General features: G+C 43.3%; 1 protein-coding gene across 1 annotated transcript; it reads left to right on the top strand.

Annotated features, from left to right (window-relative positions):
* Nucleotides 1-44153: 44153 nt before the first annotated feature.
* On the top strand, nt 44154-65599 carry IYD (iodotyrosine deiodinase). Its single transcript, XM_004263715.3, has 5 exons — nt 44154-44336; nt 55622-55813; nt 58440-58599; nt 63063-63219; nt 65021-65599. Exons 1-5 carry the CDS (start codon nt 44159-44161, stop codon nt 65201-65203), a joined length of 870 nt encoding a protein of 289 aa, XP_004263763.1. The 5' UTR covers nt 44154-44158; the 3' UTR covers nt 65204-65599.
* The last annotated feature ends 6490 nt before the right edge of the window (nt 65600-72089 follow it).

The following is a 72089-nucleotide window of genomic DNA, read 5'->3' as shown; positions in this document are numbered from 1 at the left end:
AGAAGATTTTTAGTTTGATGTAGTTGTTTTGCTTTTGTTGCCTTTGGTTTTTGTGTCAAATCCAAAAAATCATTTCCAAGACCAATGTCAGGGACCTTACCTCTTATGTTTTACTCTAGGATATTTATGGTTTCAGGCCCTAAATTCAAGTCTTTAATCCATTTTGAGTTGCTTTTTGTATATGGTATAAGATAAGGGTCCAGTTTCATTCTTTTGCATGTGGATATCTAGTTTTACCAACACCATTTATGTCTTCCTCATTGTTTATTCTTGGCTCCTTTGTTGAAAATTAATTAGCCATATGTGCATGGGTTTATTTCTGGACTCTCTACTCTGTTCCATTGATTTTTATGTCTGTTTCTATGTCAATATCATACTGTTTTGATTCCTATAGCTTTGTAATATAGTTTGAAATCAGAAAGTGTGATGCCTTCAGCTTTGTTTTCTTTCTCAATATTGCTTTGGCTATTTGCAATCTTTTGAGGTTCTATATGAATTTTAGGAGTTTTTTCTATTTCTATAAAAAAATACCACTGGAATTTTGATAAAAACAGCACTGAATCTGTAGATCTAGGTAGTATGGACATTTTAACAACATTAAATCTTCCAATCCATGACCGTGGAATATCTTTCCATTTATTTGTGTCTTCAATTTTTTTCATCAATGTCTTATAGTTTTCAGTGTACAGATTTTTCATCTTCTTGATTAAATTTATTCCAAAGTATTTTATTCTTTTTGATGCTATTGTGAATGGGATTGTTTTCTCAATTTCTCTTTCCAATACTTTGTAGTTAGTGTATAGAAATGCTACTGATTTTTGTATATTGATTTTTGTATCCTACAACTTAGTGAAGTCATTTATTAGTTCTAACAGTTTTTTTTATGGAGTCTTCAGAGTTTTCTATATAATATCATGTCACCTGCAAACAGAGACAATTTTCCTTCTTCCTTTCTGATTTGGATGGCTTTTGTTTCTCTTTCTTGCCTGATTGCTCTAGCTAGGACTTCCAGTGCTCTGGTGAGAGTGGGCAAATTTGTCTTATTCCTAATCTTGCAGGAAAAGATTTCAGCTTTTCACCACTGAGTATGATGTTAGCTGTAGGCTTGTCATATATGACCTTCTTATGTTGAGCTATGTTCCCACTATACTCAATTTTTTGAGAGTCTTTAATCATGAAAAGATGTTGAATTTTGTCAAATGCTTTTTCTGTATCTATTGAAATAATATGATTTTTATTGTTTGTTTTGTTAATGTGGTATGTCACACTTATTGATTTGTGGTTGTTGAACTATTCTTTCATCCCAAAAGGATGTATGTAGCCTTTTAATATACTGTTGAATTCTGTTTGCTAATATGTTGTTCATGATTTTTGCATTTATGTTCATCAGTGTCCTGATGGACACTGTAGTGTCCCTGTCTGGTTTTGGTATCAGGGTAATGTTGGCCTCATACATATTTGATTTCTAACTTCATACCATTGTGATTGGAAAATATTCTTGACATGATTTCAATCTTCTTAAATGTATTAAGATTTGCTTTGTGGCCTAACATATGATCTATCCTGGAGAATGTTCCATATGCTCTTGAGAAGAATGTGTATTATACTCCTGTTGGATGGTATATTCTGCCTATGCTTGTTAGGTTCATCTGTTCAAATATGTAGTTTAAATTCAGTGTTTCCATATTGATTTTCTGTCTGGATGATCTATCCATTGTTGCAAATACGGTATCAAAGTCTCCTACTGTTGTTGTATTGCTGTTTATTGCCCCCTCAGATCTGTTAATATTTGCTTTATATGTTTATGTGCTCCAATATTGGTGCATAAATATTTACAATGGTTACATCCTCTTGGGGAATTGACCCCTTTATCATTATATGTTGATCTTTTTGTCTCTGATTACAGTTTTTGTCTTAAAGTCTATTTTTTAAAAAATGTAAGTATAGCTACCACTACATTTTTTTAGTTTCCACTTGCATGGAGTATCTTTTCCATCCTTCACTTTGAGCCTATATGTGTCCTTAAAGCTAAAATGGGTCTCTTTTAGGCAGCATACAGTTGGGTCTTTTTTTAAATCCATTCAGCTACTCTATGTCTTTTAATTGATGAATTTAGTCCATTTACATTTAAACAAATTATTGATAGGTGTGGAAATACTATTGTTATCTTGTTAATTGCTTTCTGGCTCTTTTGTAGTTCCTTTCCTCCTCTCTTGCTCTCTTCCTTTGTGCTTTGATGATATTCTGCAGTGGTATGCTTTGATTCCTTTCTCTGTGCAGATATCCTCTGTGTACCTGCTGTAGGTTCTTGCTTTGTGGTTACCATGAGGCTTACATAAAACATCTTATGGTTATAACAGTCAGTATGCTCAAAAGCATATAAAAGCTCTACATTTTTACACTCCTCTCCCACATTTTATGATTTGATGTCACAATTTACATCTTTTTTTTATTGTGTGTCTATTAAAGCATTATTGTAGTTATAGTTATTTTTAATACTTTGTCTTTCAATCTTTATATTAGAGTATAAGTGACTTACCCACCACCATTAAATATTATTCTGAATTTAAATATATATTCACCTTTACAAGAGAGTTTTATTTACTAAATTTGAAAATACACACTCCTAGGTATATACCCTACAGAAATGGTGCCCATGAACACAAAGAGATATGTAAAGAGTGATTATAGCATCATTATCTAGAAATTACCAACCATCATCAGTAGAATGAATAAATGATGACACGTTCATATAGTGGAATCCTGAATGGCAGTTAAAATAAATCAATTACTGCTTTACCCCAAAAGGTAAATAAATCTCACAAACATAATATGAAAAAGAAGTCAGAATCAAAGGAAATATGTCCAATTATCGTATGTTGTATCCAGTTTGAAGACAGGTAAAACTAAACATTACTGTTAGAAGTCAAGATGGTGGTTGCCTCAAGGAGTGGGGTGTAACAGGGTGATGGCTGGGAGGTAGGGAGCTCGAGGGGATCTTCGGGACCACGGACAATTTTTTATGTACTCACCTGTGTGATGTTTCATGGGTGTTCACTTGGTACATATAGGAAATTCCAGGGGAAGATCTACCAGCTGGCTGCTTTCTGAAATGATTGCTTTTACTTTTCAGGTTTTTATGACTTCACTGTTTCTCACCTTTTTCTTGGGCTCGCACCTTGGTGTGAGGGCTGATCTGTTTATAGCTGTCACCTTTGGGATCAAGTCTGGGGCTCAATGAAAAAATTTCTTGGGGTCCACAAGGACATGTGTGAATGATATAGACCATCCCAGGTCCCTCCAGACCCCCCAGTTAGGTCATTTGTACTGGCAGCCCTCCACCCTCCTTGGGCCTGCAGGAGATCTAAAGTGGTTTGGAATGAGAGCTAACTTGCTGTTGCCAGTTATTAAGCTGTTCTCTTACTCTCCCTCCCCTGCCCCTTTCTCTCTTTGGGTTTTTGCAGTCCCCCAGAAGCACTGGGAGACACATTTTGCAGGAGAATGTCTTTCTACTCTCTCTTGATGCCAGTGACACCAAAGAGGCCACACAACCTGCTCTGTGTTGTCTTGGAACAGAGCCCTGGGCCCTGTGGCCGACGGGGACAGGATAGCAGTGCTAGCACGGGACCTTCAGCTGTCACATCCAGAATGTCACCCACCACGCTGGGAAGAGTCTTCCCTCACGCTCAATGTTGCTTTTGCTGTCGTCTTTCTTGAATCCTTCTGTCACAATTCAACACAATTCACACTTTATGGTTGTGTGAGAGAAAAAGAAATTATTTTCTTTTTCTCGTGGAGATCCTGAAGAGAGGAATTTCTGAGCATCTGCCCACTGACATGTTGAGAGAAGGCCGGCTTTGATGTGTCTGTGCTTTTCTTCTCTCTGCTGAATGCACATTTTGATCTGCTTACTGGGCAGCAGACAGGGAGGCCAGGAAGGAATCGCTGTGATCCTTGGAGGGAAGGAGGATCGGGACTGCTATCTTAGATCAAGTTTTCATATCAGTTGCTAATGCCAGAAATTTTCAAATAGATGCTAGAAATCCAACACCTCAAGAACAAGAATATATTTGTCAGGGGACTCTGTGAGGTTCCCTGACAACTGCTATGGAATTTAACCTTTTTAAAAAGAAAGTGAAAACTGGTGGAGAGCACCAACTATGCTATTCCATCCCGTACCCACATCTCCCCCATGGCTGTCACTCTGAATATCTGCTCTTCTCCATAATAGAAGTATTTCATACCCTGCTGCGGGGGTGGATATTATCATTAATATCCCTAGGCAACAGGCAAGAGCCAAGATCTAGGATTTGGACTCTAAGTCTCTTAAAAGTTTAACTAGTGTATCTGTTATCTATGGCTACGTAACAAATGATCCCCAAACTAAGTGGTTTAGAGTGACAAATGTTTCTTATCTCACAGTCTCTGTGGGTCAGGGATCCAAAGGTGCTTTCTATGGGCGCTTCTGTCTCAGGGTCTGTTGGGAGGTTGCAGTCCAGATGTTGGCCTGGGCTTCCTTGGGGCTGAGGATCTGATTGTGAGATGGCTCCCTGCAATGACTGTTGGCGAGAGGGGACAGCAATGGGGCTTTGATACTGAAAGAAGGCCTTCTAAGCCAAGGTGACTCTCTGCAGATCTTTCAAGGGCCAGTGCAGGGCTCAGCATGGTGAATCTAAACAAAGAAGGAAGTAGGCTGGTGAATTGGTCCACTGGGTGAGCAGGGGAAATGCAGGCAGCTGTGAGAGGGAAGATGAGGTGAATTTAGATTAGACGATCCCGAAGAGCATTGTTACCGAGTTGCTGTCTTCTTGAGCCCAAAGAGGTCTCATTTAGAAGACTGAGCACACACCTGGGCAAGAGGCTTGTCAGTCTGATGGAGAGGATGTCGAGTGTGATGAAAGGGCCTCAGCACCAGCGATCAGAACTTGAGACTGACCTGCTTCTCTACCATTCCCAGCTAATTACGGGACGAGTGAGGCTGAACCAGGTGTAAGTCACTGTCAGAAAGAGAGTTGAGTGAAAACTACTCATGAGAAAAGAGCTGGATTAAACAGTTCCTTTTTCTTTTCTACAAACTCCAGCACATTCCAGCTTTTATGCAGCAGACACATACCTGTGTGTTCCAGAGTAAAAATACCATGGACGCACCGGTCATAAAATGTTAGCAGAGTCTTCCCTAGTATAGAATTTAGGATGACTCTCCTCCAACAATGCCATCTTAACAGAAACCAGGATTCTAGGAGGTTAAATGATGTCCTCAAGGCCACTGAGTTATGAGTGGCAAATCTGCTCCTGGACCCCTTTTTCTGACCCGCAGGCCAGTGCTCTATTGCTTTACTGGGGAGATTCAATGTTTTACAAGACAATGAGCTGCCTCATCCCAATAGACCCAGTGGAAGTGCAGCACTCACCCACTCCCAGCTGCTACCCAGCTAGAAGCATCCTTTTATCAGCAGGCCCGAGGGCAAGGAGACGGAGAGGGATTGTTTCGGCGGTGGCTAATGGGTTTCCCTACACGTGCCCGGTGACATCCCCAGCCTTAGCCCGCGTTGGGCCACGGGACACAGTGGAAGCCTGCTAATACTGACAAACCCTTATGAAGGAGAAAATGATTTGTGCCCAAAGCCTCTGCCTCAGGGCCTCTAGCAGCTTTGTGCAGCTGTCCTGGACTCCCAGAAACTAGCCTGTCTGTGACCTCCGGGGGGCAGACAGTCCATGTGTATGTTCTTCCGTTCCCTGCGGGCACCCTCAGAGCACCCTGATGGACTCTGTCGTTCCTAGAATAATCCATATTTTTACCTCCCCAGGTCTTTTAAGCCTTCACATGGGTGAAGCAGAGACTCCGGGCTCTTCTCTGATGAGGCTGAGTTGATGGACATCACCAACATATTAGTGTCGCCTTTTCAGAATCACATTAAGACGTGTTCATGTCCAATCAGTCTGGACGGTGAAGCATATGAATTAGCGACTTGCTTCTTGAGGGCTGAACCGGGACAATAGAGGCTGTACAGAGCCAAGCACTCACAATGGAGAGCTGCTCACAAGCAGCGCTTGCTTTTCTGTGCTGTTCACCTGTCAGGGCTCCGGGTAGCTGGACAGGGAAGGAAAGAAGTCAGTATATGCGGCTCCAGCTGGCGGGCCCCGCAGTTGTACCTGCAGGGTGGTGATGGCTTTATTTTATTATTATTATATTTTTTTAACTTCTGGCCACATTGTGCAGCATGTGGGATCTTAGTTCCCCAACCAGGGATGAAACCCACGCCCCTGCAGTGGAAGCGTGGCGTCTTAACCACTGGACTGTCAGGGAAGTCCCAGGGTGGTGACGGCTTTAGATGTTGGCATTTGTCCCTAGATCTTGGCCATGACTCACTTCTCACCCTCAAGCTGACATGCCTTAAAAAATGCTTATTGAGATAATGTGTGGTCCTGATTTAGTCTTCCACTCTGCTCTCTACAGGAGGATGGCTATGATCATTTATTGCCCCTTCGGCCCATCAGTTCATCACACTCTTCCCTGGTGCAGCTGTGTCGGTCAGAGCATTGGGGTCTGCTCCTGGGCGGCGGGGGATCAGCAGAGCATAAACCAGTGGCTTCAGCCCCTCCAGGGACAAAGATCAAAGCCAGCCACACAGACTTACTGCGAGTGAGAGGCTGAGTTTCACTCTGACACAGGGAAAACCAGCAGGAATCAAGCAGTTAGGAAGTGATGCCAACTGCAATTACAGGGTGACAGTTCTGACTGATTCGACAGGCAGGGCTGTGCTAAATTTAGCCTGTGGCTTTACTGGTGTTGACTGGTAATATCCCAAGGATGCGAGGTGCTAAGCACAGTTTCCAGCAGCAGGGCCTTGTGTCGAGGGTGGAAAACAACAGGAAATGGGAAGCACGTTGGGCCCAGCGAACAAGCAGAGCTGGGGGCGGATCACGAGCAGGTCTCTGAGCTGGGATTGCCTGTGGCAGGCCAGCTGGAGCCTGTGGGGACCCACTTTCCCCTTCGCTGTGCCACCTGTGTGGTGTATGCTTACAACATGGCACGTAGGGAGCCAGGCTATTTCTGGAACATTCCTATCATAATACATTTCAGTTGAAACAGTTAAAAATAGATTTCTCTTTTTAAAATTAGACAAACCAGACTGATAGAAAAAATGTCAAAGGTTTCTAGAATAAGACACTCTGCAGAAAGGGTCAGCAAACTGTGGTCCACAGGAGAGCAGCCCATTTTTGTAAATAGTTTTATTGAGACACGGCAGCAGCCACTAGTTTATGAATGGTCCACGGCTGCTTTCAGGCCACCACAGAAGAGCTGGGCAGGTGCAACAGGAGACCCAGTGGCCCGCAAAGCCTGAAGCATTTGCTGTCTGGACTTACAGGGAAGTTTTCTGACCCCTGATCTGGAGCAATGGTCCCCGGGGACCGCTCTTTTCAATACGGTTGACCCTTGAAAAACATGACTTTGAACTATGTGAGTCCACTTATACACAGATATTTTTCAATAAATACATTGGAAAATTTTGCAGAGACTTGCCACAATTTGAAAAAACTCGCAGACTAACTGTGTAGCCTAGAAGTATCAAAAAAATTAAGAAAAAGTTAGGTATGTCATGAATGGATAAAATATATGTAGATAATAGTCTATCCTTACATAGGCATAAGGTGAGTGATACTTAATAAATTAATAATGTGTCAGTTTTTGTACGGTTTTATTACTTTGCTTTCAAAGAATTATACTGCCGTACAGTATGCCTCTCTCTCTGTCATAATTGGAGAAACTGCAAATCAACCCATCATCACAGGTAAGTGGTTTTCAAAAAAATGTAACAATGTTTCTAATACTATATTATAAATATGACTGTAATACTGTATGGCATGAAAATTTTATGACAATTCATTCATTCTAGTATAGGCCAGTCTACTGTGAAGCAGCTGTATGGATTTCGCTAGGCCACCGTAAAACAATCATAGTGCTGCTTCTTCATTGTCAATGCATGAATGGTCATAACTGTAAATAAATACGAATTTCTTTTTCACATTATCTTTTCATTTTTGACGTCTAGTGTTAGTAACACTTATAACATCTACAGTGTTTTGTATCATAAGACAATATAGATGTAGGTACTGATGGATAACTCATAAACAGATGATATAAATTTATAGTACGGATAAATACAGTACAGTACTGTAAATGTATTTTTCTCTTCCTTATGATTTCCTTAATAACATTTTCTTTTCTCTAGCTTATTTTATTGTAAGAATACATTATATAATACACGTACAAAATATGTGTTAATTGGTAAGGTTTCCGGTCAATGGCAGTCAATGTTTACGTGTAGGTTAAGCAGACCATTAGCGTCTTCTTTAAATGCAAAGTAACACGGAACACTGGAAGATATAACTCCTTCCAAGACTTGACTACTCCTGCACAGAATTTATGAGTAAAGCTATAGATTTATTTCCTTCTAGGAAACTATAGATTGCTGGGGACTTGCTTCGAAGATAGCATCCAAGGTATCCAGTTCAGAATCTACCACCAGCTCAGAGACTAGCCTCTGAGTGGATCTCAGATTCTCTGTGGCATGCACTGCCCCCCCCCCACCCCCGGTACGCGGGCCTCTCACTATTGTGGCCTCTCCCGTTGCGGAGCACAGGCTCCGGACGCGCAGGCTCAGCGGCCATGGCTCACGGGCCCAGCCGCTCCGCGGCATGTGGGATCTTCCCGGACCGGAGCACGAACCCGTGTCCCTTGCATCGGCAGGCGGACTCTCAACCACTGCGCCACCAGGGAAGCCCAGGCATGCACTTTTAATTCCAAACTCCCGGGGGGTTTGGACACCCCCCACCTCCAGAAATTCACTCAGGGGAGTTACAGGCAGGGTTGGGCCACTGGGCCTTTGTGAACACTCTGATTTTATTACCCACATTGATGCCAAAATCTTGGCTCTGTGAACACCGATGCCGAACAGAAATACGGAAACAGAGTTACGGAGGAGAAAGAAAGAGTGGCTTTATTTCTTTGCAAGGCAAAGAGGGAACACAGCAGGCTAGCGCCTCAAGAACTGTGCCCCCCTCCGTGGGGAATAGGGAGCGGTCTTATAGTTGGGGCTTGTGGTCAGGGCTATGCGATAAGGATCAAGGCAGTAACAGTCTTGGATTCTTCTGATGGGTTGGTGGTGAGGTAAGTAGGCAGTGAGTCAGCATCGTCAAGCTTCAGGTCCAGCTGGTCTGGGGTCTACATGCCTGTGGGCAGCGTACCTTCATTAATGGTTAACTTCTCCCACCTGGACAGGGTTTCAGCATCTGCAAAATAGCTCAGATATATTGTTGTGTGCATCCGTTGATGGGGAAACAGGACTTTACCCCAAGGCTACTCTTGACTGTTTGTGTCTCCCTGGTCTCACATCCTCTCCCTTCCCTAAGTAACAACTGCTTGAATCTGCCCATTGGAACTCAGGGAAGGTCATGGAGGCTGAATGAAGGCTGTAATCGAAGAAAGAAGGGACACAGAAAGATTTTGTGCCCAGGAGCCCCACAGGGCTCTGCTCGGTATCAACATGAGTCCCTTAGACCATCAATTTCCTTTAAAATCTCTACTCTTCATTTGTTGAGTAAAGAGCTTTCTTGGTTAAAGAAAACATTGAAGCCAGCAAGTGTGAAGTGTTTATTAGGGAAAGAGATGTATGAGTTTCTCTCAGCCTAGATCTACTTCCTCAAGGCTGTCTGTGATGGTTAATCTTATGTGTCAACTTGACTAGGCTAGATGCTCAGAGAGCTGGTAAAACGTTATTTCTGGATGTGTCTGTGAGGGTGTTTCTAGAAGAAATGAGTGTTTGATTCAGTAGATAAAGTAAAGAGCTCCACCCTCACCAGTGTGGGTGGGCATCTCGCAATACGTCAGGCCTGAATGGAACAAAAAAGTGGAGGAAGGGCAGATGCTCTCTTTCTTCCTGGGCTGGGATGACCACCGTCTGCCCTTGGACATCAGAGCTCCCAGTTCTTGGGCCTTCAGACTCAGACTGAATGACACACCAGCTTTCCCGGGTCTCCAGCCTGCAGACAACAGATCTTGGGACTTGTGGGCCTCCATATCTGTGTGAGCCGACGTCCACACTGAATACACACACACACACACCCTGTAGGTTCTGTTTCTCTGGAGAACTCTGACTAATACACTGTCCACACTCATTCTTATATAAGGGAGGAAAAGGAATTTTCCCTCAACCCTTCTGAGTTCTTGGTTGAAACTCCTGTGATAAAAGACAGAATAACAAGAGAAAAACAAATAGAAGTTTATTAACGTAACCGCCTGTACATGGGAAGCCCAGGGAGTAACTCCCCACGGTGGCTTAGCATTTAGACTTAAATATGATCTTAATAGGGAAGGGCACAGGGGATATAGGTTTCTTAGTGGGGAGTGATTTTTAGGAAGGATGAATGGGCCCTTAGAAGACTTGATGGGAGGTGTGGTAGTTTGGGACAAAGGCCGGCGGTGGTGCTGACTTCTAGCCTCGTCTCCTGTGATGTGTCAGTCTTCGTGGCTGATGAAACTCCCTGAGAGGAGAGTGTTTTCAACTGAGCGTCTTTGGGTGGAGAAGGGGATTTCAGAGAAAGCCTGTCCCTGCATTTGCTGTTGTTCAACACCCACAGCTCCAAATCATCAACATGCCAAATTGGTGTGTTTGGGAGGGTCATGTCCTGAACCCCTACAGTCATATTTTGGGGTGGCATATTCTACTAGCCTGAACTTATTTCCCTTAATCCCAATTTGGCCTCTTCTTTCGGCCTTTTTGAAAACTTGGGTCCCTCCATTGTTCCTTCTCACCATCTGCATCTGGCCCCCGTGATGTGGGAAATGCTATTCCTAGGATTTGTTTTCTCCTCTTTCTCCTCTTCCTCCTTCTCTTTGTAAAATTATATTCAAAGAGAACATAATGAATGCTACTGATTATTTCTTCTGGTAACCCTACTCTCCTCTGCCTCTCCCCCTAAAAGAATATGGGAGAATGTTCCACTGCCTCAGGTTCACTCCTCTCTGCTCTATGTGCTGCCTCTTCCACACTGAATTCCAGAACGAGACCATTTTTTCTGTTATGGCCTCGTGACTCTGCAGAGGCTCCATCCTCATCAGACTCCTAGGATATGGAGCCTTGAAATCCCCAGAGACTCCCTGCCCTGCTTTGTCGAATGCGAAGGAGTCTAATAGCAGCACAGCCTGCCTTGTGATGGGATCCTGTGAAGCTCAGAGCTTTGCTTCCAAGACCACACTTTTACACTCTGCGAAATGTCTCCAGCCCCCAAGCCCTCCATCTGTGGATTAACAAAAAGGGCAATTAGAACGTTGGCCTTAGCTGCCATTTCACACTCAGATAAAAAAGCTCCAAGTCAGAGAGGGAGCACCTTGCCTGAGGTCTCAGAGTTACATGTCACAGTTGGAACCAATTTGCGGTACGTGGGCCTCTCACTGCTGTGGCCTCTCCCCTTGCAGAGCACAGGCTCCAGATGCACAGGCTCAGCGGCCATGGCTCACGAGCCTAGCTGCTCCGCAGCAAGTGGGATCTTCCCGGACCGGGACACAAACCCGTGTCCCCTGCATTGGCAGGCGGACTCTCAACCACTGCCCCACCAGGGAAGCCCGACCTATATACTTTTACTGATTAATTTAAATCATTAAATTTAAATTTTTTGTTTGTAAATTCAAAAAGTGCAAGATTGGAAAGTAGCGAGGGAAGAAAAATACTATAAATGAAAAGAGAGAGAAATTAATGCAATCAAGGAAGACTTCTGGGAAGAGGTGGCAATTACATGGGGTCTTAAAATGTGGCTACGATCCTGGAGCAGTGAGTTCCTCCCACCTGGGGTGGGGTGTGGGTAGAACAGAGGGGACATAAAGGTGGCCCAGTGGAGGGGAGGTAGATCCCAGAGGGCCACGGGAGCCAGGGGTTCAGGAACTCAGGTGTGATTCAGTAGAAGAGGGGCAGCCAGCTTTTGAGGAGTTGATAGGTAGAGAAAAGGTGTTTTTGGTAGATTGATTTGGTGGTCGTGAGTTTGGGGAATAGGGGTACTGACTGGTACAGGAAGCAGCCAGGAGAAATTCCCATAACTTTAGGTATGCGGGGTAGTCAGATGGGGAAAGCAAGGCCCCCAGAGCTGTCGTGAGAAAGGAGAAGACAGAGGCGGGAAAACTGGGAAGAAAAATTTAACCAACCTCTTCCCACTGTACTTGACCCCAAGAAGATGCTGAGAGTGTAAGATGGCACAAGTGAGTCTCCTGGCTCTGCCGTTTCCTCCCTCTGTGGTCTTGGATAAGCCACGCCATCTCTCTGTCTCTGTCTCCTTAAATACAAAAGCAGAAAAATACTTGACTTGTTTCCTTCAAAAGATGGCTGAGGAAGCAGACGAAATTTGCAAAATGTAAAATGTTAGACAAATGTTTGCTGTCATTCCATATAATAACTTGCTCTCTTCTATAAAGTAGAGTTGCTCTCAGAATGCGGCAAAGTTTTCTGCCTTTTTCTAAAATTGTTTAGACTGCCATCCTTTGGAGCCTCTCTCACGGCTTTAAAATCATCTCGTCACATGGAGAGCCTGCCTTCTGCTCCTCAACTTGGCGGGGACACTTCTCCCTTGTATTTTTATCCCTCTACCACGGAGCTATAAACCAGATAATCATGTTTGCTACGACTGAATGTAAAGTAAGAATAAGCTCTGAGTGAAACTTTGAGAAGGCTCTCCTGAGGGCAAAGTCATAAATTTTGGATCTTAATTCTTTTTGTGGCATCACTTAGGCTGCTAATGTTACTTAATAATGGTAAAAATGTATTGAACATTTGGGCTCACTTCTAGCCTCTCAGATCTGTGGGCAGGAGTGGAGGCTGTTGGATATGACAGCTACACAAGAGAGATGCTCTAGGCATTTGTGCTGTTGCAACTGCTGTCACAAGTGGATTGAGACTGACCACATAGACCTGGACTCAGAGTCCTGGAATTCAATTAAAGGAACATTACATTTATCATTTGAATTTTTGTAGAAGGATTGTATGTTTCAGTGAATTGTGATATATTTGAGAAAGGTGAGGAAGTTGTAAAATTTGGTCTGCAATGAATATAGATTATTCTATTTTTGATATATCCTATTTGAAATGATGACAAGACACAGCCATGGAAGTATCCTGTGGACAATTGGAGGTTCAGGAGTAGAACTTGGGTGAGAGGGAAGGAATGGAGATAAAAGTTTATGAGTCATCTGCAAATAAACGGTAGATTAAAATGAGATTGGAAGACATGTTGAAGGGATACTATAGATGGAGAAGATCAGAAGACCAAGGGTTGAATCCTGGGCAAATGCAGAGTCAGGGAGCAGAGGTGGCAAGTGTAAAATGTGGCTCTGACCTCTAAGAGTTTGTCATCTTGTCAGAGCCACTAAAAATGTACGTGATGAAGAATTGGAGAGTGACACATGAGTGTAAAAACCACCACATGATAATTTGGGCTCTACCACCGTAAATGCTGTAGGCGGTAAGAAAGGGAGTGATGTCATGACCCAAGGCTGCTGCAGAAGGCTTCCTGGGAAGGAAGGCAAGCTCTGCCTGGGAAAGGGGGCTCTGCAGGCTCGGAGCCAACTGCAGTGTATTTGGGAAGTCCCTTTAGCCCAGAGCTATGCACAAAGAAATGCGGGAGGTCTAGTAAACCCAGTGGAAAAATTCCCTCCCCGCCCGCTGCCCCCAAGCTAGCCTGTGCCCTCTCAACATTGCCTCCCTCTCTCCCTCTCACAGATCCATCATCCTCTCTTTCTCCTGCTATTGTACTTTCTGGAAGCCTCACAAGACAGCCCTAGTTGACTTCCTTTCTCAAAACTTTAATAACCTGGCTTTCTTTACCATGTATTTGAAACTTTTCTTTATATTTTTAGTCATCATTTATATGATTGGTCTGTTCCCCAAGTCTGTCACCTGCCTTAGAAGATGGTTATAAGATCAGGGGCAATGTATGTAAAGCACTAGCACAGAGTAGGTGCCTCGTAAGAGCTGGCTGTCATCAGCAGTGGCATTACGAGGCCCCTTGAGATCAGTGGCCGTGTCTGATGCCCTCTCCACCCTAGCTAAAGGCAGGCCCACGGTGAACGAATGCGTGTGGATATGACAGTAGATTCTTCCCACATTCCATAGGCTTCTTCTGCATCTTTAGCACTTGTGTTTAACAGTATGGACTGTAAAGGTTCATTTCTGGGAGGTCTTAATAGATATTTGCCTGGTGATGATCATTTTATAGTGTATAAAAATAGTGAATCACTATGCTGTATACCTGAGACTAATATAATATTGTAAGTCAATTATACTTTAATTAAAAAAGTTTTTACAGAAATTTGCCTGATTCATTTTTTTTTTTTTTTTTGCCTGATTCATTTTTTTAAGAGATGGAGAAAAGCCAACTCTCTTTTCCTTTACTGGTGAAGGATTAGTTGCTTTTGTTAAATATAACATCTCAAAATCTTTCAAATGGACATTAATGCTGACGACAGACTTGACCTCAGCAAACTGCAGATAAATGGGAAATTACTAGCTCAGGAAGAAAACACTCATGGGAGTTTTAAATCCCTGGCTGTCCCTGGCTTGATCCATTAATGTAGTGAGTAATTCTGTTAGTTCCCTCTGTTCTCATCAGGGACTTTGCTTCACATTTAAGAGCACCTGCAGAAGGAGGGTGACGAGGAAAGGAAGAGAGTGACGTGGTTTTCTTTTTCTTTTTTTTGGAGTGACATGTATGAGGCCCAGCCTAGATGATTTCCATGATATATTGTTTAAAATTTATTTTTATTTTTGGCCGCGTTGGGTTTTGTTGCTGCGCGCGGGCTTTCTCTAGTTGCGGCGAGCGGGGCTACTGTTCATTGCGGCGCGTTGGCTTCCCGTTGCAGTGGTTTCTCCTGTTGTGGAGCACGGGGTCTAGATGTGCGGGGTTCATTAGTTGTGGCACGCGGGCTCAGTAGCTGTGGCTTGTGGGCTTTAGAGTGCAGGCTCAATAGTTGTGGTGCACGGGCTTAGTTGCTCCGCGGCATGTGGGATCTTCCTGGCCCAAAGCTCGAACCTGTGTCGCCTGCATTGGCAGGCAGATTCTTAACCACTGCGCCACCAGGGAAGCCCCATGATACTATTTTTTGAAACAGCCTTTAAAAAAAACCTTTTTATTTTATATTGGAGTATGGCTGCTTAACAATATTGTGATAGTTTCATGTGCACAGCAAAGCAACTCAGCCATACATACTCAGCCAAGAAACAGCCGTTTTTAGAGCTTGAAGTAGTTGCAACTCAGATTAGCCCCATTGTCTCTGATGTTGGCAGAGTGATAGGACCTGGAAAGTGTTTGTGTCCCCGGAGAGAGCTTAGGTATCCCCTTAATGGCACTTGTGGTTTGGCCTGTTGTCACGTTTGCTGGGAGAGGGATGGAGACGTGGCTGTTGGAATCTCTGGGCCACATCTCTTTCACACACGGATCTTCAAACTTTGGCTTACAGCTCACTCACCACGAGCTCCTTCACTGTGTGCCTGGACACCACAGGAACCCACGCCTCCCCCACTGCCCCCCTGCCCATCCCACCGCTCAGGGACAACCGGATTCGGGGAGGATGCCTGCCTCAAGGGCATACAGTCTGTTTTGTCAACTTGTGAGGGGGCTTGGAATTAAACCATTACCCGAGAGGGACAAAATGATTAATCAGAGCCTCTCTGTCTGGAATTTGCATTGGAATGGTAGAAGTCATATAGTTAGCAGTGGATTTGCCTGAAAAGGCTTGCAGACAAACACCAGGAAGGGCTGTGAGCGAGCTGCAGTGATGAGAGAGCAGAGGGCAGTAAGGCCGGAAAAGACACAGGGCGAGACGTTGGCTGTTTGAACTATGATGATGCTGGGTTAGTTCTTTCAAACTTTGATTTTCTATCCACTAGACGTGAGGGTGATGCCTCTTACATTGTTAATATCGTTCAAAGACTTCCATCTGGAAAATTGAATTTCATGTAATCTGAAAAGTGATGTTGAAGGGGAAGGAGCTGCCGGGCCCGAGTTTTTGAGTGTCTCTCTCTGTCTACGACAAGTGGCTTCCTCAAGACCCCTAAAGCCGGCAGCTGCTCCCTGGTCCCCTCACTCGCAGTGCACGTCACATAGTAGGCCCTCAGTAAGTGTCCATTGAAGGGAGAGATGAAGGGCATCTCTCCTACTTGGGCAGAGTTTTGATTTCTCTAAGGCTTCTGTAGGGACACGGTGCTCATGCTACTGTCCTGGAGGCCACACCTTCGCAAAGATTGCTTTCGCTGTGCTTCCTAAGAGATATTTACGTAGTTAGGGGACGCCTACAGTTTAATAAGTGCAGTGTGTCAGTCAAATCTGACTCAAAATAGAGCCTCCAGGGAAATGACCCTGCTGATAGTTTAGGACAAGAGGGAAGGACATGGTCTAACACAGCAGCCAAGGAGGCCGAATGCAGCGGAGTGTCCGGGCGGTGAGCCAGGCATTCACCTACCACATTCATCAGGCCCAGATACGGTTTCAGCCCAGTCAGCAGTGGCTTCTCTGTGTTTCTCAGCTGATCCTGCTGCAGACCAGGTAGAGCTTGGACGGTTTATGTGAGATAGAGGAGCATTCCCATGTATTTTATTACCACCCATGTGTTGGTTGCAATATCTTGCAAAGATGCTGATTTTCGAGGACTAGGAGCCCTATGGGGGCTCTTCCTGGAATGCAAAGTTGGCACAGGTACAGAATTAACAGCAACTGATGTTCCGAGAATTGGTGTCCAGAGAAAACTCACACTCCTGTGTTACTCACCTGCCTGAGGTCAGTAAAAACAGTCACCTTCAATAAGTCACCTTATTGAAGTCACCTTCAATAGCTTCAATATTAATAGCTCACGTTTTACAGAATTTTAAAGCCAGAATTTCAGAGAGCTTCTGTTTAGTCCTTTTTTGTTGTTGTTGTTTTTTAAACAGATAAGGAAACTGAGACTCTGAGGGAATGAAATGACTTGTCCAGGGTCCCACATTTCATAGCAAAACCTTGATTTAAAGCCAAAAGTTTTGGGCTTCCCTGGTGGCGCGGTGGTTGAGAGTCCGCCTGCCGATGCAGGAGACACGGGTTCGTGCCCCGGTCCAGAAAGATCCCACATGCCGCGGAGTGGCTAGGCCCGTGAGCCATGGCCACTGAGCCTGCACGTCCAGAGCCTGTGCTCCGCGACGGGAGGGGCCACAGCAGTGAGAGAACTGTGTACCGCAAAGCCCAAAGTTTCTAGCTTCAGTTCAAGTCTTGGGACTGTCTAAAATCTACTCCTTTTAAAAAATTTTGTCCCCAGTATTACTAATGACACATTTTTTCCAAGATGTTTATTTACATTTGTTATTTTGAAGTGATAGCTGGTTGGGATTTTTTTTTCCCCCAAAATTAAATATATAGAATATCACCACCATCCACCTAGTTGTTGAAGCCAATAACTGAGTTATTCTCAATCCAAACCCTGGCCGCCATCCCTGGCCTGGGTAACATCTAATCTGTTGAGAGCTACTGTTTTTTCTACTTTTAAAATACATTTCAAATCCTTCTATTTCTTTCTACCTCCATCTCTGTTCCAAGCCCCAACATGTCTTTCTGCATCTGCTGCAAATCCTCCCATCCCTTCTCTATGCTGGAGACAGAATAATCTTTTTAAATTTTTATTTTGAAATAACTATAGATTCACAGGAAATTACAAAAAAAAAAAAAGTACAGGGACAGCCCATGTACCCATCACCCAGTTTCCCCCAATGGTCACATCTTACCATCTTCTACAACTATTGAACACAGTATCAAAATCAGAAAATTGACATCGGTGCAATCCACAGAGTTGATTTCACCAGTTTTACTTGCACGTGTGTGTGTGTGTGTGTGTGTGTAGATTCATGCAACCACCACCACAATCTAGAGAATAATCTTCAAAACTGTAAATCAGTCATGCTATCTCCTTGCGGAAATCTTCCCAGTGGCTTCCCATCCTTCCAGATTGCACTCAAGCTCCCGCCTGAGCAACTTCTCAGCTTCCTCGCAGACACGAGCACTCTCGCCCTGCTGCCTGGCCGGGCCCCGCTGGCCCTGGGAGCTTTGGCACCTGCTGCTGCTTCCATCTGGTTTGCTTGTTCTTGGCTCTTCCTGCCACTGCCTGTTCTCCTCCTTCAGGTCTTGGGTCCCAGGCCATCCTCTCTGACCGTCCTCTCTGTCACAGCCCCCTGCCCTTTGCCTTGCAGCGCCTGTCACCATCGGCACGGCTCCATATGCTGGCTCACTTGTTTCTTTGTTCCTTGGGGACATAAATGCCAGGAAGGCAGATACTTTGTCAACAGTTGTCCCCTTAGAACCGACTGCCGGGCCTGGTGCCCAGTAAACATATCAAAGATGAAGGTCAAGGGCAGGTCTGCGTCCTAATGCCCAGAATGAGCCAGGGCAACCCAGGGGCTGAATTTATTTGACAGGAAAGGAAAGCAGAGTCATATATGTAGGGAAAAAACCTCATATTTTAAAAAGAATAGTTGCTTATACTGAATACAAATAATACTTTAAGAATACAAAGGTATAAACGTCTGTAATTTAAAAAAGAAAGTCTGTATCCAATCCTTTTTGAGGTATAGAAAGTTGTATTTTCTCTTATTTATCAAGTCACTTTTTTGGTAAATGTTTAAGATACTGTTTCTTTTTATGTGTTATATTTTGTATCCTTAAGAGTATCAAGTCCATCTCTCTATATATACTGAGAGTAAATAATTCAAATAGTAAGAGAAGATGTTGCACTGAATACAGAGTGTGCTTGTGTTATAGCTCACGCACCTGGGAGTTTCCGTTTCAGTGTCCTCAGCCACTTGCACACACAGGGCTTCGTGACTGGTGACAATGTTTGGGTTCAGTCCTGAACCTATGGCTGCAGAGGGCTCCTGGGTTAAGCAAACACCCTGAAGACTTCAAGTCCCCTGGGCAGCACCGTGACATTCGGTGCTTCCTGTTTACAGGTCCCTTTCAAACACTCCTTTTCAACACAAGGCCTTGGGGTACATTCATATCATTTAAAATATAAATGTAAATTTTTTAAAAAAAGTAGCCAACACAGAAGGCAATGGAACTTTCATTGCTCTTTTATCACTTTGAACTGAGGGAATCAGCCAAAGTGACACAGGCCATTGACACACAGGCCCTTCTGCCAGGCTTACTGGTCATGTCTGCCATGGGGACACCCTCCTATGTGGGAACCTCTCTGGACAGGACTGAGAAGTGGAAGAAATTTGCCTTTCCATTTCTCCACAAGTTTCCCGCTTTCTGTCTCCTGAGGATGTCCGCTCTGCTTCCTGCAGCCTCAGCTCCATCAGAAGTGGGCGGGCAGGCAGGGACCTGTTAACTTGCTCCTGTTTCTCAGGCAATCTAGACTGTAGCACTAATCCCTTACTTCATTAAACACCCATTAATTGGTACAGCTGTGGGTCAGGCATCATGTCAGAGACACACAGATAAAAGACACACAGTTCTGGCCAGCTGGAAACTTCCAAGACCCCCAGGGAGGGTGGATAAATGGACAGGCAATCTAATCACAGTAAGACATGAAGGCTGGTGCAGGTTATGTGTGTTACAGGACAAGCCTTGTAGATTTCGGTTCCGGTCAAGCCAGCTGAGAAGGAAAAAGGGTAAGAGCTGTGAGCTCTGAGGGAGCAGCGTCCTCCAAGCTGTCCTTTGAACAAGAATCAAAGCTGGCAAATGAGACCTCCTGCTGAGGAGCTCTGGGACAAGTGGCAGCTCCTTAACTTGTCCCCCCTTTCCTGACCCTTCAGCAGCTGGGGCGGGGACCAGAGATGATGGGCGATTCCTCTACCAAACCTCCTGGGCTTCTTCTTAACTTCCTTCCTTCCTTCCTTTTCTTCTTTTTCCTTCTTTCTTTCTTTCTCTTTCTTTCTTTCCTTCTTTCCTTCTTCCTTCCCTCCTTTCTTTCTTTCTTTCCTGTATTTTTATTTACTAAATCTAGCAATACTATTTACAAACTACTATTTTATTTTATTTATTTATTTTTAATGTTTTTATTGAAGTATAATTGGTTTAGAATGCTGTATTAGTTTCTGCTGTACAGAAAAGTGATTCGCTTATACATATACATACATTCTTTTTCATATTCTTTTCCATTATGTTTTATCCCAGGATATTGAATATAGTTCCCTGTGCTATACAGTAGGACTTTGTCTTTTATCCATTCTTTATATAATAGTTCGCATCTGCTAATCCCAAACTCCCAACCCAACCCTCCCCCCTGCCCTTGGCAACTGCAAGTCTGTTCTCTATGTCTGGGAGTCTGTTTCTGTTTCATAGAATAGTTCATTTGTGTCATATTTTAGATTCCACATATAAATGATATCGTGTGCTATTTGCCTTTCTCTTTCTGACTTACTTCGCTTAATATGACCATCTCTAGGTCCATCCATGCTGCTACAAATGGCATTATTTCATTCTCTTTTTATGGCTGAGTAATGTTTTATCCATTCATCTGTCAGTGGGCACTTAGGTTGTTTCCATGTCTTGGTGATTGTAAATAATGCTGCTGTGAACGTAGGGGTGCATGTATCTTTTCAAATTATAGTTTTGTCTGGATATATGCCCAGGAGTGGGATTGCTGGGTCATATGGTAGTTCTATTTTTAGTTTTTTGAGGAACTTCCTTATTGTTCTCCATAGTGACTGCACCAATTTACAGTCCCACCATCAGTGTACCTCCCAGGTTTTTCTATTGCATTTGCCATCTCCTTGATCAAAGACCAGGAGACGTGGCAGCGGAGGCTGAAGCCCAGCACGGCCCCAGCGCTGTCGCTGCGTCGAGGAGGAGGTCTGGCAGAGGTCCCACGCTGAGGCCTCAGAGGTCACCATCCTCTTCGTGTGACTGAATGAGGGGGCTTCTTTCTGTACTGTCTGGGTCATCCCCAGGTTTATCAGGATGCATTTCACACTGCAGATTTGACTCTGTTCTTAAAAATATTTTCTTAATTGCATTTTTAAAATAAATTTATTTTTAAATTTATTTGTTTATTTTTGGCTGCGTTGGGTCTCTGTTGCTGTGTGCAGGCTTTCTCTAGTTGCGGCCAGTGGGGGCTACTCTTTGCTGCAGTGCAAGGGCTTCTCATTGCAGGGGCTTCTCTTGTTGCAGAGCATGGGCTCTAGGAGTGCAGGTTCCAGTAGTTGTGGCTCGCGGGCTCTAGAGCACAGACTCAGCAGTTGTGGTGCATGGGCTTAGTCGCTCCACGGCATGTTCCTGGACCAGGGCTCGAACCCGTGTTCCCTGCATTGGCAGGTGAATTCCTAACCACTGCGCTACCAGGGAAGCCCCCTCTTAATTTCATTTTAAGAATTAGTAAAATAGTACCTATTTGTATTCCTCCATCCCCCTGAGAGGAAACTATTGGTAAAAGAGTGTAAGTTCCTTCCCATCATCACTCCTGCTCTGTCTTCACCCCGTATGTGATTCTGTTGAAGATGAAAATATCATTATTTGAAACAAATCCATTCCGCATCTGGAGCTGCCTCTTCTCCATTTCAGGTCACTGACATTGCGGATCTCCCCAGGAGCTGCTCAGGACCTGCTGTATGTTTATTTTCCTTCAAGCCTTTCAGAAGGACCAGAAGATGCCTGGCTCTGAGGAAGAGCCGAGAATGTGGAGGTGACTGACCCAGGGATCCAGGTGACCCGTGGATCTGCCCCAGGGCCTGGTACTGCTTCTCGACTTCTCTGAGCTTCAGTTTCCTCATCTGTGAAATGGGGGCGATGAAAGTGTCCACCTCACGGGGTTATTGACCTCACACACACAGCACTAAGCCCAGAGTCTGGCATGTGAAATCTCCTTAAATATAATGGTACAAGGATAATGGTTAATCAACTCATTGATCTCAAACACAGACAAAGCGGAAAGCAGAGACTAAGAAACGCTAGTATAGTAGCCGATGTAATGCTTTCTATGACTGCCTCTAAGCCTAAACCCAGCCACCATCACAGAACAACAGAGCAGGTAGCCTCCCCAGGCTGCCGTCAGCCAGCTTCCCTCTCACAGTGAACCTGAGCTTTCGTAGGCTCTAGGGTTCTGCTGATGCTTTGTTATGTGCTGTCCTGAGGTCTTGGGTATAATCGTCCCTTTGCGTCATCTCCAGACCTCGGCTGTCTCTGGCCAGGGCTGCATGGCGGAGAAGCAGGCTGAATACAGTCAGCTCCACAATGAATCTCAAGCCAATGCATGACTAACAGTGAGAGTGGACCAGTCTCGTCCATATCTTGGGTTCCTTCAAACGGATCTCCTTTTACCCAGCCATGGGGACCCTCTGAATGTAAATGGGGAACGAGGCTTCTCGGTGATGCTCCTAGCAGTGTGTAAGTTGTGTTCCCACGGGGAGCCATCTATATGGTACGATCAAGACACTCAAAACAAAAGGATCAGAGACAGACCGGAGGGAAGCATGCTGGCTGGTGAAAGGAGCGGGACAAAATGGGGAAGAGAGGAGCAGACAGGCCGGGAGCCCCTCAGAGCCACACGGAGCCCACCAGTCCGCCTGCTTCAGCTGCGGGCACAGCCTCTGCCCAAGCCCCGTGGCCTCACGATGGCGGATCCGCTGAGAGGACAAGCCAATGACGAGATGAAGGCCACACTCAGACTTTCCCATTAGCACCTGCATGATGCTTTGCTTGTTGGCTTTTCTCTGAGATTGCGGAGACTGGAAACACCCTGCCTTGCCCAGCCTCTGTTTTAAGGACACCCTCACTGCTAGATTATTTCTTTTCACATTTTAAGTGTCCAGAGGGTCAGCGAGCCGCAGCCCCCTTTAACACACCTAACTTACTGCACATCATATGGCTTAGCCGCGCCCACCTTAAATGTGCTCAGAACACTTGCATTAGCCAACAGGCGGGCAGAACTAGCTAACACAAAGCCTACTTCATAGTGAAGTGTTGATTCTCTCATGTAATTTGCTAAATACTCTATCAAAAGTGAAAAACAGGGCTTCCCTGGTGGCAAAGTGGTTGGGAGTCCGCCTGCCGATGCAGGGGACATGGGTCCGTGCCCCGGTCCGGGAAGATCCCACGTGCCGCGGAGCGGCTGGGCCCGTGAGCCATGGCCGCTGAGCCTGCGCGTCCGGAGCCTGTGCTCCGCAACGGGAGAGGCCACAACAGAGAGAGGCCCGCGTACGGCAAAAAAAAAAAAAAAGTGAAAAACAAAATGGTTGTGTGGGTACAGAGTGGATCTAAGCGAATTGGTTGTTGACCCTCGTGACGGCCTGGCTGACAGCTGTGGCTGCCACTGCCCAGCATCACGAGACAATCACTAGCCCGGGAAGAGACCCAAATTCAAAGCTCAAAGGACGGTTTCTACTGAATGCGTATCGCTTTTGCACTGTCATAAATTTGAAAAATCCTAAGTGGAAACATTGCAAGTCAGGGACCGTCTGTATAATAACTTCAGCCTGTATTTTTGTGTGGAGTCCAAGAGGAAAAAAAAAAAAATCTCTGTGGCTTCCTCTGGTTTGTCTCCACCTGCCATATATGGAATTCAGATATTCAGATGACCCTGGAAGTTATTTTCTTGGAAGCTTGGATCAGGAGTTTGAACTTAAGGTAACTCAGGCATCCCGACCTGGTGAGCGGCCACTGGCAGCTGATGGGAAGTAGTTACTAAGTAGTTACTGGAGAAGAGCTGCAGTTGAACCAAAAGTCTTAGTTCAGCCCTGGTCTCGCCACTCATGGATGCCATGACCTCTGACAAGTCACTTCACATTTTGGTTTTTGGAGCTGTGAAATGAGGCTAAGAGTGCAGTCGACCCTCATTACTCACAGACTCCATATTTATGAGTTTGGCTACTTGCTAAAATTTATTTGTATCCCTCAAATCACTACCTGTGGCGCTTCTGCAGTCACATAATGGCAGCGAAAAGTTTGAGCCCCTTGCTGCACACATTGCTGAATGTTGTCAGGCAAGGCTCTCTCTGCCTTCCTGTTCCTTCTCTCATGCTATGAAATATTTTCACAATATCTACTTAGTGCTAAATTTTTTGAATTTGGGGAGTTTTTTGGTGGTTTTGCTGTTTAAGATGGCCCCAAGCCTGGGGCTGAGTGCCGCCTGGTGTTTCTGAGCGCAAGAAGGCTGCAAGGCGTATGATGGTGAAAATACGTATCTTAGATACGCTTCATCTGGGCATAAGTTATGGTGATGATGGACATGAGTTCCATGTTAACAAATCAACAACACACATTAAATAAGATGTCTTTAAGCAAAAGCAAACTTAAAACACGTTTATATAATGATTGGTAGATGAAAATGATGTGACCAGAGGCTCATGGGAATCTGAGCCAGTATTTCCTTTAAGAACAGGGGTTCAGTATCTGCTAATTTGGTGTCTGTGGCGACTTGATAGAACACAGCTCCCACAAATAACAAGAATCGACTATACTTGTTCTGCCCAACTCAGAAGATTGGTGTAAAGATCAAGTGAGAGGTTAAAAGCAAAACTGCTTTCTCAACTACAAGCACTAAATGCTGAGAGGTGGTCACACTTGTTCAGCAGCTGACATTGTACCAAGAACTTGGACGTTCACCATCTCACAACCCTGTGACGCAGGGTGTGCTGTGCTTGTTGCTGTTCGTGCTCCAAATCTAAGGAAACAGAGCCCAGAGAAGTGAGGGTCCTACCAGCAGGGACGCGTGAAGTGCAGTAGTATTCATCTACTATGTGTGAGGCTCTGCGTGAGCCCCAATAAAATGATGAATATGTGTGTCTCCACCTGCACGCCATCTAACGCACTGGGAGGATTAGGCCCGTGAAGCAGGGAGCTTTCCATGTGTGTCTCCTGATTTCCCCTCTCTGAGCTCTGGCCAAGGTGAAAATATTTTGGATGAGTTAAGGAGGCTGGAAAAGTCAGGTGATCTTGCCCTCTGACTCATCTGGGAGCCTGGGAGAGACTGACTTGCAGGTCACCCCTATACCCAGCAGGGGGAAGCCAAAGAGAGTTAGGTGTCGTCAGGGGGATGGGGGCTTCCAGAAATAATTTTACCAAGGTGGCCTGAGGTTCTGGTGGCCTAGGCAAGATCCACAAGTAGCTGAGAGTCACCTGTAGGTCCTGCCAGAGGAGGTTCTGAAGCTGGGGCAAGGGGACCAGTGTCAGGGCTGAGGAGTGGCCGTAAACTGGGCCAGCAGGAGTCTTGCAGGGTCCTGAGCGTCTGTTGTACTGTGATGTGGGATGAGGCCTGGTAGGACAGGGCCCCCTGTGAGAGACCTCATACCTGAAGTTGCCCATGCCTGGATGCCCCCAGGGTAAAGGGAGAGAGGCAGGGGAGGGGACTACCTAAGAGACCAGCATTTTTACCTAGGAGAGGCTGAACACTGTCCCCAGAAGACCTATGTCAGTGTCTCTCAAAAGTGAACATGCTGAGGGTGTCCTGGGGATCTTATGGAATGTGGACTCTGCTTCTTTGGCCCTGGGTGGGACCTGCGACTGAATACGCTCTCAGCTGAGGCCAGTGTCCCTGGGCTCAGACCACACTCAGACCAAACTCTGAGTAGCAAGGCTCTGTGCCAATGCACCAGATTATACTTGGACTGAGCTGGAGTTTCAGTGGTTTCTTCCTCCAAGTAAATAGTTCTGGAGATCTGGAGAGCAATAGTCATGGGCTAAATACAGAAAACAGTAACATTTCCTTCTGTGTGTCTAAGTTGCGGGAGTAGATTTTCAGAATGAAAGCCAGGGAGGTACAGACACAGCCCCTGCCTCTGCCTGCACCTATGTCACACACCTACGGAGCCCAGCGCAGGTCTTCTGACTGCCAAGTTCATAGGCTTCTCATTCCCCTAAGGCTCCCAGGGGCAGCTTCCAAGGCCTGGAGGGGACCTGCCACTCCAGTCAGTCCAGAAAGACACTGCTCCAAGGGATGGACCCAGGAGAGAAGTTGGATGGGTTGGACATGACCAAGTCAGGATTTTATGGCTACGACGTGGTTCCTCTTGATGATGAAGACCTCAGCTCAACAAGCATTTACCAAGTACCTTTCAGGGCAGGCAAAGTCATTTCAGCACCATCGATGCCACTGGGGACACAAGGATGACAAGAGGTGGTCCTGCCTCGGGATTTCCTCTCTAGCTGGGAGGATAGGAGTACAATCACACTTCCAAGTTCATATTACACTTGATCTTGTGTAACACTTTGGGATAGGAACTGTCATTGTTTAGGTAGCATCTACTAAAACCATGTAGGGTCAACTGTCTTCAAAGGAGGTTCTATAGTGGGAAATGAAAAGTGCGTTTCAGCATTTCGTGGAAGATTTGTGGCAGCCTTGCCTTGGTCCTGATTAGTCCCCTTGGCCCACTTAGTGGCTATTTACCTGAATTGCAGGATCAGTGCTTCTTGCGAACTGTATCTACAAATCTAAGGCCATCATGAAAAGTTACTAAAGGTCTCAGAGAATTATCTCTTTGCTGTCAAATGGAAAATCTTTCCCACTTTGGAACCCTGGCAACTTATTACTAGTATTATTTCCACAGCTGTTTTAGAATCTGTGGAAAATATTACTGTTTGTCTTCAGAGGTTTTAGTGAGTTGATTTCTAAAGTGGAGAGGAGAGTCTTTTAAAAATGTTTTTCAGTCATGTTTTGGTACCCCAGAATAATGGTAGAGGGAGGGAGATTAAACCTAATAAAATATGAACTGTCAAAAGATAACTATTTCTGAAAGCATGAAATCTGAAATGGCACAAAAGTAACATGTATTGCTCCAATATGTGTGAAAAAAGATGCATATAGACCCCATTGTGAAACCTTTGTATATGACTATATATGGTCACAATCACAATATATTTCCTGAGCACCTTTGGTTTCTGGTGCTAGGCACTGTAGAGTGAGTTAAAGAGATTGTCTTAACTCTGAAGGTTCAAGGTAGCAATGACATTATCAACAGTGACCGCTATTCTGGGAGGGTGGCGGGTAGCAGGACAGAAAAAAATCAGTAGTTTGTTTTCACAGATAAGTAGAGACAACAAGAAGTCAAAGCCCATTGGTGCCAAGAGCTGGGGAATGGGGGGGAGCCCTGTAGCCTTCCCTGTCACAATCCTCATCAACCCACTTCCCCATTGCATGATGTAGGCAGCTGACGTCTTCAGTGTAAAAGCAGTATCAAGCCTTGTCTTCCAACTGGATTGCTTCCCCTCACTCTCTCCTGTATAAATTTTGGGGTCACCACCTCTCCTTTAAATATCCAGCCTAACATCACTTCTAGAAGTTATCCAAAGGTCTCTTAAATTCTAGTTCATTAATGTAATTTTGGTCTCTGAGAAGTATTGATGTTTATGGATCAGATAACCGGTTGGAGGACTGGAGAACTTCCTGATGGGTGGCTGCAGACAAGGTGCACATCAGCTGGGTGAGTGAACTAGTTCATTGCACTAGTGTGACTCCCAGGCTCGCCAGTCATTCAACCAAGCTGGTCATTCACTGTGTTTAACCTCCGGAGCTGCAAGACTCGATGCAAAAGTTAGTTTCCTTTAGCTGAAAATTGCATGCAATTCAGATTTCTCATTCCCATGACCCTTAAGGCTACAGGATAAAGCAAGGTCAAAAAGTATTCAAGATATCAGATGTGGATGCATAATTCACTCTTAAAATCAAAGCTTAAGAAAAGAAAAGAAGGAAATTATTTGAAAGGGGTTGGCTAACTGTAGCACCCATGAATGAATGCAATAGTGAATACAACATTTAGCAAGAAGCCCCTGAGCATGACCACTTAAGGGTAGCTAAGATGAGAAGCTTAAAGAAATGTGATATAGAAGGTTATAATACCACTTAGTGGAAAATATGTATCTCATTGATAGATGATAAAGATAAAAGCTAAATTGTACGGGTTCACAGAGAGAAGAGCAGAGACCTGAGGGGAGGCAGTATAGCTCATTCATTCATTCATTCATTCAGCATTTATTTATTGATTTGATTTGTTCCTTCCTAAATTTACTTATTCATTCAGTTCAGCATTTATTTGAGTGCCAGATTTGACTGTGCTAGGCAAGAGTGATACTAAAGCCAGATGGTCTCAGGGTTTATGGACCTTACAGCCTAGATGGGGAAGTAGGTACATGACTATTAAGTATCAAGGACAATGACTTCCAGGAGGGGTACACTGTGCCATGAAAGACTTTAAAAAGGGACAAATAGGCCCAGAAAGGCTGCCGAGGAAGTGACACTCGCACTGAAAGGGATTAGTTACTAGAGAAGAGGTTAAGAGTCTTCCAGATAAAGTAAACAGCATGTGCAAAGGCCCTGTGGAACGAGCGGTCCAGTTAGTACAAAGGACAGTGGAAGGACCAGTGTGGCTGCAGTGCAAGGTGAGGGCAGGTGGTGCAGGCCTGTGGAGTGGGGTAGAAGCTGGAGGATGAGGGCTCTGCAGACCGTACTGAGGAGTGAATGGATAATACGCTATGCTCCTCTGCTCCCTTTCAAGTGACTAGATCTCTCCTCAGCCTTCAGGAGAGGAATGTGACAAGGCAGAAAGCAAAAAATAACAGGCAATATCCTAGAAAAGTGTCTTTAGAAAGTTAGTTTGAGCCGATTGTTCTTACAATAACAGCATCTTTTGCAACATTGATTAGAATTTATTGCTTTACACACTTATATTGTACATGTTTTCTTACTCTTCTGAGTCAAAGAGGAAGTTCTTGTGTCTCAAGAATTCTATTGCATTTATAATTACCTGGAGAGTCTAGTCAGTGACAGGCAAGTAAGGCAGGTAACTGTTGGGCTAGTTCTCATGGGAACTCCCTTTGACACCTTAGCTTATTGAGTGTGCCTGGAGAACGTAAGCATTGATGACCCAAGAGGGAGTGGACAGATGTAAGACTAATTAAACTGACTTTCCTTAAAAAAAAAAGAGAAAATAACAGACAAGTCTCCTTCTGGCTTTTGTTTCCCTAAAAATGTTTGAGGAATTCAAGGGACTCTGAGCTCAGGAAAAATGCTTAGAGAAATCTGTGACAAAGCAAGTCTCCTTCCCTCAAACTAGAAAAGAATTCCTTGGGGCCAAGGAAGGAAGAGGGAGATGAGGGAAGGGGACAGGATGGTGGGTGTTGAGGGTTCTGTCTAGAGGGATCTGATCTCCCTGCAGAACCCAGAGGTGGGAGAGAGAGACTGATCCAGGCAGGTAGGGCCTTGGACAGTCTCGCAGCGAGGCCAGGGAGCAGTAGAAACGGCCGCAGAGCCTGCAGATTACGTCGTCCCCTGTGAATAAGATGAGGGACAGCTCAGCGGTGACCTGGGTGGACCAACAGCTGGATCAGTGGTCCAGTGTCTGTCCGGACCCCTCCCCAAATGCACTGTGGGAAGCCCCCGGCCACTAGACCCAGTTCCAGGGAAGGCAGAGTGGAGTGTGTGAAATCTGCAGATTAACTGGGAATCAGTTGCTGCAAATGCTACCAAAATAAAATAGAGGAAAAGAGGTGGGGGAGGGAGGAACTTCATATTTACATGCTTATAGAATTGTAGAATGCCTCTGGGACACTGGGCAGAACTGGTTGGCTATGGTTGTCTTGGAGGAGGGGACATTTTCACTTGACCCTTTTTCCTTTTGAATTTTGTGTCACATGCATCTTTCACCTATTTTCAAAAATGTGATGAATGTGTAAAACTCTACCTCTAGATAGAAACGACTTGGAATATTTTTGTAGGCTTTTCTACTTGGTTTAGCAGTTAAGAAAACTCACAAACCAGTATTTTTATCAAGGGGCACCAACTTGCCTCATTCTGGGAATTGCAAGTATTGAATATATATTACTTTAAGTACAATCTGCTTTTTTTCTGTGTTTAATATCTTGTTTCTCTGTACTTATATTGTTCTGGACATTGTCTCAAATTCTTTCAGCGGAGCGTGTGCTACAAATTTTAATGAATAAGAAGATTAATTAAACTTTTTATTTAAAAAATTCAATGAGAAAGAGTTCCTGAATCATTCCAGATAAGTGAATACATTTATATTCCTGGTGATGCTGGGGAAGTTGGAGGATTTTATTAGCTTGCATATAATCCCTACTCCAGTTACAGTGGTGTTTTCTCATTCAATGTCAGAGTTTGCCTCAACTCAGAAAGCGGTAGAGAATTCTCATTTATATTTATTCTTTCTCATTTATGAATCAAAACCCCTGTGTCTATGGTATATACAATATGTCTTATTTTTATTATCACTTAATTATACAGTTTTCAAATTTTCCATTTGAAGTAGAATTCAAGAAAGGGAACACTGGTGGAATGCCAATAAACATTTGTGGCATAAAGAGCAGAATTTTGTGACACTGACCTTTAAAGAGGGTTCTGGAACTTTGGAGCCACATTCTGAGAGGGACATTTTACTTGCTCGGGAATTAGCAACTGTGCTGTTGGAATGGCCCAATAGGCAGTTACTGACTGACCGATGGATGACGCCTTATGATGAATTTAGTAAGAATGACTGCCCTTGGGCTTCCCTGGTGGCGCAGTGGTTGAGAGTCCGCCTGCCGATGCAGGGGACGCGGGTTCGTGCCCCGGTCCGGGAAGATCCCACATGCCGCGGAGCGGCTGCGCCCGTGAGCCATGGCCGCTGAGCCTGCGCGTCCGGAGCCTGTGCTCCGCAACGGGAGAGGCCGCGACAGTGAGAGACCTGCGTACCGCAGAAAAAAAAAAAAAAAAGAACGACTGCCCTTGAATGGGGTCTCAGATGATTAAAAAAAATAATAATAATACAGTGGACCTTTATCTCAGATGTAACCTCCAGAGTTAAAATTATTTGCCTGTGATCTGGAAAGCCTATGATATGTAGCAACTTTTAGATTGACTGAGGCTAGGAGTCGAGGGTGCTTTAAAGCTGGCGTGTAGGAACAAACCTCTTAGTTACTGAGTGAGCTTAGTCAGCTGCCAGCAGCTCCATTTCTACTGAACTCAACTCTTCTCTCTTTACGACCTCATTTGCAACAGCCGTCTGGAAGGGTCCAAAGAGATTATGTTGTTCTTTTCCATTAAATTAACATACTTTGTCAAGAAAATCATAGTCTGTAGAGGAATTTGGAATTTGGAATTCCTTTAAATGTCCAGGGTTGACTGCTGTGGCTTTGACTGAGCCATGGATAAGGGGCCCTGTAAATTCCCTTCCAGAAAAAAAGAGATTATTGCATAGCTCCTTGCAGTAAATAGCATAAGAATGTATTTCAGCTTCCTACTCAGACACAAAAAATATACAAATATTTTCATCCATATTAAGAAGCCGTACCCAAGTCTCCTGGCTGCATTTGGAACCCCTAGGAAAAACAGGGTTGCTTCTTGTTTAGATCAATACAGTATTGTAGAATCTTAGTAAAACTGGGCACAGGATGGGGCCCTTTTGCTTTTTGGTTTTTCTGACAATCATGTCCACTAACAAGCTCAACTAAATGAAATGACTTCAAGGAATGTTAAACAGAACATAGAATTTGTGCGTAATTATGTGGTAATTATTATGAGGGAATTTAGAGTCTAACTTGATGAAAATGTCTGAAGTATAAACAAAATAATATTATTCTTTGAACAAATCCAACTGACAATTTTTCCTTAAAATTAGGCATCTCCTTATGGAGGAAAGGTCAAAATATAAGAATAAAAATGTTGATGATTCTATCAATATAAAGTTCTATAGCTGTGGTTTTCTATCTGTTCTTGAGCTCCTGGGAGGGGCCTTAGAATTTCTGCAAGGAAATGAAAGAAGCTGAATCAACTGTGCAAGTTATTGGAGTTTCAAGTAAAATTTTTTAAAATAAATGGTTTCACTACTAAATTTTTTTCTCATTGATTTTTTAAATTTAAGTATAGTTGGCATAAAATATTAAATAAGTTATAGGTGTATGATACAGTGATCCACAACTTTTAAAGGTTATACTCCATTTATAGTTATTTATAGTTTTATAAAATATTGGCTATATTCTCCATGTTGTAAAATATATCCTTGTACCTTATTTTATACCTAGTAGTTTGTATCTTTTACTCCCCTACCCTATATGGCCCCTCCCTCCTTCCCTCTGCCCACTGGTAACCACTAGTTTGTTCTCTATATCTGTGAGTCCACTTTTTTTTATATTCACTAGTGTGTTGTATTTTTTAGATTCCACATATAAGTGATTTTATACAGTATTTGTCTTTCTCTTTCTAACTTATTTCATTTAGCATAATGCCCTCCAAGTCCATCATGTTGCTGCAAATGGCAAAATTTTATTCTTTTTTATGGCTGAGTAGTATTCCATTGTATAATATAACCACATCTTTTTTATCCATTCATCTGTTGATGGGCACTTAAGTTGCTTCCATATCTTGGCAATTGTAAATAATGCTTCTATGAACATTGGGGTGCATGTATCTTTTCAAGTTAGTGTTTTTGTTTCTTTTGGATATATGCCCAGGAGTGGAATTGTTGGGTCATATGGTAGTTCCATTTTAAGATTTTTGAGAAACCTCCATACTGTTTTCCACAGTGGCTGTACTGATTTACATTCCCACCAACAGTGCAAGAGGGTCTCCTTTTCTCCACATCCTCGCCAACATTTGTTTATGTGTTCTTTTTGATGATGGCTATTCTGACAGGGATGAGGTGATAGCTCATTGTGGGGTTTTTTGCTGTTTTTTTTGTTTGTTTTGTTTTTTGCGGTACGTGGGCCTCTCACTGTTGTGGCCTCTCCCGTTGCGGAGCACAGGCTCCGGACGCACAGGCCCAGCGGCCATGGCTCACGGGCCCAGCCGCACCGCAGCACGTGGGATCTTCCCGGACCGGGCCACGAACCCGTGTGCCCTGCATCGGCAGGTGGACTCTCAACCACTGCGCCACCAGGGAAGCCTCATTGTGGTTTTGACTTGCATTTCCCTGATGATTAGGGATGTTGAGCATCTTTTCATGTGCCTGTTGGCCATCTCTATTTCCTCTTTGGGAAAATGTCTATTCAGTTCTTCTGCCCATTTTTTAATTGGGTTGTTTGTTTTTTTGATGTTGAGGTGTATGAGCTGTTTATTATATGTTGGATATTAACCCCTTGTTGGTCATATATTTGCAAATATTTTCTCCCCTTCAGTAGGTTGTCTTTTCATTTTGCTGGTTTCCTTTGCTGTGCAAAAGCTTTTAAGTTTAACTAGGTCCCATTTGTTTATTTTGGCTTTTATTTCTTTTGCTTTAGGAGAGAGATCCAAAAACTATTCCTATGATTCATGTCAGAGTGTTCTGCCTGTGTTTTCCGTAGAAGTTTTATGGTATCTGGTCTCATATTTAGGTCTTTAATGCATTTTGAGTTTATTTTTGCTATGTCATACTAAATATTTTAAAAGTCATAAATATTATCCATTCATTTATTCCTTCAATAAATATTTTTTGATTGTCTATTATGGTAGGCCTTGTGGTAGATGACCACCGCACCCCCTACCCCCCGTTTTTAAGTACATTTAATCTTGACTCAGCCATTGGAGTAAAAGATGACACAAATAATGATGCTTCCTCATTATTTCACAACATGTTTTGAAAATGGAAACTACTATTGGAACTATTTTACAGAGAGGAAACTGAAGTAGAAGGAAGGTAGTTAATATCTTACAGAACTGTCCTTGCTCTTTCATTTTAGGTTAACATGCAAGTCTGGCTAAAAGAATAAGCAATGGGAATAATGGTGCGGGAGATGCTCTTATGTGCTCCTGGTACTTTCTCTTTTACCCTTTGGTAGCTGCTGGTGAGTGGTCGGGACAGACCGGAAGAGCCCGGGGAGCTTGAAGGAAGTGGGAAAGGGGAAGTGGTACCATGTTTCTTTCCAGAGGGTTTGACAATAAATCTGCTGGAACTTATTCTGTGTGTCTGCTCTCCTGGCAGTCTGATATTCCTAACCCATGTCGAACTCTGCACATTAAGTATTTAAAAAAATATTAAAGGCCCAAGGTTGTGGTGTGTTTTTGTTAGCATCTTCCTGACAGGGACTCAAGGGCCCTGGGGGCTGCCATCCTGTCATTCATGTCAGCAGAAGAAGTCCCACCCACAGAGGGGAAGTCCTATAATATCTTCCCTTTGCAAATATGTCTGCCAATTAGGAGCACTTTTTTTACATATTTCACTTGAGCTTCACAACCACCTGTGAGGCACAAAGAAAATGGTTTGTGGTTCTCATTTGATAGATAAGGAAAAGGGGATTGGAGACGTTTAAGTGACTTGTCCAAGGTCAAACACTCTGTAAGTGGTTGAGCAGGAATTTAACTCCAGGCTCGTGGGGAGAACATTCAGGACATCTGGTTAATGTTTTAGATCTGCAGGTAACTAGTGGTGCAACCCTTGTGAGCCACGTGTTAACCGGAAAGCGAGAGGCTGGGGTTACCCAGGGGATCCCTGAGGTTTCGTGACCCTGGCTGGTAGGAAGTGGGGCTAGCCACCTTTCCCTCCCACTGACCTCCATGAAGGCATTCTCCGATGTGGAAATGAGGAATACAGGATAATACTTTCCAGGGAGATTTAATTTCTTTCCTATAAATACAGATAGGCTGAAAAATCGCTGGAGAATCAGCAAAATCTCTCAAGTGGCTCCAAACCTCTTTAAGCGATTTGTGCTGCCTAAATGCAGATTTAAGCTGGGCTCAGCTGCGAGCTGCTGGCAAGCTGCCTAATTACAATACGGCCGGAAGCTCTGTTATATCCTGTGGAACCACGACTATTGACTCAACCTGTAATTCTGTCTTAGGAAACCTGTCATTTTAGAGTGTGAGCGGTGAGAGGGTGTCACAGAGTCCGAATTCCGGATGTTGCGGTTACTTTGGATTTTATGTTACTCTCTGAAGTCATCTCCACGTTTCCTTCAGTAACTTTCCTGCCAGTATTTTTGACCCTAAAAACACACCTTTCCCTGTCAGTAATGAGATTCAGCTTCCTGCACAGTGTCTTGAGTTCTGTGGTAACTATGGTAACACACACACACCCTGCACGCCCCTCCCCCGCCCCCACCAAGGAGAAAGGAGGAAATAAGTCCACATCATACCAGCTCCATCCCAAGTCCGTGTGAGGAAATGGCTTTGTTTGGGTGAGGCAGCCACCACCATCCCCCCCAGGAGCCCCTGGTACTACACTTCTGCTCAGCAATGCTCTCCTCCTCTCCTGGGGCCATCATGCTTTTAGCATCTCTCTGTTATTCCTTGTTTTACTGCAGAGCAGTGGTAATTGATGTCGATGCTCTATTAAACAGATGGAGGGATGAGCCGGAAGCATCTTAGTTAAAAGACAGTTTGATTCTATCAGTCTTGTTGAAACACTTTACCCTCTGATTTAATTTTATTCCACTGGGATTGAGGGTTACGGCTTCTTGTTCTCATTCTGTTGTCATTCACAAGGATACGCTCTCTGGAAAAGAGACAAGCCTTCTCTCCTGCCCTTCTTCCCACCCAGATTAAGGGTGTGAGGTGAAAACACAAGCAGCATCCACTGAGGGCCTTCTCTTGTGAGTTCTTTTGTGCCAACAGGCAGATGGGGTGGGCAGCCTCTCTGGCAGGCGACAAAGGAGAAGGGAGGAAATCATTACTGTCAAATGAAACTTGAAATGGTGAGGAAGCTTGGTCTGATGCTGTGAATGCAAACCCCTGAGCTTTCTGGAGTTTTCTCTGAAATTTGATCTGAGTGTTTAACCTCTTCCTTTCTGGACAGACACCTGAATGTGGAATGACATAAGTGATACAGCAAATAAAGTATCCAGACTAAAAGGAAGATAAAGATTGGAATCGGAACATATTTTTCTTAGAATAGTGTCTTTTAAGTGATATTCTAGGTTACTGTGTCTCAAACCGTGGATGTCTTAGGTCTTCAGGTTGCCTTACGTACATTGTGACCCTGGAGGGGTATATTCCTTTCTGAAAGGTACTGGTGGCTTAGCATTTAAGGAGATGCCTGGTGTACTAGTTTCTTAGGGCTGTTGTAACAAAGTACCACAAACTAGGTGGCTTAAGACAATGGAAATTTCTGGTCTGCAGTGAAAAGGCAAGAAATCTGAAATCAAGATGGGGGCAGAGCTGTGCTTCCTCTGAAACATATAGGCGAGAGTCCCTCCTGTGTCTTCCAGTTTCTGGTGTTTGCTCCTTGTCTTGTAGACACATCACTCTAATCTCTGCCTGCATTGTCACATGGCTGTCTCCCTGTATGTCTATGTTTCTAAGTCTCCCTCCCTTTTATAAGGACATCAGCCACATTGGATTTGAAGGCAACCCTACTCCAGAATGACTTCATCTGAATTTACTTAATTACATCTGCAATGATCCTATTTCAAAATCTGGTCACATCCTGAGGCACTGGGGTTAGGACTTCAGCAAACCTCTTGGGGGAGGACACAATTTAACTCATACGAAGAGAGGATACAACGTTTCCCCAACTTAAGTGTCCAGAGAACGTTTTGATTGAAGAGGATACTGTGGAATTCATCACCTGTGGAACATACTTGTGAAATGATGCCCTCAGCCCTGTGGAAGCCTCGCTGGTGGAGTTCTCCAGTTTCTTGAGTATCGCCCTCAACACGGCTCTCGTGCCTTTCAGGCTCTGACACCATTGTTCCTCCATTTCAGTTGCCCGGAGACCATGGAAACTGCTGCCCGGGAGAGGAAGTGCTTCTGCATTTTGAGGAGGCTGCATAGGGGGCGTAGCCCTGCCGAGCCCAGGCATTGCTCTCAGCTGAAGCTGAGACCCTCTCTAAGTGCGTGCCTGCCATCTTGTGGTTGGTTCTGCCTTGCCCCAACAGCAGGGTTTTTATCAAGTAAAACAAGAGCCTTTTGCCTCGGCTGTGATTGGAGCTGCCTCAAAGTCCAAACCCTCAGAGGCAGCCACGCCCTTAGCCGCTCTCTACCTCTGGGACCGAACTAGCCATGCTCTGGTCTTTATATGGTCTCTATAGTACTGTATGTCAGTTATATCTCAATAAAACTGGAAGGAAAAATATGCCTACTCTTGGGGTTTGAGTGTGATAATTAATCACCTCTCTCTCTGCTGCTTGGAGTTCAGAGATAGACTCAGGAGTTAGATAAATGGGAACAAAACTATTAGTTTTGTTATTGGTAAAATTCAATTGGAGAATGTGGCACCCATGTTTTGATGATCTAGAGAGTCTATTAACATGTTTCATTCTTAATATCTTGACCAGAGTTTCCAGAACAAGAATGCTCTAGAGTGAGCTCTCTTTTTCCTTCTTTTTTTTTAATGTTGATTTCTGATTTTAATGATATTGCCTCTGGTGTTTATTATTAGGAATATTGTTGATTCAGTTTAAGGTGGATTTTTTAGACCATGTTAAAGAAATATTTTAGGACGTCTAAAGAAGTTCCTAAAAATCAGGTTGGGTATTAAGTAATATCAGATAGCTTTTGGAAATCTTTGAAGACTATTATGTAATTTTGAAATTTGACCAATTTTTGTAATAGAATATATTTAGGCATCTTCATATTTAATTATTCTGCATCACTTGGATAAATCTTATTTGACTGTATTTAATGAGGATATATTTAAAATATATTGATTAATTTGATTGATTTTTTTTTGGTCTGCTATCTTTGTTGAGCTTTGCTAGTAGGGTTATTAATACTTTGCTCAATAAATTGAACAGATTTTCATGCTTACATATACTCTGAGACTTTTTATTTAGCCTGGGTAATATTGTTCTTTAAGTGTTTGAAAAGGTCACCATCTGAGGTAGGATACATCTTTTTTTAAACATAGCAGTCTTTGACAATGTTTTTAATTTTTTATCACAGTCAGTGATATTTTTAGTCAGCTTTAGAATCTTGCTTGTTTTTTCCCCAGAAATTGACCATTTTCTCAAGTTTAAAAATGTATCCACACTGAATCATATAAAGCTTGAAGTAATTTTTTTAAACATCTTTAAGGGAGTATAATTGCTTTACAATGTTGGGTTAGTTTCCACTGTATAACAAAGTGAATCAGCTATATGTATACATATCCCCATATCCCCTCCCTCTTGCTTCTCCCTCCCACTGTCCCTATCCCACCCCTCTACATGGTCACAAAGCACAAAGCTTGAAGTAATTTAAAATGTCCCTTTGTAATTGTTTTAGATATGAACTTAGTTCTTATTTTGTTAAATTGTGTTTTTCTTATTCACATTTGCTAGTGTACGTTGTATTCTTTTTTCTGTAAAGAATCATTGCCACTATTTAGTTAATAAATAAATTTATTTGTTTTTTAGAGAAACATTTAAAATGAAAATACAAGAATTTAAGAGTAATTGTAATGCTAACTAGGGGAAAAAAAAAAACAAGTTTCAGAAAAATTAGCTACTTGTATTATACAATGTTTCATTAAAAAATCAGCCCCCGGAACTTCCCTGGTGGTGCAGCAGTTAAGAATCTGCCTGTCAATGCAGGGAACATGGGTTCGAGCCCTGGTCTGGAAGATCCCTCATGCTGCAGAGCAACTAAGCCCGTGCGCCACAACTACTGAGCCTGCGCTCTAGAGCCCGCGAGCCACAGCTACTGAGCCCACGTGCCACAACTACTGAAGCTCACGCGCCTAGAGCCTGTACTCCGCAACAAGAGAAGCCACCGCAAGGAGAAGCCCGTGCACTGCAACAAAGAGTAGCCCCCGCTCGCCTCAACTAGAGGAAGCCTGCGTGCAGCAACGAAGACCCAACACAGCCAAAAATAAATAAATAAATAAATAAATTTATATATTTTTAAATGTGAACGTCCTTAACAGCATTGAACTGTATGCTTCCAAATGGTTAAAATGGTAAATGTTATGTATATTTTACCACAGTTTTTAAAAAAGAATATTATGCAGTCGGCTTTAGGCTTAGTTTAATTATTCATAAAACAAGAGTACCATAGCTCTCTTAATCTATTAATGAGTAGAGAAACAGCCCACACTGGCTTAGCATGCAGAATTAAAGAGATTTTAAATCATTATTTTGCAGAAAAGCTTTGAATGCCTTTCTTTGCCTGCAGAAATCTTCTTTTATGCTTGAAATATTAAAATAGGGTGATTATCCTGGATTATTGGGCGGATCCAATGTAATTAGTAGGAGAGATCCTGTCCTCTCTCCCCGTGGTTCTCCCAGTGGAAAAAGGGGTAGAGGTGGAAGTCAGAGTAATGTGATGGGAGAAAGAGTTGACCAGCAGCTGTTGATAGTTACAGTAATTAACATTACTATCTAATAAAAAACATTAAATATAAGGAAAATTAAAATACATAACCTTTGGACCTCTGGCCTTTCCAGAGTCCAAGGTTAGATCTAGACATACAAAAAAAAAAAAAAAAAAAAGGTTCTTGTCTTCCAACATCTGTATTGAGCAATCTCAGTGTCCCAGCTGGACAGGTGAGTCATTGACGAGCCTTCACCCCCAACAGGAAACTGATCACAGACGGAGTGGTTGAGGGAACACCTTTGCCTTCAAGGAGAGAGAGAAATGAATGCAGTTTCTCCTGCTCTGCCCACTTTACAACCAGAAAGACTAAAACCCTGGAGACTCACTATGATTTGATTCATATTTCACAGTTAACTGGTGATACTCACAGGAAACAGGCGAAAGTATCTTCACTTCCATTTTATCAGGTGTTATGGGTTGAACTGGGTCCCCAAAGAGATATGTTCACGTCCACCTGGAACGTGCAAATGTGACTTTATTTGGAAATACATAAATTTCGGGCCATTAGGGTGGGCCCACATCTAAAATGATTGGTGTCCTTTTAAAAAGAGGAGAAACACACAGACAGAGACCCTCGGGGGAGGAGGAGGTGAAGACACACAGAGAGAATGCCGTGTGTTGGCCTCTACCAGGAGTGAAGAGAAAGGCCTGGAACGGATTCTTCCTTAGAGCCTTCAGCGGGAGCCCGGCCCTGCTGACACCTTGCTTTCAGACTTCTGGCGTCCAGAACTGTGAGACAATACAGTTTTAAGCCACCCAGTTTGTGGGACTTTGTTACAGCAGACCTTGAAAATGAACACACCAGGCATCCCCTTAAATGCCTTTCTTAAGAGCCACCTTGTTTTGTCAAAATTCTGCCTTGTAATTTATTCTTAGAGGAGAAATAATATTGAGAAACCACCACTGGTTCAGATGATAATTTTTTTAAGGTGCGGAAAAGCAATAATGAATCTTATAGGAAGCAAATACAGTATTGATAAATGCTAAATAACGTTGCTCTGGAACATGGCATTTTTCTATTAAAAATGTTTCTGACTAATATCACCACAGCGTTTTTGTCTTCTTGTCTAGAATGGATGCCATTTTGTTTGTGGCTAAGCTCATTCATAAAAAGGCATTGTTTTCTGAAGATAATATAATACAATGGTTGGAGAATTCCTGTAATTTTTCTTCTGTGGGCCCCAATCCATGACTGAGCAGTGCTGTTTGGATATTGCTTGGGTGAGGAAAAGAAACACTCAGGAAATCCCCCAGTCACAGAAGTCATGTTTTGATAGGGGCAGAGACAGTCTCACTTGATGAATCACGCTGCGGAACAATCCCCAGCTTTGTGAGACCCGTATTTTCTTTTCAGCTTTTTTCCTAAGAGCTCTTTCTAGAAGAGTCTCTCCCTCCAGTCTCTCCACTTAAATGCTCATTGGGTTAAATAACACGAACCCTGTGAAATCCCAAACTCTTTTCCCCAGAGAAAGTAAAGAGTGAAACAAAATACAGATTGGAATATGCTTGGAGAAGGAGGGATGTAATTTTTGATTCCTGCTCTAGAACCCCCCATGCCTGGACCTTGTCACTTCCACCACCTCCAACCTTTATGCCACCATTTCCTCTTCCCAGTCCTACAGTTTTCTCCCCTGATGAGCCCTCAGTTAACTCTCATCTGAACGGCTGCAATGGTTCTTCTTCTTCTTTATTTTTAAATTGAAGTATAGTTGATTTACAATGTTGTATTAGTTTCAGGTGTACAGCAAAATGATTCATATATATCACATATACACACATCTATATATTTCTTTTTCAGATTCTTTTTCCATGTAGGTTATTGCAAAATATTGAGTACAGTTCCCTGTGCTATATAGTAGGTCCTTGTTGGTTATCTATTTTATGTATAATAGTGTGTGTATGTTACTCCCAAATTTCTAATTTATCCCGCACTATCTTTCCCCTTTGTTAACCATAAGTTGGTTTTCTATGTCTGTGAGTCTGTTTTTGTTTTATAAATAAGTTCATTTGTATCCTTTTTCTAGATTCCACATTTAAGTAAACATTTGACGTTTATAATACTTTGCTCTTTTGGATGGGGAGAGGACTTGAGCGTAGAGAATCTAAATTTGGGGTAAAGTAGGGAGTGTGAGGAGAGAGCCTTTCTTGAGGCCAGTGGTTCTCAGACTTCGGCAAACGTCAGAGTCACCTGGAGGGTTTCTTGAAACACAGAGTGCTGGGCCCACCCCCAGAGTTTCTGATTCAGTGGGTCAGGGGTAGGGCCCGAGAATCTGTATTTCTAACAAATCACCTGGGGACGCTGATGGTGGGCATCCAGGACCACACTTTGAGGACCTTGTTCTAACTCACTCACCGTGCCTTAGCTACAGTGTATAAGCTGTTCATTTTCTTCAGGGCAGTGGAGGTTTTTTTAATTAAAACATATTTTTGGGTAAAATATACACAATATAAAATTTACCGTCTTTGCTATTTTTAAGTGGGTTCAGTAGTGCTAAGTACATTCCCACTGTTGTGCCACCGTCACCGCCATCCACCACCACCATCCATCTCCAGAACTCTTTTCATCTTGCAAAACTGAAAGTCCGCACCCATTAGACAATAACTCTCCTTTTCCCCCCCTCCCAGCCACAGTCAACAACCGTTTTACTTTCTGTCTTTATGAATCTGACTGCACTAGATACCTCATATATGTGGATTGTACAAGTTTTATCTCTTTGTGACTGGCTTTTTTCACTTAGCAGATGTCTTCAAAATTCATCTATGCTGCATCATGTGTCAGAATTTCCCTCTTTTTTTTTTAAGGCTGAATAATATTCCAGTGTCTCTATATACCGTATTTTGTTTATTCATTCATCTGTCCATGGACACTTGGGTTGCTCCCATCTCTTGGCTATGGTGAAAAACGGTGCTATGAACATAAGTGTGAGAATATCTCTTTGAGACCCTGCTTTCAATTCTTTTGTATGTATACCCAGTAGTGGAATTGCTAGAGCGGTGGAGTTTCTTTTAAAGTGCCTCGTCCTGTGGATTAAATGGGATAAAGTAGATAAGGAATCAACACAGTGCTTACACATAGTAACATAAACTTCTGCATCACACAGCCCTCTGGGCATTAGATCTATATAAAATAAATAGCCTTTGATGGTGTTGATGTTATTAGTGAGTATGAATTGTGTATAGGTGAGGCCAATTAGGTTTAAAAATATTTTGGAAATTTTCCCCCAACGTCACACTTGCACTGAGATAAGATTTTGCTGCAGACATAGGCACATCCTATTTCAAGCCTTTAGCTTGAATACTTGATATAACACTTGCTAAATGAGCACTTGAGAGAAATGCTTGATGAAGGTTGCTCGTGCGAATCATTAGAAACTGTGTTCCCTCCCTCAACGCCCCAGGAAGTCTCTTTCCTGGAAAGTTCTCTTTCACCTCATTTGACTTCCCCTGCAAATACACTTGTCGGATGTTATGAAAGCAAGAAGGACACAGGGACAGGGATAATCAGATTCACCATCAGCAATGGAAGTTAAAAGTCATGGGTGTGTCTTGGGAAGATGGGTTTTCTAGACTAATGTTATTTACCACGTGGTCTGCAGACTGGCGGTCCATCCACTCTTGTTAACCAGTCACAGTGAGGCACAGAGCACACACTAGGATGGAAATTCAGGCAAAGCAACCATGTCCCTACACTACATGCTGCCTAGGCCAGCTGACTTTTTCATCTGTGTTTATGTATTTATTTGGAGAGAGTTTGTCAAGGAAAGGAAGAATGCATTGATTAGATTTTGGCACAAGCTGCTTGAGTAGCACTGTCCCAGGTCACACTGGGTTTGTCAAGACAGTAAAAGCTTTCTGTCCTCTGTGGGGTCTTGTCCTGCCTCAGACAGAATGAGGGACCCAGAGTGCTCATCTGTCGTAGCACTCATGGCGCTGCATTGTAACGATCTTTAAAAAATATCACAAGGTATTTATTTAGCATCTATTTTTAATCAGAAAAATAAATAGCCCCTGCTAAGCCATGAAAATGAAGTTCTGATACCTGTTAAAACCTAGAGGAACCTTGAAGACCTCCTGCTAAGTGAAACAAGCCACTCACAAAAAGACAAATAGTCTATGATTGCACTTAGGGGCTCCTAGAATAGTCAGAATCATAGCGACAGGAAGTGGGTTAGAGGTTACCAGGGCCTGTGGGAAAAGGAAGGGGGTAGTTACTGCGTAATGATTAGAGGGTTTCTGTTTGGGATGATGAAGCAGTTTGGGGAAGAGTGGTGACGGGTGTACAACATTGTGAATGTACTTAGTGCCATTGAACTGGACCCTTAAAATGGGCTAAGATGGTAAATTTTATATTGATATTATTATATTTTATCACAATAAAAAGTAGAAAACAATAGTTCATGCTGGTTGAAAAAAATTCAAATAATGTAGATACATATAAGGCAAAATGTGAGCGAGAGGCCTGAGATAGGCAATCCTTCCCCGTCTCCAAAACCCCAGGACAAGATCCCGGGAGATTTGGTAATCGCTCAAAAGGGGCATGGAGATTGGTTGAGAAGGGGCCAACTCCAGGTGATTCCTAGCTTCAGGCCAGCTGAAGACACACTGCTCTCAGAGAGAATCCACAGGAGGAGGAGTAAACCCTTTCCACCACTGCTGGTAAGATCTAGTGCATTAAAGTGTTTTCCTCAAATCCTGGCAATTACTGTCTAAGAAGATATTGATGGAGCGCACAGTTTAAAAAAGTTCACGCACCAGTGCATTCCCAGAGCCACAGCACACCCGGGACACACGGCTGCGATCTTTTCTCCTTTGCAAAGTCCTTGCAGAGTCAGCGAGTTCACTCTGTTCCTTCCCCCGGCCCCCCTCTCCTTCCTTCACTCCATCTCCCAGCATTCCCCACTCCTGTCCCTGTTTGTTTAAATACCGGCCTCGGAAGTATTGGCCCCATTCAGAATCAGCCTCAGCGCCATGTTTCTTCTGACTTCAGTCTTGGTAGCAGTTGTCTGCCTTTTGATGGTGTGGATCTTTCAAAATGCTGATGGAGGAACCCAGAGAAGGAAGGGGGAGCCTAGAGCCAGGGTCGAGGCTCGCCCCTGGGTGGATGAAGACTTGAAAGACAGCACTGACGTCCACCAGCTGGAAGACGGTAACGACACTGGCCATGTTGCTTGGTTTCCAACTTCTGTATTTTTATGATGAGGGCAAGTGGATGGTGGGGCTTATGGAGAGGAAGAAACACAGGCAGGTCAGTTTCATCATCAGCTTCTGCCATGTAAACAAATCAGGGTGTGACAGAGACATCATTTCTCTCTGGCGGTCAGCTTGTCACCTGCTGGCAAGCTCCCTTTATTCCTGGGTCCTCAGTAAAAAGCTGTTGAGGGGGCGACATCTTCCCTGGCTCCAGTCCTCCGAGGCTGCTAAAATCTTTCTGAAGGGGCACATCACAGGCTGCGGGGGCTGCGGGTTAAGTGGTCAGGTTTTGATCAAGAACTTTGGAATAAAAAAGGGGCATCTGCGTAGGGGCTCGCTACCCTTCATTGCACCAGCCCTGTGGGTCACAGATAAGAGTGGCTGCTGTCCTCCAATCTGAGTGTCCAATTCAGTAGACAAGGCCATAAACAGGCAAACGACAGAGAGTAAAACAGAGACGAACTGGGTGGAACTGATTGTAAGGTGTTTTGAGAAGGCTTGGGGGTTTGGTGGGGCAGCTAGAAAAAGGCTGAACCAGGTCTGGGGCATTACTAGGATATGAATACAAAGGTTAGGAGGCTAAGAGGAACAGGAAGCGCCTGAGTCCGGAACCCCAGGGAAAGATGTCAAGAAGATGGAAGGACTGTACTGACCAGGGGAGGGGTGAAAATGAAGTGGGGTGTTGAGGGTGGGCCGGGGCATGGCTGACCTGAGAAAGAAGGGGTGATGAAGGAGGCAGGCAGGAAGGGAGACGTTCTGGAGGAGCTTTGAGTAATCTGTGTTTGAGGTTTACCTGAGGTGGTTTTGTGGGATGGATTCGACTTGGAAGAGGCTCAGTGACTCTCAGCTGGGGTAGTAATGCCTCCACCCTCCCTCCCTCTAACAGAGGCCACTAGAAGTGTGTGTGTGTGTGTGTGTGTGTGTGTGTGTGTTCTAAGTTGTCCTAACCTCAGGATTGGGGGATGGGGTATAGAGTTGGCACTCAGTGCTGGGAGCCAGCAGTGCTGAATGTACTGCCCAGGAGGATCCAAATTCAGGCAGCCTCCTGGCAGGGCAGCCTCTTACTCTCCCCCACTAACCCCGAATGCCAATTATGCCAGTTGAGAAGCACTTCCGTTGAATGAGCACGAGACCCACTGTGAAGCTGAGTAAGGATCTATTCCAGTAATGATGGGCTGGGCAGTGGCGCCAGTGCAATGCAGAGGAAGGGGTGAACTAGAGGGACGGTCAAGGAAGAACAGGGTCTAGTAATAAATTAGACATGAACAGAGGGAGAAGTGGGCACGATTTGGAGACTGGAGGAATCAGAATAACAACTGTCATCAATGGGTGCGGGAAGGGGATCCGGTTTAAAGGGGGAGCTGTTGAATGTAGTGCAGGACGTGTTGGATTTGAGAAGATAGTGACCCATTGAAGCAGAAAGGCAGGGAGGTTTCTAGGTGAGGGATCCAGGCCATAGACACTGACTGGAGAGTCACCAGCCTAGGGGTGATGCTTGGAACTTGGAAAACTAATGAATTCACTGCGGGGTATTGCTAGGGGCACCTTCAGATAAGAGGAACTGCTGGAAGGAATGGACTCAGAAAACTAATGAATTCACTGCGGGGTATTGCTAGGGGCACCTTCAGATAAGAGGAACTGCTGGAAGGAATGGACTCAGAAAACAAGGCGTGGGAAAGGAGGGCCAGGGTAGTAATAACAAGCCCTCACATAGTGCTTCTGGTATCCAATGTCACTTTTACATATGGTGAATCATTTAGTCTTCATAACAATACAGTGAGGCAGGCACTATTATCATATCCATATTACAGATAAGGAAACTGAGGCTCAAATCGGCTAAGTCACCTGCCCAGGCAATTAGTGGTAGAGTCAGGACCCAGGCAGGCTGGCTCCAGAGTCCAGGCCTACAGGCAATTCGCTAGGCTGCTTTTCCAAAAGAATGACCCAGAACAGAGGGGGCAGGAGATGGCCAGCAGGGTTAAACATTCCCTGAGAGATCAGAGGTAGTGTGTATGGAGCAAAGGCCGCTGGATTTGAAGACCCAAGAGTTTGAGGGATACAGAGGGGGTGATAAGGCTGGTGGGGAACCGGGGACCTGGGGCTGAGCCTGAAGGTTGGGAACAGAGAACAAAGCTGTATGGCCCCCTTCTGCTTCTCCACCTAATGATTCACTTTCAGTCCTCTGCCTCTCCACTATCTCTTGCTCACACAGAGAAATGAATTGAACACATAGTGGCCGCTCGGCAGCCGTGAGCAAATCTTCCCAGAGTGCAGAGTTCACAGTCTCTTGTTGGGATTTTTGTTGTTTACATAAGTGATACTTACTGAGGTCACACAGTCACACAGGTGGTAGGTAAGGACTAATGTTTAAACTCAGTCTCCTCTGCCACCCAAGTCCCTGCTCTTAACCATTGGGTGGGTGGACACAGTCTAAGAGAGGATGTATAATTGGAGAAGAGAAGGGATTCCATTACCAAGGAAACATGAGGTGGTTTTGATAACAGCAAATAGATACCAGATTCAAACCATTTTGAAAATTAAAAATCAGGGACAAAACAGTAAAATAAGTATTGTGGGCCATTCTAGTGTGAGTTAAAGAATATATGGGTACCAATCTGGCTTCCGCCGTCTCTGATTCACAAAGAATTCCTATTCGACATTCATAGATCAAGGAATCAGCCTGTTTGGGGGGACGGGGTGGGGGGAAGGGTCGGGGGTACAGAGAAGACATGTGGATTAGAAGTCAGACACAGACTTCCTCTGGGGACCAGTCACACATGGCATCCTGTTAACGCATTTCAGTTCCCTGTTTATCTGTAGCAGAGGTCTGAGGAGGAGAAATGACTGGTATTTAATCTCAAAGTGGAAACCTCAGATCGTTTCCCTAAAATGAATGGGAAATACTGAACAAAAATTCTCTAGTCAGGCCCAGATTCATGAAAGCTCATGGAACTGGAAACAGGAGAAAAAGATACAGGAAACACATCTTATTAAGATGTGTCCATTTTAATGTTAGTGGGGATTTTCTTCACTCAGCTTCTCTAGCCATCCAGAAGCTATTATTCTAACTGAAATTTTGATTGTCCCAGTGACCACTAAAAAAGCCTTTGTTAACATTTTTATCTGGTGTGGGCAACACCTGAGAATAAAATGTTCCCTCGGACTTGGGCAAGGACAGATTTTTATACACCCATAGGCAGCTGTTTCGAACCTGTTCATTGGATCAATGACAACACATCTCAGTAAAAGCTTAACAAGTCAACCAATCAGAGATGGATTCACTCCAGGACCAGCCCCTCTGAGGGCCAACCAGTCAACAACAGTCTCAACCAAGTAACACTGTTCCTGCAGATGATATCAACCCTCTTACATGCCTGGAAGTCCACCAATGCCTGAACTCCATGCTTCCCAACCAAGTGGTGTGCAAGAGCTAGCCTATGGGGCTAGTGAGAGCCAATGATAAATGTTCAGGAAATTTGTGGGCCATTTGTTCAATTGCCAATAGCTTGAGATCGGGCCATCATGGGAGTGTTTACTCTATGGAAATTGGCAAGTGCTATAAACCAGGGCTCTTTTTTCCCTCTTCTCAGAGTGCTGGTTTAGCAGCACACCACAGACAAAAACACTATGTAAGGGCAGCACTCATGACCAGCACAGTTTTCCTTTGCCCCAGGAAGCAAAAAATTCAGCTTCATCTTTGCCTTTCATCATTCTTTGGCACACCTACGTGTGCATACTTCTGCACGGCTAATTCTAAAAGGTGGGTCTACCAGGGCTCCTGTAAGACATTACGGTTCTAGGACAAAGGACAGGTAAATTCAAATTCAGATGAGAGAAGGTTAGGGAAAGGAAAGGACTTGAATGGAGATGTTGTCCTTGGGATCAAGTCTGGGTGGGTTCTGCTGGGGAGAGTGAAGCTCAGTACAGAACACTGGGGACACCGGGGACACCACGAGAGGTAAAGGGGCTCAGAAAACAAGTTCTGTCAACTTCACCTGGGATAGCGTTGCTTTCTTCAAGGCCTTTCCATCTGGACATCCGCAGACTCCCCAGCCCCCAACCCTCCCTGCTGCTGCTAGTGAGGTAGTGAGTCTATATTGCAGTCAGGGAGTTGAATGGCTGAGAGGCCCATGTAGAAAGCAGAGCGATGGCCGAGACAGTGGGAAGGAGGAGTTCTCTGAGCCGGTGTTGAGCCTTGAAGCTGCTCTCATTGCCACCATCAGAATCTGTCTACTGTGAGAGCCGTGTCACCCTGAGCCTTATTAATACTGGTGCTTAAGCCTCCCCAGAAATTGCAGGGAGGGAACAAGGGTGACATGACACAAATTGGCCTTGTAGTTTCATAGCTGGAAAACATTTGGCCCATTTGCAAAGATTTTGAAGTAGAACTGCAAAAACACAAAAGCAATTCCCGTAGAGATGCAGCCAGAAAAAATGCCTCTAAGCTAAACATTAAAGGATAGCCGTGGCCTAGAATTACTTGGTCATTAAACCTAATTACGGAGCAATTTAGGATTCCTTGGCATTAAAGCAATGATAGAAGGCGTGTTGGTCTTGGTGTCAATAGCAAACCCCATGTGTGGCAGCACAGGACTTACATTAAAAGCAGACCACTGTAGCGTGCGTTTATTTTAGGATATGTGGGCTCCACAGCTTGAATGAATCCCCCAGCGTTGCTTGGCTGGTCTAGGGTGGAGGCGGGACAGCTGCGGAACAGAGGCTGTTCTCTTCTCTCTGGTGAGGGCTTATGCCTTGGGGGCAGTCAGGAGTTCAAGAGGAAGGAGAGAGCTGTGCCTTTTTTATCGGTTCACTGCCCTGAGATCCCCTGGAGCTTCTTTCCCAGCTGGCTCAGCCTGTCCCCTTTCCCCAGGCCAAGTGTAGACTTTCTGCCCTGGGAGAGGCTCCGGGAAGAGCAGCGCCCCAGTGCTCTGCTTGGATAGCCCTTCTGGACAATCCAGCCCAGTGGTGGTTGGGACCATTTGTCTGCTGTGCTCAGAGATAAGGCTGTGCTGATAAAGCTCAGGGAGCAGCCCCTTCATTCCGCTAGAGTCGGAGCGCCTACCCTGGACTTCAGCTGCTGCAGAAACTGCCGTCATGCCGCTCGGCTGCCTTTAGTTTACACAGATGCTGAAGGGACCCGAAGTTAAAGAGACCTTGCATGCATTGGCTCATTTTCCACTTACTGACTGCGGAGGTTGCCGGACTTCATGACAAATGGCGTGGGAGTATCACTGGTGCTGAAGTCTTTGCTGACACGTTTGATAAGGTTCGGGGTTGATACTGATGACATCTGGGCTCGGTTCAGAGTGGATTGCTAGAAAGCTGATAGCTGTTGCCACTCTCCCATCACACTTACTTCCTCAAGCCAGCAGGGACCTGCTGTGTGGTGTGGCATGGGGAGCTCTGCTCCACGTTACGTGGCAACCTGGATGGGAAGAGCATTTGAAGGGGGGTGGATACACGTGTGTATGGCTGAGGCCCTTTGCTGTGCACCTGGAACTAGCACAACATTGTTAATTGGCTGTACTCCAATATAAAATAAAAGTTAAAAAAAATGTACACAGTGTGGGTCCCTACTGCCCCGGCTAGTAAAGCATAAAAAAAGAAGTTTCTCAGTACTAGCTATGAGCTAACCGTGGTCCCTTTTGGTATTGTAGTTGGGTTCTCAGTGTCTTTGAAGTTCCCTTTTCACAAGCGTTCCCTCTTGCCTACTGGAGTAGGCATTTACTGCAGTCCTCCCTTATCCTCAGGGAATACGTTCCAAGACCCCAAGTGGATGCCTGAAACCCTAAGTGTTTTCCTCTACGTATGTACCTATGATAAACTTGAATATAAATCAGACACAGTAAGAGAATATCCAAATTGCCAGCATCACTACTCATGTGCTTTGGGGTCATTATTAAGTAAAATCAGGGTTACTTGAACACAAGCAGTATCCTGACAGTGGACAACCGAGAGGCTACTACGTGACTAATTGGGTGGATACGTGGACAAAGGGATGATTCACGTGGGTGGGAGGATGGAGCAGGACAGCCATGAGATTTCATCATCTTACTCAGAATGGTGCACAATTTAAAACTTATGAATTGTTTGTTTCTTGAATTTCCCGTTTCATATATTCAGAACACAGCTGGACATGGGACACTGAAATCTGAGAAAGAAAAACCTCTGATAAGGGAGGATTACGGATTACTGTATTGGGGGAAAACCCACTGATTAAGGAGTTAAGAAACCTAGGTAGTTCTGGCTTCATGAAGGATTGCTGCCTGGTCAGGAGAAGTTAATTGTGCCCATTCATTCCTATTTCTACTTTTGTCCCACCTTCCCCAAATGGTTCATCTCTCATCCTCTTATCTCATTAAGAAAGTGTCAAGTGTCTTTTCTTTTTTTTTTCAGATGTCCTTAAATCAATATAATAGTTGTAGTCAGTTGAACTACCCTTGTGGGTGTTTTTGGTAATTCGTTTCTATGGCCTTCTCATTAAAAAAAAACAAAACCCTTAATTGTGAAATGTAATATGCTTACTAGAAAAGTGTATAAAAGATAGATGAATGGCTTAACAAATAATTTTAAGCAAAAATCTATATAGTTATCACTTAGATCAAGAAATATAAATTTCCAGTACTCCATAAACCCCTATATGTTCCTTCCCAGTAACAACCTCTTCCATACCCTATAGAAGTAACTATTATTTTGAATTTTATGGGAATTACTTCTTTGCTGGTCATTCTATTGGAAAATTACATATAAATTTTTTTTGAGGTCTAGGATACTGTTACTTATTCCAGGGAATATTCACATTTTCACCTATCAGAAGAGCAACGTCCTAACACTCTGGGGCAACTTTAATCTGAGCTCAAGGCTTACGGTTCCCTGGATCACTCACAGGATATTACCTTAGGCTCTGAGACACCAGGGCTGGATTACTTACATTTTGCTCTTACTATTGTAACATAAATCTTCAGGCCCTGGATGGCCCTGGGGGTTTGACTTTGGTCACCATCCTTTTATCTCAGCTTAGCCTCATGGCGGTATCTAGGTAATTGGAGAATATTCTCTGGACATTTGAGTGCCGATCTACCCCTGTGGGTACTAACCTTCACCCAGATTTTGACTGTGATGTTCTACAGTCACAGATTAGCTCTTCAGTACTTAGAAGAAAATATTCTATATGTATTTTACTAAGGATTTTAGCTTTCTTTACTTTGGAGGTTTGGTAAATTATGTAAATAACCATTACTGGAAGTGAAAATCCTTTAGTAAATGTCACAAGAATCAGAATCATAACCAAAACATCAGTTAATCTATGGCGTCAAAGTGGATTTGTATCTACTCAAAGAAGGAAGTAACGACTAATTATTTCCTATCACACAGTGGAAGGCATGGGATATACATTATATCAGGCAAATATTCATTGGCTTTTGGGTGTTTGTGAATGATGAAGATATGTGATAGCATTACATTCAGTTTTCTAAAGACACAGTTTAGGTAGTACAGTAATAATTCAGGTAAGGCATACACATGCACACAAATAAACCTTAATAGTTTAAAACAATCTAAATTTGTTACTTTAATGAAAGTCAAGTGCTGGGCATTTTCAGCCATTTTATCATCGCGGACTCTGATTATCTGTTCTTATCTAAGTAGGAGTTGCCTCCTACTGGTGATATGGCTTCTCTGCACGGGTCCCCGTCTGGCTGAAAAACATCAGAGCAGATTCAGGAAGGTCTTCAGCCTCTGTGTAGAAGAACCATCTACTCATTAGAGTCCACTGATATTTTCAGTGTCTATTTCTTGGGCAGACTTCCTGGTGAAACCTTATTTATGTGATTAAAATTCCCTGAAAAGTCCAACTCACCTCAACTCATTCTGGTTTGAGGTACCGAGGTCCACTTTCTGTAGTGGACTTTGGTATCTTTTGTAGCCTCTTTGGTATCTTTTGCCTCCTAGATTCTGGGAGTTGATGAAGTCCAACAACAATCAGAAATCCAAGGTTAATTCAAGATAAGCAAGGAGTATATATATAAATATGTGTATATATACTCCATTCAAAGCATTCCTATTTTTAACACTTTTTAACTTTTTGAATACTGCATCTTAGAATTTCTTTCAGTTGAAATCTTTGTAGTTCACATTTAAATCTTTGTAGTTCAGATCAAAAGCATTGTCTACTCATGGGTTTGAAAGGAATGAAGAAACACGCGTATTCAGAGGCAGAGCTTCAGCTATTGAATCCTCCATTGCATCTTCATCTTCTGTAAGATCTTGAGCTACAGATAATGGGTTTCCACAGCTCTCTGAACAGGAAGGAAATGGGGGGAACCAGAAGTGGCAGAAGCAGGCAGGTGTAAAGATAACTTTGCTGTAGGTAAATTGAACAGATTTTTTTCTTATGGTTAATATTTTTGTATCTTGTTTAAGAAATCCTTCTTCTCTACAGGGTCATGAATATAGTCTCCTATACTCTTTTCTAAAAGCTTCAAAAATTAGTCTTTCATAATTAGAAGGCAATATTCATTAATGTTCAATATCTGATGGAAGAGTTTCAATGTTTCACCACTAACTATGTAGTTGGTTCTGGATTGTTTTGGTGTTTTCCCCCATAGTTAGACTTTATCAGGTTAAGAAAGTTCCTTTCTACCCCAATTTACTAAGAGATGAATGCCAAATTTTATCAGACACCTTTTCCGCATTACAGCGATTATTAGCTTGTGAATGTAACAAACAACATTGCTTTTCTCATGTTAAGTTAACCTTGCATTCCTGGGGTAATCCCAACTTGGCTGAAGTGTATTGTTTTTTTATATATTGTTGAATTCTGTTTACTAATATTTTGGTTAGGACTTTCTGCATCTATATTTATGAGAAAGTTGAGCCTGTAGCTTTTCTTTCTTTTAATGTCCTAGTCAGGCTTGGTAGCAAGTGTGCGCTAGTCTTATAGAATGAGTGGGTGGCGGATGTGTCCTCTATTTCTATTCTTGGGAAGAGTTGGAGAAAAGTTAGCAATAATTGTTCTGTGAGTGTTTGGTAAAACTCCCTCATGAAGCCATCCGGGCCTCTTCCTAAGGGAATCTTTTTTTTTTCCTCTGGCCGATTTTAAGATTTTATATTTGATTATAAAAGGTGTGGGCTTCTTTTCTGTTATACTGCGTGGGATTTACTGGGCCTCTTGAATCTGTAGATCTGGCATTTTTCATCAGGTTTTCATATCAGATATTCTCTTTCAAATATGGTCTCTGCCACATCCTCTTTCCCATCTCCTGCTGTCACTATCATCACATATATTAGAACATTCTCGCTCTGCTTTATTTTTTCTTCATCGTTCTTTTATGTTTTCTGTCTTTTGGTCTTTCCTTGCTCTATTCTAGATATTTTCTTCTGAGTTGTCTTCAGTTCATTAATTCTTCCTTTAGGTATGTCTAACCTGCTATTGAACCCACCCACCAAGTTCTTAATTCTATTATTTTATTTTTCAGTTCTAAAAGTTCTATTTGAAAATATTTTCTATGTCACTTTTCATCTTTTCCTGTACCCTACAGATTTATATATGCCTGTCTTTTTTTTCCCCCCTCTAAACCTAGTAATCATAGTTGTTTTATCTCTTGAGTCTGATAATTCCAATATTTGGAGAATTTGGTGTCTGACTCTATTTTTAAAAACCTATTCTGCTGTTTCTTGCTCAAGATACTCTTTTTGTATGTCTGGTTGTCTTGTATGTGTTGCTGATAATTGTACTTAAAATTATTTATATATTGGCATTTGCTTCTGCTGGGTAATGGGGGTATTTTCAGGCAGGACCACACTATTCCAAGTTCAGGTTTGAGGCACGACCCATCAAAATGTTATAAACTCTTGGGGGCTGATTTATTTATTTATGGCCGTGCCATGCTGCATGAGTGATCTTAGTTCCCTGACCAGGGATGGAACCCTTGTCCCCTGCAATGTAAGTGCCATCTTAACCACTGGACCACCAGGAAAGTCCCTGATTTATTTATGGTTCTTAGTTTTTCTAAGGATGTAGTCTTGGGGTCCCAGCTTGTTAGACTTCCCATCGTATATGGACCTGGGCTTTGATTTCTGTCCAGCTTGATCCCTGAAAATATAAAAATAAAAATTCAAATATATTGGGATTGGCAGATGTTATCAGGGCAAATGCAGCGTCTGTGCTTATCTACTTCTGCAGGATCATATTTTCCCTTCACTTTTGGCCTGGGAATTTCTTACTATGCTGTCAGTAACTCAAAGAATTTAAAACGGCTTTATAAAAAATTATTTATTTCAAGATCTTAGTGGTTTTCAGGGGACTTCCCTGGTGGTCCAGTGGTTAAGACTCCATGTTTCCACTGCAGGGGGCACGAGTTCGGAGAACTAAGATCTGGCCAAAAAAAAAAAAAAAAGATCTTAGTGGTTTTCAGCCAACGGAGATTGTTTCAAATAAGTTAGTTCACCATTAACAGAAATTTACGTTTTTCATCTTTATGTACATAAAAATTTTCTTTTTCTTGATTTATAACAAGTCTGGGCTTTGAAGGACAGTCAAGATCAGAGTTTAAGGATTCTGTAGACCTATTTTTCTCATTCTTGCTTGATGTTTTTGAGCTCATAACCTTACAGAGATTTTGAGAACTTTATTTCCTTCTCCCCAGTGACCACCTTATGACTATAAGGGAGTAAAAATAACTTTCTCTGGCTGAGACCACCACTCCCCCATAATAAAAACACGTTAACAAGAGAAAAACAAACAGAAGTTTAATAACATGTATATCTCTTGTGTACATGGGAGAGACCCAGGAAAACTGAGTAACTCCCCCAAACAGCCTTAGCCACCACCTTAATCCATCTTCAGATAAAGACAGAAGAAAGGCATTGGGGACTGGGGAGACCCAGTTAGGGGAGGTTGTCAGGAAAAGCAGAGCAAACAAGGGTAAGATTGTTACAGAGATTTAAATCCACACCTTCTCTGTTGACAAGAGTTTCTTGTGATTTAGAATCATCCTTCTCTTCCTGGTACAGAGAGGGAAACACTTCCAAATAGAGATTTCCTTTATAAATGTCTCTTACAATAGGGTGACTTCTACTCGGGTTTTCAGAACTTCTCCTGTGTCTGCGTTTCCTAAAAATAGTTAACTCAAAATAATTCTTATGCTAAAGAGACATATTTTGGGGGAGGGGCATATTGCACTCCCCTTCATGACCAAGAGAGATCCTCTAATTTGCTGTCTTCCTTGTTCTTACTGGCAGACGCTGACGACTGGCAAGTGTCAGAGGAAGAGGTGGAACACATCCCATTCTCCCACACCCGGTATCCTGAGAAGGAAATGCTTACGAGATCCCGGGAATTTTATGAACTTCTCAATAAGAGACGGTCTGTTAGATTCATAAGTAATAAGCAAGTCCCAATGGAAGTGATTGATAATGTCATCAAAGCAGCAGGTCTGTAAGTGCACAGTGGGTCTTTGAGAACATCCGCTACAAGTGACAATAGTGGAGCAATGTTGAAGTTCAAACACAGTGAATAAAGCCTGGAATGATACGTTTACCTGTAAAGTCTTACCCAGGTGTTGACTGACTGCCAAGCACAAGATGATTTCCACTTTCTACAAACTTTTTTTTTTTTTTTGCGGTACGCGGGCCTCTCACTGTTGTGGCCTCTCCCGTTGCGGAGCACAGGCTCCGGATGCGCAGGCTCAGCGGCCATGGCTCACGGGCCCAGCCGCTCTGCAGCATGTGGGATCTTCCCGGACCGGGGCACGAACCCGTGTCCCCTGCATCGGCAGGCGGACTCTCAACCACTGTGTCACCAGGGAAGCCCTCTACAAACTTTTAACTATTACAAACTTCTTGGGAGCAGATGTGACAACAGTTCAAAACTTCTGAAATTATTCAACATTATAAAATTTTTGAAGAATGAAAATTTCTGAACACATTATTATACATCAGAAAAGAAACATCCTTACTTTCACCTCACCTTAAAACACACACACACACACACACACACACACACACACACACACACATTTATACATTTCTCTTTTGGGAACCGAATTTCTTATATTACACACCATGATGCTCTAGTACTGTATTCTAATGAACTAGCAAAATATATTCATGTGAATTCACAAAATAAATCAAAGCAAGGCAAACATTTTTCCCCCTCTTTTGCTTTTTATTTATTTATTTATTTGTCTGCTTCGGGTCTTAGTTGCGGCTCGCGGGATCTTCATTGTGGCGAGCAAGATATTTTGTTGCCGCGAGCGGGCTCAGTTGTGGCACCGGGGCTCAGTAGTTGCAGCACACGGGCTTAGTTGCCCCACAGCATATGGGATCTTAGTTCCCTGACCAGGGATCAAACCCACGTCCCCTGCATTGGAAGGCGGATTCTTAACCACTGGACCACCAGGGAAGTCCCCCAAATGCATTTTCAATGTAAATTAATATCTATTCCCAGAGGAATAGATGAGAATTATAGAAAAAGGGAGAGGAGATATGAGAAAGCCCCCTATTTGAGAGTCTCCTCTGATTGGATTCTTATTCCTATATAAATCACATTCAAGTTCATTTGCAGAAATTATTGCATGACTATTATAAACCCATTGCCCAAATTAAAAGGAAGTAAGAATAAAACAGTTCACTTCAGTTAAGAACACAAATACACTAGATTGGTGAGTCCTTTATCTACCTAATAGCAGTTACTAAATTTCTTCTGTGTATAGATCTGTATCTAAATATGTGGGTGTGTGCATATGACATTCAGAGAGGTTTGGCATAATTGAAAACATTAAGGGGCAATTTATTTCTTGTGTTTGTTGACACCAATATTTAGTGAACAGACGACGTGTACAAAGTGAACTGGAATCCCTCTGTTCAGAAATTTGGGCTTTATGTTTAGATTTGACTTGCATTTCACAGTTTAATCATGCCCTCTCTACCACGGGGACTTGTGGATGGTAAACTCATCAAGGCTGGCAGGCCTGAGACCCCTCCTGTAGAGTTTATGCCATTGAACTACTCACTAGGAAGAAAGAAATACTTGCTTCTGAAATATACCACCAGTGGGTCACCGTGGTCTACTTCTAGAAACTTCTAGAAACCGTGGTCTACTTCTGTCCATTTCTAGGACAGAGAGGTGACACCCAGATCAGAAGCTGGGCCAGCCCATGGCTGGAATCTTTTTTAAAAAAATATTTATTTATTTATTTTGGCTGTGCCAGGTCTTAGTTGTGGCATGTGGGATCTTTAGTTGTGGCATGCGAACTCTTAGTTGCAGCATGCATGTCGGATCTAGTTCCCCTACTAGGGATTGAACCCAGGCCCCGTGCATTGGGAGCACAGGGACTTACCCACGGGACCACGAGGGAAGTGCTGCTGGCTGGAATCTTAAAGGGAACTTAAGCTCCTTGGGTCCCATGATGCACTATGAAGCTTTGTCTGGGATATTGGGACTGATCCAAGGGTGGGCTGAGGTTTCCCAAAACCTGTAAGAGCTGGAAGACACTCTGCTGTGTGTCTGAGTGCCCAGGGCCAAGAGTTCTCATGTGTTCACTACAGGGCCACAAACCCCACAGTGCCACACTCAGAACTTTGATATAGGCACTAAACAATTTATAGTTCAATTGCCTTTTGGAGATCCTTTTGAAACCATTTGCCATTTAAATTTTGCCATTTCCAATAAACTTCCTGACTTGATCATTTTTCAAGAGTATCAAAACAAACAGCATTTTGGAGGCTTTTGGCTATCAGAGCTTCCCATCTGTGTTCCCTTATTGGTCACAGAGTAGTGCCTAGGGATGTTTTCTCTCACATGGTCAGAGAAGCAGTGATAAATTCCCCAAACCTAGGAACTACTGGCTTCGATCTCGGTTAGTTGGTTTGGAGACCCTGACAGAGATGCTGAACAAAACGGGCCTGGCAGCAACATCCCAGAGGCTACCGCCAGGCATTTTGTGTGTCAGGTGATCTAACTTCATTTTGAGCAACTATGAGTTACGTTTATTCTTAATTAACAGACTCAGATTTTTCTTGCAGTTTTAATTTCTGATTTTAATTTAATGGGTGATAGGAACAGCCCCAAGTGGGGCCCACACAGAGCCCTGGACCTTTGTGGTTGTGAAGGACCCAGACGTGAAGCATAAGATTCGGGAGATCGTTGAGGAGGAAGAGGAAATAAACTACTTGAAGAGGATGGGACCTCAATGGGTTTCAGACCTGAAGAAACTGAGGTACAAAAGTGGGTAGAATTAGGCTTGTTTGGTTTGGCTTCCTAAAATGAAATAATTATGACTTCAGTTTTCTGGTTTTGTTTTAGGTGTTAAAAAGTTTCATTTTACCTGTGGAAGAAATAATGGAAATTAACTCAGGCCTCACCGCTGAATTGCCTTGAGCACACGTATTGCGCAGGGGTGAGGGATGCCGACTGGAATCCCATCTGGGTTCACGTCTTAGCTCTGGTTTTCCAGTTGCAAGACCTTAGGAATTTGCTTACTCCCTCTAAGTGCACTAGTCTGGTTTCTCCAGAGAAACAGAATCAATGGAGAGAGAGAGAGACAGAGAAAGAGAGACAGAGAGAGATAGAGAGAAACAGAGAGAGAAAGAGATTTACTATAAGTAATGGGCTCAAGTGATTATGGAGGCTGAGAAGTCCCAAGACCCAGCAGAGTCGATGGAATAGTTCCAATCTGAGTCCAAAGGCCTAGGAACCAGGAAAACCAATGTGTAAGTTGCAGTCCAAGTCTGAGTCCAAAGGCAGGAGAAGACTGATGTCGCAGCTTAAAGGCAGTCAGGCAGACGGAGAAAATTCTCCCTTATTCCACCTGTTTTCTTCTATTCAGGGCTTCAACGGTTTAGATGAGGCCCACCTACGTTGAGGAGGGCAATTTGCTTTACTCAGTCTGCCAATTCACATGTTAATCTCATCCAGAAACATCCTCACAGACACACCCAGAATAATGTTTAACCAGCTATCTGGGTGCCTTGTGGCCCAGTCAAGTTGACACATAAAATCAACCACCACACTTCTGTTTTCTCACCCAAAACGATCATGTTAAAAACTTGGTATCAGGATTAAATAAGATAGAGGCTAGGAGTAGGGCCTGAGAAGCTAGAGTGCTTGGGTTCAAATATGAGGTCTGCCGCTTATTAACCTATCTGTGCCTCAGTTTCCTCATCCGTAAAATGGGAATAAGTCTAGTATCTACTGCATTATGAAAATTAGATGAATTTGTAAGCACTTAGAACAGTGATGGCACATAGTAAGGGCCACATGAATCGGGTAAATAAATAGGCTATGACCCATATAATTATTAGTAAATTGTGAAATACTTCTCAGGATCTTGAGTGACGTAAATTACATTTTCCTATAAATAGTCTCGTACATGATCTCACTCAGCAGGCTTTCATCTTAGTACATGTTTAATAAAAGTACAAATTTAGTAGAGGTATAATATTCATTAGGCATTAGTAATTTTGCAGGCTTCCTTATCTCCAGGGAAGAAGCGGATTGGAATTCAGTGTAACTGGCTTTACCGTGAAATTTCAGCGTATTCGGGTAGACACGTGCGAGGTTTCATTTTTTTTCTGGAAACTACAACTAACTATGTTTGTTAATCCCACTTTTCCCATTGAGGACCAGTCACCCTACACAATATCTAGGATGGATTCCATAATTTCTCAGTCATTTTTGTAGTTAACACAGTCACTTTCAATTTTTTCAGGCTCAGCCTTGTCATTTTAAAACGCTGGTCACAGGGTCCTGTTTACAAATACTGCCCTCCCCACAGAGGCATCTCCTTTCCCTTCTAACCCCTTCTCAGGCTGAGCATGAGGAGGGATGAGGCACAGATATTTGTCCTGGCCTCTCAGAAGGCCCTGAGGGGAAGCCAGCTCGAGTTCTTGGCACGTAGCATGTAGAGGTACTCGTGCCTCTGGCTCTCAGCTCTGGGCCTTTAGCGGCCAGTTCCAGCACCAGCCATCCAATACCCGCTGTGACACAAGCCTAAGAAAATGCAGTGTGATCTCCGTCTTGTGGGGTAAAGTGGGACTTCTTCTCCGGTAGCCAGGGCTGGGTGGTGAGAAGGATGGCCTCTTAGTCCTACTCCTGTCTCATTTATTTGCCCCAGAGGACAATTTTTTTCCTGAGATATTTAAACCCTATTGAAATTGATGTCTATTGGCGTTGTAACTTATGGCTGTGTTGTGGAATAAGTGTAGGATATTAATAATGAATATGTAAATCTCATTGCATATTCATGAGGAAAAACGGATGGGCAAAGTTGAGTCTCTCTTCTTAGAGAGAGGCTGTGCTCTGTGTGTGCCTGCTGCCAGCCCTGTCACTCCCCAAAGAAGGCAGCATCAGTTGCTCTCTTGTCTCTGTGCTCAAAGCACCTAATACACACCTTCCATGCATTTAAAATAGCCATTACCACATAGTTATTTAATTATTGGCCTACTTTTCTTCTCATTTTATAGACCATATTTTAGAAACTTTTGTGGTACACCAAGATACTCTTGAGAATCCAATTAACATTATAGACTTTCTCTGCAGACAATATGCGTGCACACACACACACACACAGATATACATATACATATATATATGTATATATATACACATATATATACTATATATATATACACACATATATGTATAGTACATATATATATATATAGTGTCTCTAGGGTCCAGAGACCTCTAGTTTAAAAAAGTCTTACATTGTAGCACCTAGCACAGTGCTGATGCATAGTAGGTAATTAAATAACTGTTAAATTGCATCACAAATGAACATATGTCCTGATAGCCAGTTTGAGTCAACTCTGAAACTCATAGCTGTCATTAAAGGCTTGATATACAATCTGGTCCAACCTCCCCGTCAAGCCTTCTTCTCCTGCTGCTGGCGTGAGACCCTTCACCCCAGGTGGACGGTGCTAATTGTCCTTTCTTAACAGGCCTCGGCACGGTGCTATCTTTTTATTAGCTCTAATATGACGTCACGATACATTCTTGTAAAATTGAACAAACCCAAAATACTAGCTACCAATGTATGCTAGGCAAAATAAGTACAAAGGTTATTAAAAATTGCTAACCTGCCTCTGATCTAGTAAATTGCTTATTCTTCACCTCATATTTAACAATTGTTTTGAATTATTCACTGTAAAATAATACATAGTAATAATAATAATATTAGCTAACACATACATGGTACTCGGTACTCTTCTAAGCACTGATCTATTGGGACTGCTTTTACTGTCGCAATAACCATTGGAGGTGAGTGTACAATAGCACATTTTACATTTAGGGCACTGAACTGTGAGAAGGTGAGCGGTTGCCCAACGTGGCAAAGCTAGTTGACTCCAGATTTTTTTTGTAAACTATTAACATTCTCCCACTTTGTAAAGAGAAAAAGAATTGATACTAGTCACATGTGAATAAGCTGGTTGAAGTATGGTAAAGTAGCTTTGAGAATGTAATGTATAGAAATTAGCAGTGTACAAGGAGCTGTAGAAAATACACACGTGGGTTTAATGTGTTTTAAAACAAGGAAGCGTAACTAAGCTAAGAATGAAATGAGTGGTGACTATCTCTTGCTTATTGATGACATCATTTACCCTAAGGAAAAATTCCAATATATAGCATCGTATGAGTATCTTTCCTTTGAATATCTGAGCTAGAGTGAAGCGTTTGCTGAAATGTACGGGCAGGGTAATGAAACAGAGAAAGATATGCTCTTATCTGGAAAATAAAAACGGAAACTCAACATTTATACCTCCTGTGAGTTATCTCCCACTCCCACAAAAGTTTCCTTCCTTTTTTCCATAACTAGGCTAAGAACGTTACCATCTGCCCACCTGGAATTTCGGTTCAAACTCACCATCACCTTTTTCTTCTCCCTTGTGCGCTCCTGTGCCGGATCTGTCAGCTCCTGCCTCTACAACTCCCCAAGTTCTCCTGGGCCATTGCCCTTGTCTCCTATCTGGTCCCGTTTGAGCTGGTCCTTTGCCCACACCAATCCGTCTCTTTCTGAAACAGATCCTATTGTGTGATGCTTCTGCTCAAAAGCTTGTGATAACTTTCCATCACCCGCTGAACAAAGTCCAGCGCCCTGCAAAATCTGTATGAAAACTGCGAGCCTCCCAACCCGTGCCCCACCACGCACACCATCGTCCAGCCTACCAGGCTTCTGAAATTCCCTGTCCGGCCAAGCATTCTCCTTCTGACTCTGCCCTTTGCTCATCTCTTCCCTGGGCTGCCCTTCCCAATGCCCCTTCTCTAGCTGGTCTTCAGTGCCCCACCTCAAGAGAAACTTTGGAAATATTCTGACAATCTTATTCAAAGCTAACATTTTATTTTTGGGCTCCTAAGGCCCTTGTCTTATATTTCTTTAACAACACTTACCAGGTTTTAGTTTGCTAAATTTGGCTTACTGCCGTCTGGGTTATTGGATCTATCTTTGTATCTTTCAGCATTTCACCGTGTCTTGCTATATTAGGCCCTTATTAATACCTGTTGGGATAGATAGACTTGGGATAGAAAAAGGTAAACATGACGTGAACAAAAATCCTACTCTTTTTCAATTTAAACATAAAAGACAAGGAAATGTTTCTATGTTTAATGTATATAAGGTGGTAAACAGGGAACAAAAAAACCATTAAGAGAAAATATTCTGAATATCTTTTTTTCCCCCTTTAGGACCAACTGGATTAAGGAGTACTTGGACACAGCGCCTGTTTTGATTCTCATTTTCAAACGAGTACACGGTTTTGCTGCAAATGGCAAGAAAAAGATCCACTATTATAACGAGATCAGTGTTTCCATCGCGTGTGGCATCCTCCTAGCTGCCCTGCAGGTATGTCACCCTCCCACTGGGCCCAAGAGAGAGACTTAATACTTGGGGGCCAACTGTGGGTTTATTTGCAAATTTCAGCTGAGTTTCTAGTTCAGGGACAGGGATTCCTCAGTAAGGGAACTCTGATGTAAAAACTGCCTCTGGAAACCTGGATTGGTGAGGATGATGTTTCAAACAAGCTGGCATCCTTCCTGGAAATTTACTTATAACATTATTTAAGGGTCAAAAAACGGTCGCTGTGTTTGCCTTCATCTGTAACCACGTGAAGCTTTAAGGGTTTTAGTAAATACACATGAAGAGCTTCAGAGCCTGAAAGTTCCAGGGCCTGGCTTCTCAGCTGTGTTTACTGTTGTCTGAGCCAGTGGGATGATTCAATAGCTATAAGGGGAACTCTATCATAGAGCTCCTGTCCTCAGAAGTTGAGTTTACATCGTATTGCATTAGAAAGATGTCCATGTGCTTAAAAAATTTCCATCTACATAGTAGCTACAGCCCTGCTAAGTGTGAAACAGAGCAGGATTGAGGTCTGCCTTTCACATGATTCAAGTCATTCGCTCAACAGATATTTTCTGAGCTCCTTCTATGTGGCAGATCTCAGGAGTCACCAGGAATAGTCACCTCGTGAACTGTACGTTCTGGTGGGGACTGCAGTCCTGGGAGAGGGTGGAGAGTGACAGTAAACACGTGAAATAAATAAAACAAACAGGATTATAAGAGCGAATGAGCCTACTTTCAAGGGAGAGTAGATTCCAACAAACTATGTGCTTCTTTGTTATCTCAAAGAAAAATGTGTTTGCTGAAAACTTGCAAAATAGTCATTGTGACATAAAAGAGGAATATATTTTTAGATGACTTGAAAAACTGTTCCAAAGGAGCTGGCATCCTATTTACCTCCCGACTCTGTAACAGATAAAGGAATTGCTGTGCTACGTCAGACCGCAAGGCACTGTCCCCGTCAGGGTTCCTGAAGAGGCAGTTTAGGCTTGGCATGGGTTCCCTTCACCTGTGCCTTCTGTGCATTCCCATCAGCAACTTTTCCCACTTTACTGTGGAGTTTGCTGCCCTCTAGCTTTCTGTAAGGCATAAGTCTGAGTGTAGGTCGATTTGTGAAGGAGGAAGGAATCTTCTGGAAGCCCTTGTCTGGGCAGATTGCACAGAGACTGGAGGCGTGCTCGACTCCCAAAGGCAGTTCCAGAACCTCCTTCTGGTCCAGGCTTAGCAATGAGCATCTGACGGGAAAAGCATGGGGGGATGGAGAGGGCTTGGAGATGGAGATGGGAAAGTGTCTTGAAGTTTACATGTGATTTTTATTGGATGTTTATTATTCGAGGGGGCTGGGAAGAGGTTGGTGGAGTATTTCCTCTACCTCTTACATACCTCTTGGCCACTAGGTCCTCCCTCACTGGACATAGGTATTTTCAGCTAGGGATGACGCTCTGCTTCCACTGTTGGTTATATAACCACAGGAACTGCCTTTTGTTTTTCCGTTCCTTTGGTGTAGTTGGATTCCCCATATTTCTTTCCATGAAATAACCATTCCCATTTCTTAAGCATCAGTGAAAAATGACTGGTATTTTCTTCTCTGAGAAGCTTCCCTCTGTTTGGTTAAGAGAAGGTGGGGTCTGGGGAGGTCGAGGAGGGCAGGTAAGATTCAAGACACCATGGCCCAAGCTGGTCGTTTCTTTGCCGCCCAACTTCAGGGAAATGATGGGACAAGCAAATCTTATAGGGACTAGAACATGCCCAGGCTGGGATTTTGCCTGCTGACTTTAAAACGTTTTCTTTTCCTCTCCTGTTACAGAACGCGGGACTGGTGACTGTCACGACCACTCCTCTCAACTGTGGCCCCCGTCTGAGGGTGCTCCTGAACCGCCCTGCAAATGAAAAGCTGCTAATACTGCTCCCTGTGGGGTACCCCAGCGAAGAGGCCACGGTGCCTGACCTCGCACGGAAACCTCTGGATCAGATCATGGTGACTGTGTAGGCAGGACACAGGCAGGGACGTGCTGGAAGGTGATGCCCCCCACTCCTTTCTCCTGTTCCTTTTGGGAGTACAGGCTGCTCTCTCCCTGGGTGTTCCTGGCACTCCACTCCACAGGGCTGGCCTCTGTGTGTGTGAAGAAACCTTTGCACTTTCTACAGCACTTTGAGTCTGAGAAGCCCTGCTTCCGCTAGTGTGATTAGCTGAACCATACAAAGTAAGAGATGAATAGGTATGTTCTCTTCCATTTCTTATCCACTTTGGAAATGCATTAAATTTTTGCTAAGAACATGCCCTTGGTTTTTAAGGTTTTTTAATTGTTCCAGAAAACTCACGGGTGATTTTTTCTTTCACTCTTTAAAAACTCAAAGAGGAAAGAGTCATCAGAAAATTTAATATAGTCCCAAGAATTCAGCTATGTGATGATTTTTAAATTTAAATTTAGACTGATCAAACAGTTTTCTGCCCCCTGCTTTCTGGTGGCTTTTAGGCAAGGATGTTTTTTTTTTTTTTTTTTTTTTTTTTTTGCGGTACGCGGGCCTCTCACTGTTGTGACCTCTCCCGTTGCAGAGCACAGGCTCCGGACACGCAGGCTTAGCAGCCATGGCTCACGGGCCCAGCTGCTCCGTGGCATGTGGGATCTTCCTGGACCGGGGCACGAACCCGTGTCCCCTGCATCAGCAGGCGGACTCTCAACCACTGCGCCACCAGGGTAGCCCCTATTCTGCCAGTTTTTAATGAGTAACCTTCAAAATAATTAAAACATCACAAGTACAGAACAGAACAGCGCGTGCTGTGTAGACTGGCCGCCATCTGGACATATAGATGGTTAGTTGCATAGTCCAGAGTGCGTGTCGCAGCTGCCTCGCACCAGCTGGTTGAAGCTGATGGTTAAATATTCAGGAATTTTGTGAGCCAGTTGTTAAACCATTTGCAGCTTGAAATTGCCCATGGTGGGAGTATTTACACCATGGCAACTGGCAGGAACACACAAATCAGGGCTTGCTTTCTTTTTCTTAAAGGGAACTGTCTTCCAGACACTAGGGAGTTCTAACTGTGCTCCCCTTCTTTTCTACTCTCCCCAGAAGAAACACACTTATCCTTTTTCTCCAGTTGGCAGTCACACTGTATGGAGCCGATGGGGTCACAGGGTGCTGGGCAGGGACTGCCAGCTCTAGCCCTTCACCTGTCGCCCTCTGTCTTCCCTTCCAGGGGCACTGCTCACACAGGTGCACTCAGAGCTCAGATAATTGCTCATCAAAAGCAGCTCTACTCACCTCTCTATCCCCTTCCACTGTCTTTTTTCTCTTCTATTTTTTTTTTTAAACTCAGATCCCTCCAGAAAAACTCTCCTGTCTCTTTTCACTTCATTCGTGTGTCACACAGTGCATTGATAAGATCATCAATAGTATCATTGATAAGAGTCAGAGCTGGTGACAAATCTGTATCAGAGAAAAGGAAGAATTTTTTTCTCTTTAAAATATGATTAGAGGGAATTCCCTGGTGGTTCAGTGGTTGGGACTCGCCCTTTTCACTGCTGAGGGCCTGGGTTCGATCCCTAGTTGGGGAACTAAGATCCTGCAAGCCACGTGGTATGGCCAAAAAAAAGAAATAAAACTCTTAAAAATATGTACATATAATTGGATATTACAAGAACCTGTGTTGTCGGCCTCTGACGCACCCAGAGTCTCTTTTAGAATCTCCAAGATCTTCCATCGTAAATCTTTTTTTCTCTAAACGTGCTTTTCCCCAAGTCTACACATTTTACTAAATACAAACTTTCTTATATCTTGTTTCTATTCTTTTTTAAAAAATTATTAGTATTGTGATAGTTATCTGTCCTGAACTCTTTATGGTAAACGAGCATTGTTTTAACAACATTGTGGCTCTGTTAGATTTATGTGGACTGCGCTGGGAACCTAATCACTGTACTTCAAGTTGTTTTTAATAGGAAAAAGATACTCTGAGTTCCAATAGCAGAACAATAAACGCTTTGGCATCACGGTGCAAAGAAACTGAAGTTATATTTATGAACGTCTATTTCTAATGTTTTGAAGCTGTTTGAGCCCACGGAGCTCTTTGCTAGTTTTAGGGCACCCTGCTGAGGAGCTGCGGGTGCGGGAGAACCTTGCCCCCAGGTGTGGGGTGGAGAAGGAATCCGGACACTGGTCGGGGTCTGAGTGCAGTTGTTCAAGTACAGAACCACTTGAGAGGAAAGTGGAAGTCCTATCACATGGGTTAGGGCCCTTGAGCAAAGGGTTGATCACCTTTTAATCGTGCCACCCAGAAACACAGCCCTGATTTCTCATGGATGCTGAACACATTTGCAAAGGTACAGATTTGGGGGGTGCTCCAGCCAGCTTTCTCTTTGGGGGATGGAATGATTAGTAATTTTTTTTTTTTTTTTTTTTTTTTTTTGCGGTACGCAGGCCTCTCACTGCTGTGGCCTCTCCCGTTGCGGAGCACAGGCTCTGGACGCGCAGGCTCAGCGGCCATCGCTCACGGGCCCAGCCGCTCTGCGGCATGTGGGATCTTCCCAGACCGGGGCACGAACCCTGCGTCCCCTGCATCGGCAGGCGGACTCTCAACCACTGCGCCACCAGGGAAGCCCAGTAATTCTTAATCTGGACAGCACAGCATAGATGGGCCTGGATTCAGGTTTCCCTTCTGCTGCTCCCCAGCTGGGTGGCTGTGGAGAACTGAATCTGTCTCAGCCTCATTTTCTTCAGCTGTGAAATGAGGATAAATGCAGGGCTTACCTCAGGGCTTCTGTGGAGACCGAGCGTGATGATTCACATGTAGTTCCCGGCATAGGGTAGGTGACACAGGGTATTAATTTTGGGCTCTTGATATTATTATTAGTGTTATTATCACTATCGTTAATACTATGTGCTATGCACATTTGACCCCAAAAATTAAAAAATAAAATGACACCCTTTAAGAGTCTTGTCCTTAATGCACAAGATCATCTTAAAATATAAAGGAAAGGCGTTCTGTCATCTCAGCTTGAGCCTGAGCTGTTTTGAGGATTTAGGTTGACTTGGCTGTTTCTGGTGGGTTCTGGGAGCCTCTGGATGGGACCTCAGAGTCTATTTAACAGGGAGGTCTAGAAACAGAGATCTATTTAATAGTAAGGAAAAGGCTCCTTGGAAAACTGATTTTCAGGGAAGAGAGACTGGAGACATATAGAGAGATCCTATGATGGCAATCAGTGTCAGAAAAAAGGGGCACATCTAAATGTGGTTTAGAGTCTGCCCCTCAGATACCAAGTCCTAGACTCTCACTAAGCTTCCGGGGCAGAGGGAGCTGGAGCCAGCAAAACAACTGCTCCCTGAAGATCTCTCAGTGATGGGGGTACAGCCCAGCCCTTTGACCCACTTATGTGTAGGGTTGCATTCAAAGAAACATCAGATGGTTCTTGTTTGTCCAATAATCATAGATCAGCAATTAATATCTTTACTGCCTTCTTTTGAGAACGCAGCAAAGGAAGATTCCAAAACTGAAAACCCTCTTTCCCATCTGTCTCTCTCTCTAAATATATATCTAACCGACATACGACAGCTGCTCCCAAGGTATATATTGTCCCCATTTGTAAATCATCTCAACATTTTGTCACAAACTCGCCCTATGAGGGCTCTGTTATAGCCCTTGCTCCTCTCAGGCCTCTGTATCTATTTTATTTTATTTTATTTTTTGGAGATTTTTGAGCTAACTTTTTTTCTTTTTTAACATCTTTATTGGAGTATAATGGCCAGAGCTAAGTCACATGGCCTCATCAGAAGGTCAGGAAATGTTATCCTCCTGTGTCTGGAAAAAGAGGGGACTGAGATGGGAGTAAGCATCAAAAGTCTCTTTCCCCCAAACAAGTAACTTGGAACTTAGGAAATAAACTTGGATACAACAAAAAATGTGCCGAGAGGAAGGAAGGCTGAAGAGATGGATGAAATTAGAATTAGGATGATGAAAGGCATAAAGATCCTCTTCTGAAAGGGAAACGTTGAGATTGCTTGATATTTGTCTGATACAGCTTTTAAATAGAGCAACAATTTGGGCCAAGAAAATCAATATAAATATATAGAGAAGCAAACTAAAATTCCCTTCTTCCTAAACATTCCTGCCTCTGCCTACAAAGTGGAAACTTCTATCTCAGAAGTACTGAAGGAAAGTCCCTATTTCCACGTTATTTGCTTATCTCTATGGAGGAAGAGGGGCTTCTCTGGTTGGTGAAATTGGAGGAAAAAAGACTTATTGCTCAAGTTCAAATCCAACAAAGTATACTCCATTTTAAGCCAAATGTACAAATTACGAGTGATTATTCACCTTAGAAAGATGAGTAACAGTGAATTTCTCTAAATATTGGAGTTTTAAAGAGTATTTGAACAGATATGATACTAAAAAAATTTTTTGTAACCATTTTTAGGAGTACCTTTAACCTAAGGAAAATATAGTTATCAATGAATATTTCTCTTCAGAGGCACGAGGAATATAACTTCTTTTGCCGGATATCAGCAGACTACTCCCTTAGAATTTGGTGAAATGGGAACAATTGTAATGTTTCAATCCACACATATCTATAAATAACGAAAAATCTAAAACAAACGTTGCTCCAGCTCTGCTGTGGTGGCCTCACTTCCACACACACAAAAGACCAGACCTTCAAAAAAGGGGGAACTTCTCTACCTTTTAGAGAGAAGCGAATAAAGAGAACAGGAGGTGGGGATGGTAAGGAGACCCCCTGTGCTGCAGTGGGCTGAAAGGGCTGATACATCTGAGGTTGGGACCAGATCAACATCTCCTTTGGGTGGCCTTAGCTAACATCCAGCAAGTACAGGCTCCAGGATGAACAGTACCTGCAGCAGAGATCCTGTGAGTTAAATACAGTAGTTCTAATGAACTGTGAGATGCTATAATCTCATTTTGGGAATTCCTGAAAAGTCACAAGGAAGGGGAATGGTTTGTGTTATTCTCATGACTTCAGAATCATGGTTCAGAGCCAAACGTTCAGGATTAAATTCAACAGCATTAAAATGTCCTTAGAGCAACATGGAAATATGTCAGCAATGTCTGCAGAGGACCAAGCAAACATAGAAGCCAATAAAGTAATAGAGGAAGTTAGCTAACCTGGGTGGAGGTGGAGTTGCCAACGTCCTTCTACCCTAATCACGAAAAATAAAGAATAATAACTGAGGAAACTGGAATGAAGCTTCTAAAATCAAATGCCTCTGAAGGTGTCCCCTGTTGTCACAGCAACTACAGAAAGGGTTGGTGCCTTGTTTTCCTTCTGATTTTCGCTCTTTGGTGCCCTCGGCTTATCTGAGGTTCCACCGTGCTGTGGTCACGAGTAACTTGGACTCGCTTGAGGTCGGAAATCTGTTCCTTTGTCGAATAAGTGACTTCCCAAGTCTGAGAATGTTTAGAATCGAAGATGGAGGTGATGAAATAAATCAAACCCATAATATTGATACTCTCATGTCAAGAATAATCTTGCATATGTTTCTTATTTAAGTAATTTAAATGTGTTTTTTTAAAACGTATGATTCCAATTTAAAATGTGAAATTGATTTAGACTTCTAATTTTATGTTGAAAGGTGTAAGAAAATTTGAGCTCATTAACAGTATTAAAATAGATTCACTGTATTTATAAATTTAACGTATTAGGTTTAGAAGAGCAGTTTGAGTATATGAGAACATTTTGGCTTAATTGGCGGTAAACTTGCCAGGTCAGTTATATGAAGTGCTAAAACAGAAAATCAACTATGATTAGGTCCATAAAAGGAGTTGAAAATGTTTAAGAGATTTTAATAAATGATGCTTGTTAAGGAGGCTGATGGTTTAAGGGAGTTTGGTTATTCAATTTGAGTTAATCAAGCATTAATCAAAGCCCCCTTCCCTGACGTGATTAGTTTTATTTTATTTAAATGTACTAGACTTATAAATATAATAATACAACATGTGTATCAGGTTAGAATGCTTTTGGCAGAAAGTAAGAAACAAAAAACCCCAACCATAGTGGCTTAAATAAACAGGGGGGTATTTTTCCCTCATAATGTTAAGTTTGGAAGCAGGTCCAGGGTTCATGAAATCAGTGCCAAAATCTCAGTGGTTCTCCTGGCCTTTCTTTATGGCCACAGGACAATGATATAGCTTCTCTCACCACAACCAAGCACAGTACTTGAAATAATAGGCACACAATAAATATTGGGAAAAGATTGCATTTATGCAAAAAATATATCTGCATTATAAAAAAAGCTTACATGCAAGATCTGAATGGGACTTGGAAATCTATGTTTTTAATAAGTGTTCCAAGTGGTTCTGCTGGTAAACATGAACAGCATTCTCTAACAAGCTCCTCTATCCCAGGGCTCTAAGTACCTGCCCTCTGCCAGTGCCTCTCAGGTCTCTACCTCCAGCTTTGACCTCTTCCCTAAACTCCAGACACTTACACTCAACTGCTTCCTCTGCACCTCCTCTTGGATGTCTATTAAGCATCTATTAAGATGTCTACTAGGCATCTCATCTTTGATGTCTGTTAAGCATCTTAGATGCTTCCATGCTCAAAGTAATTATTCTGAATCTTTCTCACCCCTTGCTAGGATCCTCAATTCATTCTCCTTTAGATGCAGCCCCAAATCTAGAAAGCATCCTAAATTTCTGTCCTTCTCCTATCCCCCGCATCCAAAGTCATCAGCAAGTCTTACCCACTCTACCTCTGCGTCGCCTGCAGGCAGTGAGCACGGAGAACCCGTATGAACACGAATGTCACTCTGCCTGCTGCCGAGAATAGTAAAATCTCTTGGTCTGACCCAGATGCCTCGGGTCTTCGACCAGCGCCCACAAAACTGGCAGGCTACCTTGTTAGCATGCAAGAAGGGTACTCACTCAGACCCTT

Source organism: Orcinus orca, chromosome 12, assembly GCF_937001465.1.
Source record: "Orcinus orca chromosome 12, mOrcOrc1.1, whole genome shotgun sequence".
Lineage (NCBI taxonomy): Eukaryota > Metazoa > Chordata > Mammalia > Artiodactyla > Delphinidae > Orcinus > Orcinus orca.
The sequence above is the reverse complement of the archived record's forward strand: the minus strand, read 5'-3'. Positions and strand labels throughout refer to the sequence as shown.

What these genes read in the sequence shown, in the direction of transcription:
- IYD (XM_004263715.3), top strand. Translation starts at nt 44,159, where the DNA reads ATGTTTCTTCTGACTTCAGTCTTGGTAGCAGTTGTCTGCCTTTTGATG. An exon ending in TAATGTCATCAAAGCAGCAG is followed by an intron (nt 55,814 to 58,439) that starts GTCTGTAAGTGC and finishes AATGGGTGATAG; the next exon opens with GAACAGCCCCAAGTGGGGCC. An exon ending in TCCTCCTAGCTGCCCTGCAG is followed by an intron (nt 63,220 to 65,020) that starts GTATGTCACCCT and finishes CTCCTGTTACAG; the next exon opens with AACGCGGGACTGGTGACTGT.